This window comes from Tasmannia lanceolata, unplaced genomic scaffold, assembly GCF_043159265.1.
Source record: "Tasmannia lanceolata isolate RefF3 unplaced genomic scaffold, GAP_Taslan_0.1 ptg000037l, whole genome shotgun sequence".
NCBI lineage: Eukaryota > Viridiplantae > Streptophyta > Magnoliopsida > Canellales > Winteraceae > Tasmannia > Tasmannia lanceolata.
Window position 1 is genome coordinate 4392149 of NW_027518714.1, and position 71617 is coordinate 4463765.

A 71617-nucleotide genomic window follows, 5' to 3' on the forward strand; every position below is an offset into this window, starting at 1 on the left:
GGAATTGGAGAGTCTCTTGGCAAATCAAGAGAGTCTAGCCAAGCAGATGGCTGGAGCTACGATAAAGGAGAACGAGGAGGTTCTCTTTGCTGGACGAGGAAGGAAGTTCCAAAATTTCAAGAATCAGAAAGGTAAGCTGAAGGCCAGATCATACCCAATGCAAGAATAGTCTGATCAATGGGGGAGCCTCAAATGGCCGTGGTTCTGAGAAACAAACACGGAACAAGGGACAAAGATGGACGTGCTACAATTGTGGTAAGCTGGGCCACTTTGTCAGAGATTGCCGTGCACCAAAGACGAATAAGGAATGTAGTTCTGCAACAACAGAAGATCTCCAAAAGGTTGATAGCAACGAGGAGTGGTGTTCTCTTCTCTCCATCGCAGAAGAGCAAACCGATGTGTGTGAAATTGCTCTTACGACTACAAAGGTAATAGATGTCGCTAGTTCGGCGAACACAAGCAAAGGTGGCCGAATAGACTATTCTAGAGATTGGATAGTTGATTCGGGTTGTTCAAATCACATGACCGGTGATGAGCAGAAGTTTGTGACAAAGACCGAATACAAAGTCAGTCGGTTGGTGGTAACAACGAATGATGCGAAATTGCCTATTACCCACATAGGTAATGTTTTCCGATCTAGTGGAGAGCACGATTTATTGAAGGATGTCTACCATGTCCCAGACATGAAGATGAACTTAATATCTATATCTCAGTTTACGAGATCAGAAAATTATGTTCTTTTTGGCCCAGACTGTGTGAAGGTCTTCAAGGAATTACATGTTTCGGGTACTCCTCTTATAGAGGGAAAATGAGTAGACTTGGTCTACGTGATGTCAGCTCAGGAAGCGTATGTGCAGAGAACCCGAAAGAACGAGACTGCGATTTATGGCATGCGAGATTGGCGCAAGTTGGGTACTCAAGACTGAAGGTGATGATGAAAAGGCAATTGGTAAAGAGAATTCCTGATCTAGACGTTCGGCATGACACTGTGTGTGCCGGGTGTCAATATTGAAAGTCGCATCAACTTCCATATACCGATTCAACGTTTCAAGCAAAGAAGGCTCTCGAACTAGTGCAGTCAAACGTTTTTGGGAAAGGGAGAATACCATCAATTGGAGGTATGAATTATTTGTTGACATTCATTGATGATTTCTCACGTTTTGTGTGGGTTTATTTTCTCAAAAAAAAAAAATCAGAAGTTTTTGGAAAGTTCAAAGAGTTCCAATAACAGGTGAAGAGTGATTTTGGTTGCAAGAGCAAGTGTCTAAGAACCGATAACGGTAGCAAGTACACATCGAACGAATTCTTAACTTACTTACGTAAGCATGGGATTCGTAAGCAACTCACGTGTCCTAATACACTTCAACAGAATGGTATGGCCGAAAAAAAGAATCGGCACTTGGCGGAAGTTTTGCGGAGTATGATGCATGCGAAGAACGTACCATCTCGGTTTTGGGCCGAGTGTATGAGAACTGCCGCCTATGTGATGAATCGTCTTCCACAGCCGAAGCTTGGGTTTATCTCACCCTACGAGAAGTTATACGATACCAAACCCGTTGTAAGTCATTTCAAAGTTTTTGGTTCAGTTTGCTATGTGTTTGTACCTGACTATCTGCGTAGCAAGTTTGATAATAAAAAAAAGGCACTTCGGTGTGTCTTTACCGGGTACGATTCTGAAAGGAAGGGTTGGAGATGTGTGAACCCAGAAACTGGACGTGTGTACGTTTCAATAAACGTAATTTTTTACGAAGCTTCGTTGTGGTGGTCGTCTGACCAAGTTATTCTTCTAGATAGTCCAGAGCTAGAGACTAATCTGCAAGAAAAGTTAAAAGCGGATGCTCCAAGTAGAGATGGACAAAACCTCAGGAGGAGGTGGTGCCTAGACAAGAGAGCCCTAAAAGTCCAAAGCAACGAAGTCCATGGAAAACTGGTGTTCACGAGACAAAAACAGCTGAAGAAATGAAACCGTCTCAGCTAGAAGAATCTGACGTTGAAGTGATCAAGCCTAGAAGATCCTCACGAATACTTAAGCCAAATCCAAAGTTTGCAGATGCGGCATAGGCAGAGATATCAGGAGAAGAAGTCGGTATTGCGAAACCGACAACTTTGAAGAAGCATATAATTGGCGTGACAAGTAGAGAGTCAGCGCTGAGGGGGAGTGTTGAGAGTCATCACCGACTCTCTACATATTGTGCCGGAGGGGATGGGCCGGCGCAGCACGGTGCAGGCCCACTTGGGCTAGAAAGAATAGAATGTGGTTAGTAGAGTTAAGTTAGGAGTTTTGTTTAAGTTGGATTACTTATAGGAATTATGCTTGTAGGAGGGTAGTTTTGGAATTTTAGAGAAAAGCAAGGAGGAAGTGAACGTGAGTACAGAGAGTTGAGATAAAAATTAAAAACGTAGTAGAGTTAGAATTGGTTTTGGTATGTTAAAGTGGTACTGGTCTTTGAGTCGTAGATGGAGTCTACTACTTTTGCTTTAAGTTTTACCTAGTGGAGTTAGTCTCTCTCCTATTGGGTTTCTTTATTTTGTTTTGTTTATAAAAGGACGGCAGTGAAGAACGTTAGAATAGTGAAGAGAAATTTTGTTTATGTATTAAGTAGTATACAAAGAGAAATTTTCCTCCCTCTTCCATCCCGTTGTGAATTAGTTTTCTTTGGTTTCTTGTTTTTTATGCTTTCATCTTTCTTGTTCTAAGCTTGAGGTATCAAAGATTCAAAGCCTTTGTGTTTTGATCCTTGATTTTCTACACACATAGTAACCCTTTCTTGATCCCTTCTTGATAGCTTTTGGGAATTTTAACAGCCTAGTTAGTGTGTGTGTGGTGTGTGTGAGAGAGAGAGATGAAATCCCTTTTAGAGAGAGAGAGAGAGATGAAATCCCTTTTTGCTAGCAGCCCTTTTCTTGGATAACAGGTAGACAGATGACGGAATTTTTCAAGAGAGAAGAGCTGCCTCATAGCTCAATTTGTCCAATTCATTTAATTCACATGACGTGGCACATCTCTCCTGAGAAAGATAGGCTGCAAAATTGCTTTTGCAAAATTGCCTAGACACTCCCCATTCTATAGGGCCTGTTTGGATGAAAACATTTTATGTAGAAATATTTACCCTAGATTTTTGTTTTCTCTACACAGTTTAGATGGAAATTATACGGATTCTTCAGGAATTTCGCTCCCCCCTGAAAGCCAGCCTCCTCCAGGGTCAAGCTCCTCCATTTGTGCGAGTATTCTCCCGTTTCTCGTAAAAATAGTGGGAGCCTTATGCAATAGTGCCTAAAAATCGGTTGTATTTTTACCCTTAGAGGTAAAGATTAGGCGAGAATAGATTTCAAAAAGGTTTTCTCCTCCAACCTCTTGCTCAAAAGGTTGAAGGAAAAAGACAAAGAGAGAGAGAGAGAGAAAGGAAAAGGGAACGAAAATATTGATGCTTTTCTAAAGGCAATCCAGAAGTCAGAATAGAATGTGGCCGAACAGCTTAACAAAGTCTCTGCCCTTTTAGCTCTTAGGTAAGTAAGCTCCGGTAGCAAGGGGAGCACGCTAAGTCTTTCTATATAAACTGTGTTTGTTAAAGATGTTTTTTCATGTGTAATCAAACAATGGAAAAGCAGGAAATTCTCGTGATTGAACTATGTATTGTCACGCAAAACTTTCACTTCACGTGTGAAGTTTGAGAATATGGCGAAATTTTTAATGGGATTGATAGATGCAAACAAAAAGTCAAAAACTATTTGTTTGGAGACAATAATGAAGAAAAGGTCAAATTACCAAGAAAAACTCCTCCCATGATAATATTTGTCTGTACTTGAAAATGGTTGAATAGCTTATCACAACGTCAAGCAACCTCCCAAAATCTAATGCTTGCAGGTACTAGACGTGGGCTGAGTGGAACTCCTTCCATAGTCATAAGGACAAAAATAAGGTGCTAAATCTAAGTGACTTGAATAAACAACACAAAGGACGAGGAAAGAGTGTTTATTTTTGTTTGTTATATGTATTGAGAATTTGACGTGGGGTTTGAAATTTTAATCCAAATCAATGGAATATATGTTAGTGATTTTGCATTTTCAAAATCATGTATATTACATGTTTTAGTGTTTTGGAAAATGTTTTATCAAAAGCGTTTGGGAAAAAGAAAATATTTTCTTGGAAATATTTGCTTTTACAAAAGGATGTAGAAGTGTAGTTGAAAAAGATAGTTCCACATCGGATGAGAGAAAAGAAAGAGAAGGGCTTATAAAGCACTACCTTTTCTAACTCTTGTTGATTGCACATTGGGTTGAACCCATGGTTGGACCCGCGGGACGGTGCAACGCACCGTTCGCACACGCGCACGCGCACGCGCGCGCGCGGCGTGGGCAATGGGCTATAGGGCGCATATTGGCGCTTCTAGGATCGATCAGGACCGTTCAATATCAATGGGTGCGATCTAACGGTCAGATTTCAAACATTCTGGAAAGGTGCCCTGTAGAGGTGTTTTTCACACTGAAAAGACACCAGATGGTCTATAAAAATGTGCAAACTTCAGTCATTTAATATAGAAATCGAATTGGCAATTCTGACTGATTTTACACTCTCTTCTACACTCCTACAAAAATCCCCAAGTATTTCTACATACTGTTTTTTCTTTTGTTTACTGTTCTAGATACTGTTTTTCTGCAGAAACAGAATCTAGAGATTTCTCTAAGGCTTGAAATTTCGGAAGGGCATTTCGGGTTTGATTCCGCTAGTGCTACGCGTCATCAAACATTAGTAGGGCTTCCCTACTAGGCTTCATTGTATCTTGGAGGCAATTCGCGGATCCCCTTTGCACACTACTAGTGGGGGCGAATCTTGTCTTAAGGAAAGTGATATCGCGCCTTGAAGCAACAAGTTTCGGTTTTCTATCATCAACAGTACCCTCAACAAATTTTCCAACAATATACAGTGGATTTCTGCCGTACTGTCAATTCCATGGTCAACACATAACATAGTACAATATACAATATAGAGCACAATGACTCAAACTTTGATTAGTCTGCTTTTCTGGAAAAGTAAGCCCATTAACCTCTGCCACTTCATATTTAAAAGGCAGCGAGAAGGCTGGTCTTTAGAAGAAGGGCCCAATGGACAGCTGGCCGTATTTTGATAATGGCCCTACTTAATTTGTTTTACACTTTTTAATGAGCTTTGAAAGGCTGTTGCAGTACTCAAGTTCAAGGTTTTAAATTTCGGTTTCGGTACCTATTTCGGACCCCACTGAAATCCGAAATTTCGGAATGAACTTTGAAAGGCTGTTGCAGTACTCAAGATCAAGGTTTTAAATTTCGGTTTCGGTACCTATTTCGGAGGCCAACTCGACCCGGGAACCCTTTTTTCCAACCCGAACCCAACATGACCTGAGTTTTTAAGCTTAAAAAATTAAAAATTTCATTAAAAAAAAGTCAGGTTTCACTCGTGGCCCAAACAAACCCTCAACCCTAACCCAACCCGAACTCAACCCGGTTTGGGAAAACTCGACCCGACCCAAGTTTTTCGGGTTGAACCTGACCCGAGTTGCACCCCTAGCTGCATGTGTGCGACCCAGCACGAGAATGCGAGTGAAAATATCATTCGGTGTGTGCCCTGCCCCAATTTGCACGTTGACATGATTTTGAGGAATGCTAGATTGCAGGGAGGCCTTGCAAAATTGAGATGAAGGCGATCCCCCATGTCACTATAAAATGTAAAAAGTCAAAGAGTGTCAAATGCACTTTGGTGACGTGCAGTTAATGGGGGAGCCTTTTCATCTCATTGTTGCATGGGCTCCTTAAGTTTAGCATTCCTCCTTTTCTTTTCTTCAATCTGTGACTGTGACAAATGGAGCAAGATGAGGTGGGCCCACTTTGATGGATTGACGGCCAAGATTAGACCAAGATCTCTTTGTCGTAGCCTTGTACGCCCTTCTAGATTAAGGGTCACAGACGGACTACTGAAGCAGACTCCTGAGGTTATTAGTTACATATTCTGTGACAATTGGAGCAAGATGGAGTGGGTTCACTTTGATGGATGGATGGACGGCCAAGATTAGGCCGAGATCTCTTCCTGGTAGCCTTGTAGACCCCGCTAGCCTATATTCAAGGTCAGAAACGGACTTCTAAACCGGACTCCTGATGTTTGTTTACATAGTTAAATTTCTTTACTATGTACAAAACTGCAACTTCAAACCATCGTGCTCTTGGATGATCTCACGTTTGCCTACTAACTCCAGTAGAGTTCTCTACCATTCCTCCTTCAACCCTCGCTTCTCTATATTACTCCATGAAAAAATCCATCTCCTACTTAAAGCATGCTCCGGAACCCCATCCTCGGGACCAACAAAGTCCCTCCACGCCCTCCTCATTATCTCCGGCTCACACAAATCAATATTCTTCAACAATAATTTGGTTAACACATATGCCTCGATTGGCGAATTATCGCTTGCCAAGAAACTGTTCGATAAAATGCCCCAACGAAATACAGTGTCATATAACTCAATTATTGCCGCTTGTAAACGTCACGGAAACGGCGAGGAAGGTTGGCAACTCTTCTCCGAAATGATGGCATCGGGATTAAAACCCACCCAGTTTACTTTTGGTAGTATCTTGTCTTCTCCTTCATTGGATCATCGTCGAGGGTTTCAAATCCAGCCGTTAATTCTAAAGATGGGTCTGCTCTATGTGGATGCTTTCTCCGGAACAGCATTGTTGGGTTTGTTTGGAAGAAACGGGTGCTTAGATGATGCACTTAAACTGTTTGAGGAAATGTCTCAAAGGAGCGTTGTAACGTGGAATTCCATAATTTCGGCATTTTCCCAACATGAGCTCGTCGACGATTCGATTGTTTTGTTCCGTGAGCTATTGAGAACAGAAATCCGTCCAACAGAATACTCTTTTCTGGGTATTCTGTCGGCTTTTCGGTCGGCATTTGACTGCAAATCTGGAGAGCAAATTCATGGATTAGTGATTAAAACTGGTACTGAATTTTATGTTTCGGTTGCAAATGCGCTTGTTGATATGTACGCGAAATGCTTAGACATATTTGTTGCAGAGAAATTGTTTTATGAAATGCCCATTCGAGATGTAATCTCATGGAATTTAATGATTGCTGCTTTCACAAACTGTGAGAGGCCGGAGAAAGCTTTGGAACTGTTCTTGACAATGTCTGTGTATGAAATACCTCCTAGCCAGACTACATTTGCAAGCATTGTTAGTTCTTGCACGAGATTAAAAACTTTAAGTTATGGTAAATTCATTCATGCGAAAACCATCAAGAACAGTCTGAAATCGGATGTTTTTGTTGGTACTGCATTGGTTGATTTCTATGTTAAATGCAACAGACTAGAGGATGCACACCTGTCGTTTGATGAAATTACTGACAAAAATGTTGTCTCTTGGAATACATTGATCTCGGGTTACTCAACTGCGGGTTCTCGTAGTTCAGTTTATCTACTTGAAAAAATGCTACATTCAGGCTTCCAACCCAATGAATTTTCATTTTCTGCAGTTCTTAAGACATCTTTGGTTCCAGAATTGCAGCAGCTCCATTCTCTGATAACAAGAATGGGTTACAATCATAACGAGTATGTGTCAAACTCTATCGCTGTCTCGTATGCCAATAACGGTCTCATTTCCGATGCCTTGAAATTCACCATAGTTTCAAGTCCTCCGCTATCTGTATTTAACATTAACACAATAGCCATGATTTATAACAGAAATGGACTATACCAAAATACCAAGAAAATAATTTCTCAATTGCAGGAACCTGATATCATATCTTGGAATATTTTAATTGAAGCTTGTGCCCGAAATGGGGACTACAAAGAGGCATTCAAACTGCTTAAAGATATGCAAACTGCTCAACTTCTGCCTGACAACTGCACTTTTGTGAGCCTCACTAGCATCTGCTCGAAACTCTGCAATTTGGCTTTGGGTAGTGCAGTTCACGCACTTATCATCAAGACTGATTTTAGGCGACGTGATGTGTTTTTGTGCAATGTATTAGTGGACATGTATGCTAAATGTGGCAACCTTGAATCTTCTATCAAAATATTTGATGAAATGACTGAAAGAAATCTAATCTCTTGGACGGCTGTGATTTCAGCCCTTGGTCTTCATGGTTACCCATATGAGGCACTCAAAAGGTTCAAAGAGATGGAGTCATTAGGATTCAAGCCAGACACGGTTGCTCTGATTGTGATTCTTTCAGCTTGCAGCCATGGGGGATTGGTGGAGGAAGGTATGCAGTTGTTTGAACGTATGCAGGGTGCATATGGGATCGAACCAGAGATGGATCACTACGTGTGTGTTGTAGGCATGTTGTGTAGAAATGACCGTCTGAAGGAAGTGGAGCGACTGATCTCCAGCATGCCTTTTCAGCCAAATGCTGTCATATGGCGAACTTTCCTTGAAGGTTGCCGGAGAAGTAGCGACACCGCGAGATACAAATCAGACGAGGCAAGGATGTTAACACAACCAAATTCAAATGGGCTATCTCTTTTCTGAAGCAAGGTACATGTCTACTCATTACAATTTGAGGAAGAAGAATTCTATGATACGTACCGGTCAGAAGTACAGTTGGTGCTACTCTTTTGATGATACAAACTATTCATATGCTCAGCCCCTATTGGATTGTCCTCACCATCCAATTTATGGAGATCCTTGAGTGAATGTGGACCATTTCCTTTCAACCATTTTTGCATCCATTTGCAAGCCACAAGTTAAGAGGGTTATGATCTTCGTTTTTGGTCCCAGCCTATACTTTTGGCCTGCCTATATTATTCTTTGGAATGGGTCACTGTACCATCCTCCAAAATTAATGAAGCATAAATCTTAGAACATGAAATTGCGCTGTCACTGCACATGCCAGGCATGCCCTTGTTGAATTTAGCTCATGCTCCTTACTTTAAGTCAGGACTCCATTGATGTTCAATCAAACCATTTTTTTAGTATTTGCATTGTAATAAGCTCGAATATGTTCATTTGGACGTTCAGAGGTACCATGGCTTGTTATTATTTTATCTTTCTTCTTTTATTTCTTTTCTATTTGAGACAGTAATGGAAAAACTTTGTTATAACGAGTAAAAAACTTAGAAAGAGGGCAGAGATTTTCTGCACTGTCCCTTCTTTGGCTAAAGAGTTTTTTTTTCCTCATTATCTGTCTCATTAACTCATGGACAGTAATACATGATAGAAGCAATAGAGGCACACAACTTTCAACTCGGGGAAGAGGTATTGTTCAAACTTCAAACTGATCAGAACAGACCAGATTATAATGGAGGATGCAATACACACAAAACGAACCAGGGAGTCAATGTTCCCACTGTTCAATGCCAGAATCAAGGTTTTCAACAAGATACGTAGTAACCTCGGTCAAATTTTATTAAGAAGGAAAAACTCAAAAGGTGTTGACAAAAAAAGAACATGCCATTTCAAAAAATTTGATCTCACTCCTCTATGTGTTGGCATCCATCTAATCATTCATGCCAGGCAGAGAACACCCCTCAAGCACTTGCTGCAATGACAGTTATTGATTCTTAAGACTCAGATTGGTTCCCAATTGCGGACGCCTCAACTGATATGATAGGAGATTCAGGTCAAATCCAAAACCTTTGTGTATATAATGGTGCAGATGCAGTTATGGTTGGGAGTGATGAGCATCAGACTATTTCACATGTTGGTGATGTGAGTATTCTTGTTGAGGATAAACAACTTGATATTTCTAATGTTCTTTTAGTACCTGAAAAAAGAAAGATTTTTTATTTTATGTTTTCATCTGATTGTTTTCTAGTTTAGGAGAACAAGAAGCAATCTAGCCAATGGGAGTAGAAAGGGAGCATAGACCATTCTATGCACATGAGGACATGAAACAAGCCTTATTTTCCAATCTGAACAAAAGTACTTCAGAAGATTTGTGGCATAAACCACTTGGACATCCCCAAAATAAAATAGTATATTGCTTAAATTATAAACAATTTGTCAATATAAATGCATGGAATAAACCCCATTCAGTTTGTGTTAGTTGCCAGATGGGGAAGAGTTGGGAGCTCACATTTACTAGTGTTGCTAATACATCTATGAAACCTTTATTTTAAGATTCATTAGGGAGGTTCAACTCCTATTGTATCCAACCAAAGCTTTCGATATTATGTGGTTTGTGTTGATGGTTATACTCAATTTTCTTGGATTTATCCTCTAACCAGAAAATCCAAATTATTCTCTATATTTGTGAAATTTCATAGAGTGGTTAATATGAAAATTCAATTTTTTCAATGTGTTGGAGATGTTGAATTTACTAAGAAAGTGTTTCTTGCTCATCTTGTTAATCGTGGAAGCAATTTTCTTTTCAAGGAACCTTGAGCAAAACAGAATTGCAGTGTGGAAATATAAATATCGTGGAACTAGGGTTCGCAATGATGTTTTAAATTTCGACCGAAATCCGAAATCCTAAATTTCGACCAGATTTCGGTGGGGACCGAAACCAAAATTTACCGAAATTTCATTTTTCGCCATTTTTCGGTCCAAAATTTTGATTAAATGCCATTATTTATTAAAACAAAAAAGTGTTAGAAAATTTCGGTCCGGAATTTCGAATCAAATTACCAAATTTCGGATGTCGCCGAAATTTCGGTTTTCGGTGGGGTCCGAAACGGTTACCCAAACCGAAATTTTAAACCATGGTTCCATGTAAGAATTCTTAAACTTTTTTGGGTTGAAAGTTTTCATCCTGCAGCATCTCTAAATAGAATTGCACTCGACTTTTAGGCTCTCTCATGACTAGTTGACTACTCTTCACTTTAAGTTTTTTTGGCTGTCGTTGTTTTCTATATCTTTAAAATATTCAACATAAGGTCTATAACTGTATGCATCCACCAACAGGACGAGTGTATATGTCTAAACATGTTGGTGTCTGATGAATATATCTATGCTTTCCCTCTACTAAATCTCTAATTGATAGGTCTCACATTTAGGGGGAGTTCTCTGTACTTGCACAGTTATGAGTGTTATGATTTTTGATTTATGAACAAATTCACTCTTCTTCTGATTCACAACCTCCATATGAACCATCCATATGTGACATTCTAGAAGTGTTTAGCCATTCAGAGACTTCTTTGGCTTCTTCTATAGAGAATGGTGTTATTTTCACAACATCAATATGTTACGTGCTTATTTGGGTCCCACCTTGGCAGAAATAAATAGGTTGAGATATTTGTTATTTTGAGATTTGCTTTGTAGTTATTTAGTTAGTTGGGAGTCTTAGAGATAAGGCTTATCTAGGTTACAGATTTTTAATAAATAACTTGTACGTAGTCTTTCTTTGTTCAATGAGAATTTTATCCCCAAAATAGTGTGTTTTTTGCACAGAGGAGGACGACCCTTCCCTCGAAGTGGGTCAAGAGGCTGATCTTCCCTCTAAGAAGATCAAATCCGTTACGAACCGATTTAGGTTCGTAACACAATACAGGAGGATCAAGATGAAACAACCCACACTCAGTGAAGTCTTGGATGGTGTGGATGGCATCATTCAAGTGGCTGATGAAGTTTTTTCTTTGTCTACTCCAAGAAAATCTCGTCATGTTTGGCTGCACTGTCATTTCTACAATTGATGTATCCCTATCGAACCCAAATCCATCAAGTCTGCCCTTAGTTATCTAGTTGATGCCATGCAATGGGAGAAGAAATTAAAGCCTTGCGTATTGCTACTATCTTCTAGATATGCATATTGTTCGTTGTTATTCGATTTACGGATTGAACTGAACTTGTTAGTATTGATAGTATTCAAATTGTACTGACCATTGCTATGGTATAATTAGTCCATCAAGCAACACATTTTTACATGGCTTCGATAAGGATCATATTTTTATGAACAAACTCCAAGTTTTAAAAGTTCAGCATTTCCAATTCATGTTTCGAAGTTAAAAAGAGCTCCATATGCCCTGAAGCTAGCTCTTCATGATTGGTTTCGCCAGTTCAATGAGTACATTATCTTTGAGATTTTATTGCCATTTAGCATATTCCTCTCTACTTATCAGTGTTTCTAGTCAAGGTATTGCATTGCTCCTCTATGTGATGGCATTATTGTTACGTGTGATAATTCAGATATTTTGCATTGCTCCATATGCCCTTAGTCATAGAGGTTTTATATTTTTCAGGCTGTATGGTTCGCTCCAAAACCAAATATCCCCAGAATCTTCTTGTCCAAGCCGAAATGCTTGGTTGCAAGTCCATTCACCTATGACAGTAATCAATAAAGCTCAAGGGTGTACTGATCCATTTTTTGATCTATCGCTTTATAGGAGCATTGTTGGTGTACTCTATTGCATCACTGTAAGACAACCTAATCTCTCTTATGATGTTAATATTTTTCTTTATTATCTTATGATGTTAATATTGTATGCCAATTTTCGCATGCTTCAGCAGTTGGACATTTTCAAGCAACTAAATGGATTATTCATTATCTCAGTGATGCACAGACCTTTGGTATAATGATATTATCTAATAGATCTCTTGTGCTATATTCACCCTTGAGGCAGACTGGGTCTCTGTCCAAACACTCATCATTCAGTCATTGGATTTCGCATATTCCTTGGTTCCAGCCGTATATCTTGGACTTCTACGAAGCAATCCACTGTAGTTCGTTCCAGTGTTGAAGCTGAATACCGATCCATGGCATCGACCGCTACAAAGTTTTTTTTTTTGAAAGTGGTAACATTTTATTAATCAAAAGGGGACAAGGAGTCCCAGGGTGCAACGCAGCCTCATCCAGCCGGGGTCAGGTGATAGAACAGTTACAACTAAGATAAAGAAAATCCGGCTACATTGATAATTGTATCGACCGCTACAAAGTTTACTTAGCTTTCTTTAATTGTTGGAGATGTTGGAAGTTCTCTCACAGCCACCCACACCTTTTAGTGAAAATGTCAGAGCTCTATGCATGACAGTTAATCATGTATTTCATGCATGGACCAAAGACATTATTGAGCTAGGCTATCACTTTGTGCGTAAGACGGTTGCGTTTCTGTTGCTTCCTACTCTTGAGTAAAGATTGTAACGCAAAAAAATATTAGAAAATAAAGATTAATGGAGATAAAAGATTGATGATAAGAAGATAAAGATTAAAAGTTTATTATTCATTTCTTATTTTGATGAAGATAGATAATAAGTAGAGAATATCTTCATCAAACCTCTGTGCATGACGATAGAGAAAAAACATATATTCATTCCTGTTACTATGGAAACTTTACCATTCTCCAACAGAGATGATATCCCTTCCCTTGTTTCGATATTGGCACTAGTTTTGTTTAATTTAAATGGTTTTGTGGGGACTGTTAGCTTCTTGGGAAATGTACTGGCCAACAAGAAAATTTATTTTAGGCCAATTCCTTTATCCATTCCGTTGAAAATCTGTACCATTTATCCTTGAAAGCAAATTACTGCAATTTTAAAAGACCCTTTTATTCTTTGGACTTGTTTTGTTCAGTCTTAAACAGAAGAGACAATCTCATATCATCTCTTTCAGGAATGAAAAATGCTCTATTGAAAAAGCTATGACGGATAGAGAAAACCCAAGTGAATATTTCTGATGGAGAGGCAATATCTACTTCAACAACATCTATACAGCTTTGAAGATATGGACATCCACATTTGATCTTTCAAGCATCAAGGTAAAAGAAAACTCCAAATTAACATGGAAAAGAAAGAAAGAATGAAATGAATAGAAGGTCCAAGGAAAGACAAGAAGCTAGTGACATATCTTGACAAGAATTAATGCTTTTGGATCATCACGTGGTCCTTCGATATTTGGACTACACGAGGATATGTGTCTGCGAGGAAGGCTTTTGGCCTTTCCACACAATTTTTTTTTATCACCGTCCACCAATACAAGACAAAAATAAGTGACTAGACGGTGTATTACAACCCAAACAATTCCACCTGGTTTTGTTTGACAATTTTTTTTGTAATGATAATATGGTTATTTTCTGGAAAAAACAACTAATTGGGGTGGGAATATCAATTTCATTAATTTTTTATTCTCCCCCTTCCTTTAAGTGGGTGGGAAGTGCACTAATTCGATGCGATAGTGTAACGAAGTATCACGAGAATTGAGTCTTTGTCGGTTTGTAGGTCAATGCTCTATCCCCTAAAATTTCTAATCATTGGTTTGGTGGGATTACCCTACGGGTGGACCTTACCAAAAATCTTACTAAATTGTTAGTCGTCCAATGAACAGCAGGCTAATTAGGTAGAGTAAAGAATGAACAAAATCGTCAAAAGCTTAAAAGAAGAAGAAGAAAGGAGCAACAATATGACACTGATCAGGATTTTAGGATTATTAATCCTTATCATTTTTTCGGCTATGGCCCAACCAACATGGCCTAACCGTATCTAGCTATGGCCCTGATTACCTTACACATCTTAGATAAGGGTGAATTGACAACCATGTCCGAATAGTCTATACCCTGATATCCAGGGGTTCTTATATGACCGATTGTAAAGGAAAAAAATGATGTAGAAGTATAAGTGCCACCCCCTTGTTCAATGATCAATACATCTATCTGCTAGGGTCAGTCTTGTTGTACAATTTATGCGTACCACATCATCTACTAGTGGTGTTTGGTTGCATGTTTTGATTCAAAAGATTATGAGACTACTTGCGTTTTCTCACCCTTATTGGCCCATGCGACTGAGTTTTCACCCGGATCAAACTACTTGAAAAAGAAGAGCTTTTGCTAGCAGTCTTGGGATATAGTACTCTTGTCTTTTTATATATTCGGTGATGACACCCTTATTGTCCCCATATTTTCGTAATGACACTCTGCACTAGTTACCACTAGTTACCGCTACTACTCTATGAGGAGACTACTTCACTCCTATTATACATGTTGAATATTTAGTTCTAATTCACAACTACTAAACGAGGCAACCAAATAGATCCTTGGGTCTTGCTATGAATGGTTTGTGCATCAAAATCCGCTCCCATCAGTGATTCTCACCATCTGATTTGAAGCCAGTGACACAAATATTCATGGCCGCAAATTAGAGGTAAGAATGGCCAGATGGTTATTGATATTGATGCATGGCTCATCAATACCAAGGTCTAAATGATAAATGGTTTGGATCTTTGAACAAATGGGCCCCACTTATATTTCTGCCCTCATTTTTTCCCCATTTCGCTTTCATCATATAAAAACTCTGCTAATTTGGCTTATACGCCATTCATAAAATCATTAATCTTTTTAAGTGCCATCTCTAATAGTGACAAGAGATTTGTGTAAGTATTGAAGGCAATGGGATGCGCATAAGAGAAAACATTGGTTTAAGGTTTCACGCGGAAAATGGACAACAGACTACTTGGGATTTTGTCTGCATGGATAGCACTGCCTAGACGACCTCCATTACCATTTCTAAAAAGAAGCATTATCTTTCAAAAGAAGACATTCTACTTTTCATCTCCCATATCCTCATGTCTTTCTCCTTTGCCCTTCTTTACTTCTATATATATCTTCTCTCGTTACCTACTAAACTCCCTCTTGGTCTTCTTCTTATTCTTCTTCTTCTTCACTTTCTTGAAAGAGATATAGATGGCGAGTTTTAGGCCAGTATGGATATTAGTCTTGCTCTTTCTCTCGGGTCACATGGCAAGGTTGGACGCACGCGGCCATTATGGGCTTCTGGCCATAGAGTGGGCCCCCAACCGTAGTCACATTGGGCCTGTATCGGACTTTAAAAGACGTGAGAGGGTAATGGTGGGTGCAGTTACTAATAGAGAGGTCCCAGGCGGGCCGGATCCTCAGCACCACCAACAACAACCTCCGACATTCCACTAGGTTCATGTGTGTAGGTAAGAGAGCTTTGCTAGTTTCAGTTTTGAGGATGAAGGAAAATCCTTTTGTATGGGAGGAAAAGAAACTTTGTAGACCAAAAGCAACTTACATGAAATAAAATAACGCTAGCTTTTTGTTCTTATCTCTTTGCTGGGAGGGGCCAACAAACTTAATCTAACAAACCCCATGTCCTCATCACAAAGCTCACATGACTAGATCCCATTTCACATCTCTCTTCACCTTTTTGTTAGAAAAATTAAATAGGTAGGCCCAATTTTAAAAAGAAGGCATTTTATCACAAGTCAATTGCCCAAACCCAGCCCAGCCTGAATGACAAAGTAAATTCTGGCTCCGATAAGCCAGTGGGTCCGACCTAGGGCTGCAACTCGGGTCGGGCGGGTCGGGTTTTGAAGAACCCAACCCAACCCGAGAAATATCTCGGGTCGGGTCGGGTCGGGTTTTTTTCCGGAAAACCCACGAGACCCAAACCCGGCCCTACCCATGATAAATCTCGGGTCGGGTCGGGTCGGGTCGGGTTTTTTCACGTTGACGCAATTTTTTAAGTAAAACTCTTGTTTCGCAAGAACCTACAAAGCGATGTTGTAAACACAGTTCTTAGATGGAGCCTGTCCAAGGAACTACCTTATAGACCTCATGGGGCAAAGTTGAGCACATAATTTCTTCGCAAAGTATTGCACATACTACTAAAACCCATGCAAAGCTCTGTACACATGTTTTGTTGATGGCATCTAGATGTTACTGAGCCAGGTTTGCTGGTTCTCCATTTCAGAGCCTACACTTAAACATTTTCAGAGTTTCTTGTCTTATGTTACACATTCCAAAATAACTTATTACGGCACAAAATTATTTAGGCATCTGTAGAACCATTTCATATCATAACCCTTCCATGCTTACAACAAAAACATAACAGCAAGGACGCATGAATCAATAAAACACATTAATCATAGAATGTAAAAGGTTAAAACAGCAGAGTGGAATACTAACCATCCAAACCGGATTTAAGATAAGGAACAATGAACGACTATGGGTTCACTTGATCAAGACACTCATAATCTCTTCATACAGAATAAAAAAAATAAAAAATAAAAAAGCAATTCATTCTCCCTCGTCTTTTACCCACTTTTTGTCTATACTGCTGTAAAGCTCATGATGAAAACATATCAAAACTCAAAAGTGAATAACTATTAGATCCAACCATTTATTGAAAATGAAAGTATTTCTATAATTTATACTGCCCACTCACCAACCCACACACCTTACAAGAAAAAGAAGCATCTGGCAGGTCGTTGAATGCATAAAATATAAAAAACTGAATAAAACCCCACCAAGGATTTTTCTGAATAATCAGAACACTTAAAAAAAATAAAAAACTAAAACAGCTACATTAAATTACATCTGAATCAATAACTAGTCATCAATAGTCTGATAACACACTAGAAAAAAAAATGAAACCAATGCAGCTCAATGCTCAAGGTATGGAAGAAAGAATTAATAAAATACCCATGCGAAAAAAACCTTAAAAAAGAAATCATAGAAAGTCGAAAACAAGGAACTAAAAAATTCAGAAACCCTAAATAGAAAATCTGAAACCCTAATCTTGAAATAAGAAACCATAAACCCTAATCTTCAACAAACCGAAACCTAACAACCCCAATAAAAATTTCCCAATAAAAAAATCAGAAACCCCAATCAGAAAATAAAACCCCAATAAAAAACCAGAAACCCCTAATCTGTATAGAGCTCAAAAAATTATAAATTTATATAAACAACAACCCTATAAAGCTTGAAAAAACAGATTAGGGTTTAATATATGCAAAACCACTGTTGCAATCTTCTTAAAAACGAAAAAAAGGGAGAAAGAGAGAAAATGAAGCACGAGAGAAAATGAAGCACGAGAGAGAGAGAGAGAGAGAGAGAGAGAGAGAGAGAGAGAGAGTACCTGGTTTGGGGTCAAAGAAGCTAACAGAGAGAGAGATTCATCCGTGTTTTTGAACGAACAGAAGAGGGGAGAGACGCGTGCGTGCGTGCGTGAGATTCATCTGGGTTTTTGCCTTTTGGATATGAGTTTTAACTTTTTTTTTTGATATATGAGTTTTAACTTTTAAGTTTTCTCATATATAGTATATACTGTATACATAATTACATATGATGAAAAAAACCTAAAGTAACTCGGGTCGGGCCGGGCCGGGCCCCTTCAAAACCGGCTCGACCCGAGATTCATCCGGGTTTTTGGACTTTAAACCCGGCCCGGCCCGAAACCCAAGAAATCTAAACCCGACCCAAGCTATTTTCGGGTCGGGTCGATGCGGGTCGGGTAAAACCCGGCTCGAGTTGCAGCCCTAGTCCGACCCATTTATTCTTGCTCTTCGTGATAGCAAGTACTTCAGGGTCAATCCGATGCGCATGGTTTACCGGTGATTGCGCGCATCCATCGGTAATAGCCCTGCCCTAAAAATTGGGGTGGGGATACCCTATGTCGTAAATAAAAGTACTCCGGGGTCATTTGGTTGCACAAAAAATAAGAAAAATCAAAGTAAAAGAGATGTATTTTCCTTTTCTCTAGTATTGTATGATTGTTCATGCCTGCTGTAAATTTTTCGAATGCAAGCCCTTTTTTCTGTTTGACTTATCTCTAGGTCCTTTTATGAAAGAAAAAAAAAGTTCTAATGCGAGTGACTACTAATAAATGAAATAATAAAAAAGAAAATTAGAATTCAAATAATATTAATAATTACGTCGGAAAAGGATTGAAAGAGGAAAGGAATGAGGAACTAGATATGACTTCGGCCAGATCCACAGGCTAATTAGATCCAAATATATCTTACAAAGAGGTTCAGATTCGATCTATTCATTTTTTTACAAAACCATCACTGAGTCCAGCCCACATAGAAGCTATTTGTCATTAGGGGTATGTTTGTATTAGAATACGTGAGATTTCATAAGATCTCATTGTTGGCTTGTGGCGGAGCCAGGAATTTACACTTGGGGGGCCGGACTAATTTACAATGGCTTGAATTGGTCATTGGGAGGCCATGGCCTTTAAACTATCCAAGCATGCATGTGCATGCCATGACCATAACAGAGAGAAACTATCCAAGCATGCATGTGCATGCCATGAACCATAATAGAGATTATGCTAGTCATTGGGGGGCCATGGCCCCCTCATGCTATATGTGCCTCTGCCCCTGATGTCAAGATCTCACCGTTGGATCATATTAATATATTAGGCATGTTGGTTAATAGAGGTAACCTAGATAGATTAGGAAACTAGATTGGATTAGAATAATTTGTTTCCACAGTTATTCAGATTTGATTCTATGTTTATCACTGAAGTGCTCTATATAAGCACTGATTCATCCTTTGTAATTGAATTCGAGAATTAGTGAAATCTCTAATTTTATCCTTTGTAATTGTATTAGAGCGTCAGATCATACTAGTTTGGTTGCACAAATGCCACAATGGCTTGGAGTTTTTCTTGGCATCTGCGTGCAACATCAGCAAAGCATTGAAATCCCTGGAGACTCGCAGGTACGTCTCCTTGTTAATCATTACTTGTCCCACGCCTCCTCCCAATAAAATCCAAGCAAAAAACCACAAAAGAATAGCTTTTTGCTTGGAATTCTTGTGAATGATGCTTTCTCTCTCTATTCCCCCTCTCACTTCTCTCTATATTGGTAATGACAATCCCTACCAGTACTCTACTAGGTTGACAGCCAAACATTACTTACCACTATTCTACAAGGAAAGTTTCAGATAAATTCAATACTTGTCTCTTTCCAGTTCACTACTTAAACCACCACTCTACAAACCAAACACAGCCTGAGAAACAAAAAATACTTGGTGTTAGACTCTTTCCAAAGTAACCTTTTGGGGCCACATGTGACACATGAATGTGATCGTGTCGTCAACCTGCCGGAGACAAATAATTGCATGATTAGAGGTTTCCTATGAGGACAAGTTTTGGTGTATTGCCAATCCATAACAAGGCCTGACCGATAAGTGATTTTCTAACCTAATGGAGTTAGTTGTACAAAAACCAAAGAAACTTTTAGTGAGTGATTTCAGCCATTGAATTGCTGATTTGTCAGCAATGGGGTTCTACTCTCCATGGGAAAATGACTTGGGTCATTGAACAGATGGCTCCACTTATAATTCTTCAGGGTGCATATATTTTTTCCATGAATCATGGTTGAAGTGGGTGTGCTCATGTCTAACTATATATAGAACGAAGACTTAGGTGGCCCCCTTGGTTATTTAAAACCTTATAAATCTAAAGTTTCCTTTAACTATTAAATATAATATATGAATATAATTTCCTTTATAACTATTAAATATCTCAGCCATATAAATATGCAGGTAGTTATTAAATATCATATGGATGTGAAATTTTTTTATGGCCATTCACATTTTTAAGCTAGCCATAAAAGCACATAATTTTTGCATGAATTACTTTCTCCGATAGACAAAGAGCTTGTTGTTCTCTTATTTATTTGATTTACCTTTACATTTTTTACAAATAAATATGTGGTGGAAATTATATTTTAATGGCAAAGAATTATGTTTATAGAGAGAATACACAAGGAAAACCCTGCCATTGAGAAAATCAGATATAAGGAAAAAACAAAGAGGATCGAAACAAATACAACACAGTAATGCCTCATGCGGGGAGGAGACCAAAAGTTTCCAATTCTGGCCTAGAAATTGTTAGATCGTGTGGCAATAAGCACTCGATCGCTAATCTGTGATGGTGACGATCATCAGATCACAATCCCAAAACAAAGATTGCATTCATCACTTGCATTGTTTTCCTGTTGCAATTATATGTATTGTGATACGTGCCTAATTGGGCCGTAACACAAATAAATAAAAAGAAAATAGAAAAGAGGGGGAAAGAGGTTGATTCGACCTCCTAGTGGCTCAAATCGAGAGGAACCATGACTCTCCGAGAAACATAAATTTCCTTTGCTGTAAATTTCTCTTCTCCTCTCATTTCATTGAATCAAAGAACTTAAATACAAGCACAAAGGTGTGCCACATCACTAACCCATTGGCCCACTTCCATAACCCACTACCCACAAACTTTACTCACTAACATGACACATAATGAAACTAACACCTACAACCTTACATAAGTAACTACCTAATAACTTCTTTGCAACTACAACACATACACTGTGAAGAGGTATATATCATTCCTCCCCCCTTACAAACGACCTTGTCCTCAAGTTCAAATCATCAAATAAAATACCTTAATCCACAGGGTCCCAAATCATAATGGTCACGATCCTTTGAACCCCTTCATAGAAATCCATTGTGGACAAAGTTGGAAAGAAATGTGATTCTTCTTGAAGCAGCATCGAAATGGTGGAATGATTGAATGACTTGGCATAGTATTCAATTCAAGCATTTTTCTCCATTTGAAAATCAACATTTTCAAGATTCTGTTTTTCTTCGTCGTTGCGCATTTCCTCTTTCACCGTGTTGATTTTTTTTCAAACCTTCCACAAATATTCGTTGTTCTTCATTCATTTTCAAAAACCAATGCTTTAATCTCCTATAGATCTTCACGTATGGAATCACAAAACTCCGACGATGCAGCCATAGCGCAAGATCGACGGCTTTGATACCACTTAATACATGCCTAATTGGGTCATAACATAAATAAACAAAAAGAAAATAGAAAAGAGGGGGAAAGAGGTTGATTCGAGGCAACCGGACCTCCTAGTGGCTCAAATCGAGAGGAACCATGACTCTCCAAGAAACATAAGTTTCCTTTGCTGTAAATTTCTCTTCTCCTCTCATTTCATTGAATCAAAGAACTTAAATACAAGCACAAAGGTGTGCCACATCACTAACCCATTTGCCCACTTCCATAACCCACTACCCACAAACTTTACCCACTAACATGACACATAATGAAACTAACACCTACAACCTTACATAAGTAACTACCTAATAACTTCTTTGCAACTACAACACATACACTGTAAAGAGGTATATATCATATTATTATTATTTTGTATCAAAAAATGATTTCCAAATGAGTGTCTTTATCAGTCTCATGGCATGTGCATTAGGGATATTTGAGGAGAATGTGCTTCCCACATCAGTTGGTGGTAAGCTTGGTATGTATAGCTCATTAAGTGGTTGATAATATCCCACCTAGCGAAAGAGTGGTTATCTTAGGTGGTTGTGTATGATTGGTGGTAGTGGACCATAACTAGAAATGGGTATTCTCTCCGAGTTAGGGAGGCGGAGAAGTCCTTCAAGGGTGTTAATCTTGGCCCTTGGTTGATTAATCATGATGGACCTAATATGATAAGCCATGGATGGAAATGAAAAAGCCTCTCCGGTTAAGGAGATGGAGAAGTCCTTTAAGGGAAGTTATTGGAAATGGAATAGTCTCTCCGCGTAGAGGAGAAGGAAAAACATTTACAGGAAAAGTTGCGGAAAAATAAATGCCACAACATGGGTATAAAGGCTGTCTGAGGTCATGTGCCTAGGACTGTCAATCGGGATGGGCAAGGTCGAAGCCCGCCCGTTCTGCCCGCTAAAAGCCCGCCCATAATTAAAATGAGAACAAGCCAAACCAAGCTTGGTCAAAAGTTGAAGCCCGAACTCTAATTTGGGCTGAGCTTGATCAAGGGTCGTCCAGCCCGTTATAGGCCCGGGCCCGATAATATATTTACTATATAATTTTTTAAGATTTTTTATGCTCTTAAAAATCAGTAGATATTAATTAAATAGTTTACTTAAACATTAATATCCTATAGGCTATAGTTTGACATTAAATAGGTTTTTCTTTCTTTATTTTGCCCCTCTTCAGCCCACTCCATATGAACGGTTCGGATCATCATATCCTATAGGCTATAGTTCGACCTCAGATTTATTAAATGAATAAGACAAAATCTGGCAAAAAATCAATCAGTGTGACTTTTCTCACATGCCAAAGCCAACAAGTTTAATGGCTTTCTATGAAATTGGTTTTTCTGTGCTTGGCTTAGTCTTTTCTCGTGCAGAAAATAAGAGGTGATAGGCAAGCCCAAACTCGGCCGGAAGCCCATTGTGGAGTTTGGGCAAGTAAATTTCTAATTTAGTCCGGCCCGAAGTCGGTCCGAAGCCCGTTGTATAGACATGGGCTGAGCTTGAGCACCTCAGGCCCGCCCAAGCTCAGCCTGATTGACAGTCCTACATGAGCCCAGGCTCACCGCATCCTCCTAGGAGAACTAATATTCTTAAGAGAGAAAAAGCCTAACTTTGTTTCATCCTCCATTTTTAGTTCATAATATGCGGGCTTGTATCGGTCACCCAAAGTTTCTGCAGGTTTGTGATCGCCGGAGTTTGTCGGAGCGAACAGGATCTTCAGAAACTCCCTTCTTTTTTAAGAGTGGCGATACCAACCCAAGCATCAAAAAAGGCTCAAAAATGACATTCATTTTAGTAAGTTAGGTTGGCAATTTTGATAGCCAACTTTTTACAGCAATAGAATATCACCTACAAGTTGGGTTGTATTTCTGATCTTCTCATAGCACAAAACAGTCCAAGACTGTCACCCAAATCTCCATTTGTTGCATATCCATTAACCATCACATTCGACAAAACAGAATCTCTTTGAGGCATATTATCAAACATTGTGCGTGCAAGCTACCGATCCGAGTCAAATTATAAAACTACAACAAGCCCTGGTTACGTGCGTACAGTACAAACCCTAATTGCTTGTTTGGAGGAATCTGAAGCTGTGATCTTCAGAAAAAGGGTATGGAAACTATGAATTTTTAGATGGATGTAAGGGGTGTCGAATAATGTCTATGAGATGTGAGTGTTAACGGTATTTCATTTCAAATTTAAAAGGGTATTTTGGTCATTTTCAAATTGTTGCTGGGGAAATGATGCTGTAATATAGGGGACCCACCTACTTGATCCAGGCCGTTCATCTGTCGTGGCCCCATCATGGCCCAAAAGTCGCTCTATCAAGTAATCCAGACCATTTGATCTTCTTGTAGACCATGATATGAATGGGCAGTGCCAAAATTCACTATCATCCTTTGAATTTTGTGTCGTTCGATCGGACGGCCAAAATAATTTTCCTTAAAAAGTTTAGAAATGAACGAGAGACAACGAAACATATATTGAGGAAGATCATTTTTCACGTTTTATAGTATACACGTTGATACGTTATATGCATTCATGGTGAGAGGGCCCACTAACCTACTGCGCTCGAGTCTAACGTGTATTATAAAGATACTTGGCATCATTAACGAAAAGAGGCCCCATCATTGTGAAAACACAGTTCCATCCCTTGTTTTTCTTTTTATATAAGAAATGGAAAGGACAAAATCACATAGACAAGTCCTATAAGACAGAGTCCCAAGTCCTTGACGAATAAAACCAACTTTATGCAGAGACTGTAAAATCACATCCTTACTGTCATAATATATTAACGAGGAACATGAGCGTGGGCTAGGGAAGATGCAAAGAGAGAGAGAGAGAGACCTGTTCAAAGCCTTTCTCCAATAAGCATTAATTAGTAAGCAAGTACCTGAAAAAGAAAAGAGGCCTTACAGTCTTAAGCACACTAGATATAAGCTGTGAATAACAAATAGGCACCGACCCAGAAGCCATCGTTAAGACGAGATTGGACCATCTGAATTCCTGAAAGTTTTTAGGGGGTCCTTGGCATCGATATCAAAAAACAGAGGGAGATCAAGTGCCAATGTCTCCAGACTCAGGCTCTCCTGTTTAAGCTTTTCCACCACTTCCTCAAACACAATTCTATTTCCGCTTGCAGTCAGGTGCAAACCATCCCTGAGACGCCATCATAAACAAGTTAGGCATACTATATCTCTATATTTGCAATTAATTACTTTAAAAAGCTGATATTTTTAAACAAGAACAAGTTTGAAAATTCTTTAGTACAATAAGGGTGTAATTGTGAGTTTTGGTATTTAAAAACATGAGCAATGTTGAGAAGAAGATGAAAATTTTAAAATATATTTCAAAGAAGTGAAGAAAAGAAAGTGAGAAATGTACCTCAAACAGGCCTTCTCCCAGCCGGGAAATTGCTGCATCTTGGACCAGACATCTATCATGGGGACACCCAATTCGCCGGCCACAGCAACGCAAGCCTTTGCGTAAGAGCCGGCGAACTCGTTCGTCCGTTCGGGTAGACCCGAAAGGTTGTCTCCATAAGGATATCTGCATTAAAAACATGAATATCAGAAAGACTTTTAGTCTCATCGTGAGGAGATTGATCTAGGCGTGCATCTCGGGTCGGATTCGGTCAAGTTGAGGCCAACCCGACCTGAGGCACCCTTTTTCCCAACCCGAACCTGACACAACACGACTTCCAACCCTAACCCACCCGAGTTCAACCCAGCCCAACCCGAATTTTTAACCTTAGAAAAAAAAATTATAAAAAATATTGGGTTGAACTCTGGTCGGGTTGTCCAAACCCTCAACCTAAACTCAGCCTGGTTTGGGAAAACTCAACCCGAACCCAACTGACTTTCTAGATGGATCGAAGGTAGCAACAGATCATTTCCATATGCCACTTGGCCAAATTTACAAATCACTAGTGTCATAATGAATTACCCCACATAATTTTGATTAAGGCCGATTTTACAATAATCCAATAAAGTGTGGCCGTTCCTTCTAATAATCCCATATTAGAGAGCCGTACGGTCATACTGTATTTCGGGTATGGATTTGGTGTGTACGTTTTATGAAAGTACCATTACACAATGGGACCCCTCCCCTCGGACGGATAAAATCCCCTTTAATGCTTTGTTTGGTTGCTAGTAAAAATTCCATTGAATTTTTGTGAAAAAAGGGAGGTGACATCAGCATTACATTAGTAGTCTCACATGTAACTTTCTAAGGAATGGTGCTTTCTCTCTTCCCTTTCTCTCTCTCCTCATAATAACACCCTTGTCTAAACGTCAACCAAACGAAACCTTAACATTATTAAGTTTTAGAGGCAAAGAAAAGGAGGATTTTATCCGTCCCTCCTAATTACACAACCCGTGGCTTTACTAGCATTGCGAGAGCTCACGCTTCATCAAAAGACTAGTGTTAAATCCACCGTACAAGTGGCTGACGGGAATCATACCTCATTCATCAAAAGATCCTACCCATCCAATCAGCAGATTGGATTGGAAAATATATATGGTCGACGCGAAGTATCCGTGATGGTGTTGTTATACGGGAGATGCATGTCGTGGGAACTGGGAACCTCGACATAGACCGTACATTTCGTTCGGCCCACAATCCATAAGGAGAAATAAGATTAATAATAAATAAAATATTGATAGGACACCAATGGGGTGGTGGCGCAGTTGGCTAGCGCGTAGGTCTCATAGCTTCCGAGAAATCCTGAGGTCGAGAGTTCGAGCCTCTCTCACCCCATACTTTTTTTTTTATATAATCAATTTCATGATTTTATAGCTATCTTGACTGAGATTATGAGTGGAGTGGATGACGTTTTCACAACGGCGTTCCTGTCGATCATTCATTCATTCAGTGGGACCCATTAATGGAAGAGACTTTTTTCCCAAAAAAAAATACGTCCCATCCAAACGACAAGTTGGGCATGAACAATCATAACGAAATTGGGCAAAGTCGATGGATGATTTAAGATCATCAAATCGATGTGATTTTGGGTATTGGTGGGACCCGCGAAATGAGATTGCTCGGAATGGCGATGAAAAACGTGCCATTCCCAAGAGGAATGAATGAATGAATGATACGTAGCGAATTACGTCTCATCACCATCAGAGCAAAATTCGAAAATGGTAGGTCCACCCAAGATAGGAGGCTGATTAAAATCCACGCGTCAATCGATTCAAAAGTTTCATTTCTTCTAATAAGAACAACAACATGTTGTTCAAAGCATATCGTCATCTTGAGATACATATTCAGAGAAAATGGTTAGGAAGATTGAAATTTTCAAATCTAACAAAAGCGACATGTTTTGTTGTGGTGTGTTTGGATCTTGGGAAAAGATGAATATGGACAGTAATTTTTTCCATGGAAAATAAAATTTCTAGGTGTAGTAGGTTTCTGTCACAAATATATCCGATATTTAAAAAGGGAAATGATACCTGTCCAGTGTTTCGATGAACAAGCGCTCCACTTGTTTGTTGTGTAGTATTAAAAGGGTTTAAAGAGCTTTTTGGGAACCGTAATATCCTCTGAAATCCTTTTAAATACTACACGACAAATAAGTGGAGCGCTTGTTTATCGAAACACCTTGGCACAGATGTCATTTCCCATTAAAAATATAGCTATTTTATCGCGACATTTTAATAAAGGGAGATGATCTTTTTACCCCCTTCATTACATGCACGCTTAAAATTTTAAAGCGGGTTGGCTCGGCCTCCAAAGGAGTTTGGCCCAACTCAACAGGCCCCTCCTGACACGACATGTAGCTCCACCCCTTACGGTGTTTTAACAATTTTTTTATATTTTTTATTAATTTATATACGTTTATATTATATTTTTTTACCTAATTTTATTTTTTTGTTTTTTCCAGAAAAAATTAAACAAGTTTAATATATCACGAGAGTTTCTCTCGCTGAGAAATTCCGCACAACAATAACTGTGACTTAGGCAGGTTTGCACTTTCCCTTCAAACGAGAGAAAAGTTTACATTTTGGGAAAAAAAAAAAACCAATGAATATGGAAACCCAAACGGTGGAAAATTCATTTTTAAAGGAAAAAATTCCGAATATATTTCACTTTCATCCAAACAACCCCTCGCATATTTTATTTATTTATTTTTGGGTGGTTGTGGACCTGGTGGTGATAAAGGCTTAGTTGGTGATAAGAGATAATGGAATAAAATGATCCAACAAACCCAATTAGTGCCGGGATTAAACTTAGTCAATTTGAGCTGGGTAAATTCTTTCACTTTCTTCGTGAAAATTTTCTAAAGGATTCATTAGCCGACCCCAAATACGCTGAGCTGAGTTGAGTTGGGTTGATGGTGGGGAGCTATCTATCATAATTTAAAAGAAGCAAGAGAATTAAAGAGAGGGATTACAAGAAGAGAGGATTACCGTAGGCGGCCGTCTTCATCAATAGGGGGCGGAGTGATGAGAAGGACAAGTGCAGTAGGCCACAGCTTCTGTATCAAACAACCATATAACGACATTAATTACATAATGGAGAATAAACCACACCACCTTGCTTTGATATTGCCCCTCCTTTCCTATTTTAAACTTCTTCCAATCCTTCTCCACGGCTGGTTGGGAACTTGTAACCAGGGGTGGACATGGTTCGGGTCCAACCCGAAGAATTCCAAAATTAAGTGGTTCAGTTTTTTGGGAACCGTTAGAATTCGGTTCGGTTCTGGGTTTGGGATCTCGGAACCGAGAACTGAACCTAGAACTGAGGGGGATGATACCCCCCTCCCGCGGAAATAACATTTCCGTGAGAATGGTTTACTACTACTTGAAGATAAATTCACCCACCTTTAACGTTTTTCTTTTCCTTTTAAGTTTTATCTTAATGTTTTTCATTGCCTTTTAAGCTTAACGTTGGAAAGTTGGAAACCCTGGTTTTCCCCGACTCTTGTCTTGCGACTCTGGGTAAACCCATAACCAAACCGAACCGGTTCTGGTTTGGTTCGGTTTCCAATGATAAGTGGTTCGGTTCTGGTTCCAACTTCAGTTCTGGGTATACCACATAACTGAACCGAACCAAACCATGTCCACCAGTTGTAACCGTTCGACTGCACGGTGGAAACGTAAATCAAGAAGAGGAGTGCCAAAATCAAATGAAGTAGGGCGGCAAGCATCTACTTAAATAAAACAACTATAACTTTTAAATAAAAGAGCTGGCATTGGGTAGAATAGCCAAACCTAATTTCCAAGATTTCTAAACTTGAGAAATGAGACTAAATGGTGTAAATGGTCCCCGGTATAAATATACAGAAAGTGCAATTTCAGAAGGACCAATCTGGGTGTACTGGAGTACACCCATGGACACTGGAAGAATGCAAATTAGTTATATACATTGAGCAGGATTTAGGAAATAATTAATAGGAATTTACACCATCCATTTCAAGAAGCGGCAGATTGGAAACAGAAATGGCCAAAGTCCATAGTCAAGGGAAGTAATCTATTCGTACCCACCAAAAAAAGGGATAGACTCACCCCATTTTTTACTTGGGACAGCCCCATCTACTTTATTTATAAATTATAATTTATTTATAACTACCCTCTCATGCTAGAGGGAGCTGTGCCAGTACAAAAAAGAGGGCAAATATATAGTTTCCCTTCAATAGAGTTCAAAACTCTGAACTCTAATAAGATAGTTAATAGAGAAATTGTCAGTAGGAAAAGTAAATGAGAATAAACTACATAGCAATTGAGTGTATCAATAAGTATGAGGAAGATCCAACCACGCGTCAGCTAACAAATTGAATTACGCCAGTGATTATGTACTTTTTTTAAGCATAAGAGAGGGAAGTGGTTAGGAAGAAGGTTTCTTTTTTTTCTTCCCACTGGCTTCTTAGTAAGGATTCCTTTTCTTCACATGCATTACGTGAAACAAGAAAAGGAATCTGCGCACCCTACGCTTATCGTCTTAGATTAGATTATAAAACTAATCTAAAATGGGGCGTAATTAATGCTTGCAAAGAGGAAATTAGAAAGCTCCCTTCTTAATTAATTTGAGAGAGAGAGAGAGAGAGACCTTGATAAAGGAGACGATTTTGTGGAGATTCTGCTCGTATTCATGGATCGGAACGTGCTGAAACGCGCTGCTCCTATCGGGTAAGCAAGCGTCATTGGCCCCAAAGAAAACGGTCACCGCCTTTGGTACGGCCTTCCCTTCCCCATCACCCAATGACGCAAAAACCTTCTCCAACACGTGTACCGCCCATCTACTGTTGTACCCGCTGTAACCCCGAAGAACCACGTCCGCCTAATCAGAACACAGACTCTAATCAGCAAACAAGGAAAGAAAAAACCAAGGAAACGAAAATCCTCTTTCGCATACCGTGCGAGAGAAATGGCTGGCTAGGGCCGCACCCCAGCCACCCTCTCCAAAGGACTCTTCAGTGATGGAATCTCCAAAGAGGACGATCTTTGGCCGCATCTTAGAGGAATCTAATAAGATGGGTCGTTTCGTTTACCCTCTGTTCCCCCTTTTCACTTCACATGGACATGCAATTCGAACTTTGAAGTCTAGAAACTGCAAGAACTCTGATGCTCCTCTTGAAATCCGCTGCAGCCAAGACTACTTTGCAATGAATGCTTACCAAATAATTCCAGTAAAAGCTGATAATAAAAAGCAGAGACAACCCAACTACGAGAGAGAGAGAGAGAGAGAGAGAGATATTTTTTTATACTTCCAAGGTGTATCACTGACCCCTAGCTATCCTTTGTTTTTTCCCTCCTCCAATGAGTGCTTTTCATTTTTTAAGTCATACACTCATTAATTTTAGTTCCCATAATACCCTTACTTTTTAACGAGAATCACATAAATGACGTATTATTGAGAGTTGAGGTCTAAGAAAACTGTATACACCCGTCCTTGTCACGCTCGGCCCGCCGTCATATACATTAGATAGGTTTCTAGAGCTGTAATGATTGTGCCTGCCGCTTGCCTGCGCGGGGCCTTCTATCATGCGCCTCCTGCTGCGTTACATGCGCACCCTCTTTTATAGCTTTTTGGGTGTGTGACCATCGCTTTCATCGTTTCGGTGGTGCTTAATATTAACAAAAGGTAGGAATGTACGAACCCCGCGTTTATTTATTTTAATTATTTGCTTTCAAAGCGCGTTAGGGGTAGTTTAGTACTTTCAGCTCTCTCTAGAACGAGGTGTCGTGCACGAATTTGATTTCGCGCCTCGAACGCCAAATTAAAGATTTAAAAGAAACAATACAACGACAGAAACAATACCAAGACGCGTATGCGAAGGTCATTCCAAACATACGTACGATTTCTTGTTATAAAGCATAATGATATTTCCACCACCTTTTCTCAGCATTCCACCCAATTTTTAGAAAAAGTGTCTCCAAGTAAAGATGTTTTTGCAAGAAAAATAAAAGTCCTCTCTGTTTTCTATTTTGTGATGCCATCTGTTCATTCATTGCGAATCAGGTCATGAGTAGAGTCTTTTCACAAATCAAGTCATGTAATAAAGTCATTTGACATAATTTAGAAGAAAGATAGCTAATTTGGGTGTCATGCTTTTTTGGAAGGTAAACATTTTCTTCAACATCACTGCTCTTAATCTCATATAGAGAAATTATATGGAGATTGGGCCTCAAGGCTTTGTATCTCAACCTGGAGGTCCCAAGTCTGATCCAAGCTTAATCTTCGGGGTAAACAAATTATATGATGAGTGGGCGTATAAACACGTAAAGGTGGTACGATGGAAGCATGGTTTTAAATTTCGATCGAAATCCGAAATTTCGTTCGGTTCGGATTTCGGTGGCGACCGACACCGAAATCCATAAAAATCGAAACGGTCATTTATTTCGGCCGAAATTTTAGAATTTCAGTCGAAATTTCGGTTTCTCCAAAATTTGCCCTAAAAAATTTGTTTTTTTAATATTATTTTAATATTACACCGAAATTTAATATTGAATAAAATATTAGTTTCGAGTTTTGTACCAGAATTCGACCGAAATTTCAATGTCCGAAACCAGTACCGAAACCAAAATTTTAAACCTTGGATGGAAGTACCACCCCTAATATTTAATCGAATGGTATGATGCAGTGCCAGCATTACGTGTTTGTATGCCCACTCATCATATAATTTCTCATCTCATATGTCGCCCTCATGCCCTTTGTAAGCCACAAAGACTATCATTTGCCATTGATCGTGAACATGACGCTATCCAACCGACATACAAATTCGGCCTATTATCATTTGTCCCATCTTGATTAGACGGTCCTAAGCCCTTGAGTTTAATAGGCCGCTTTGTACATTTGGCATGTGATCGGGACCATGCGAGGCACCTTGTGATGGGCCACTAGATCAGCAGTCTGGATCAAACGCATGGCTCATGTGGGACCTGATACGATGATGATATTTGGGATTCAACCCTGATGGCACTATGTTTTGAGTTGTCCATTTAAATATAATGCCTAGCGGCAAACACGTTGCTATGAGGAAGGTCATTATTTAACAAATTATTATGGGAAATGATTTCAGCACAACAATTTTTTGAAACATGCACTCGTGTATCTCGTCTTGTAGTATTTAATTCTCTTAGGTGCTTTTTGGGAACCGTAATAACACTTTTAAAGCTCTTCGAATGCTAAAAGACAAGATACATGAGCCCATGTTGATGGCAGCCCAAATTGCATTCTACAGGCATATAACACCTTAACAATCCTTATATAAAAACTACAGGCATGTAATTCTCATAGTACAAAAAACTAGACCAAGGGGTATTTTTTCATTTAACAACCAAAGGGTTTTCTTGTCTTTTTAAAATTAAGAAAAGTCTCTCCCCTATGCATTCTGCAGCAGACTCTATTTTGCAAAAACCCTAAAAATTATTTAAAAAGCATGAGCAATTGAACATACCTCACTTGATTGAAAATGCTAGAGGCACCGCCTAGTTTGTGTTACTTCGTGTGAAGAAATGATTTTAACATATGTTGGGTAACTTACAAATAAATGGTCAATACCTATATAGAGCACACAGGTGATAAACATAAAAGGAAATACATAAAACTATGGAAGGATATCATCCTAACCCAAACTAGTCACCTAATCTATCTCAGTTACCTTATCTAGCCTACCTGCCTAATCTATCACTAAGATTATCAAACATTGACATCTCAATCGAATCCAAGTGGTAGATCTTGAATATTTTAGCAAAAGAGAGAGAGATATATAATGTTGATATCATGTGGGTGGACCCACGTCAATCCTTGTTAAAGATTTTTCAAAATCAAGTGTTTTTGGTCAAAACTTTTTTTGGAAAATATTTTCTTTAAGTGTGTTTTGGAAAAAGAAAAACTTTTCTTTGGAAATAGTTGCTTTTTGCAAGAGAAAGAGAATAGTGTAATGTAGTTGAAAAGATAGTCCCAAATCGGATGAGAGAAAAGAAAGAGAAGGGCTTATAAAGCACTTCACTTTTCTATTACTTGTTTGATTGCACATTGGGTTGAACCCATGGTTGGACCCGCGGGACGGTGCAACGCACCGTTCGCACACGCACGCGCGGCGTGGGCAATGGGCTATAGGGCGCATAGTGGCGCTTTATTGGCGCTTTTTTAGGCGCACTTTGCACTTCTCTTTCTTGCTCCCACCAAAATTCGTTTTACTAAACTATTTTCTTATTGTTTATCTAATTACTGTTATACTGCAGTAACAGAAATTAGACTGATTCTCTCAGGCTTGTAAGATTCTAAGGGCATTTCGGATTTGACTCCGCTTGTGCATAGCGTCGTCAAATTAGTAGGACATTCCTACTGGCTTCATTGTATCTTGGAGGCAGTTCGCGGATCCCCTTTGCACACTTCTAGTGGGGGCGAAATCTGTCTTAAGGAAAGCGATTTCGCGCCTTGAAGCAAACTGGTTACTGCTTTTTATTTCCAACAGATACAGAATTATTTCTCTAACAATCTTAAGACAGATTTTTCTTTGCTTCAATGGCGTTGTACTCAATCCGTCAAATGTCCCAAGAGTTTGTCAAACTTGAGCGATTTGACAAAGGGAATTTCAAGCGATGGCAGAAGAAGTTGCACTTCATCCTTACGTCGCTCAAAGTAGTTCGAGTTCTCACATCCCCAAGGCCGACAACAGTTGAAAATGAGACATTAGCGCAGGCTCGTGCAAGAATGAAATGGGAACAAGATGATTACATCTGCAAAGGGCACATCCTCAATGCTATGTCGGATACTTTGTTCGACATATATCAGGGAATGGGATCGGCAAGTGAGATTTGGAACGCACTCGAAGCGAAGTACATGGCGGAGGATGCTAGCAGCAAAAAATTCTCTGTGAGTCGTTTCCTGAATTATCGCATGGTAGATGATAGACCTGTTATTGATCAACTGCATGAAATCCAACACATGGTGAGTCAAATTCATTTGCAAGGCATTTTACTTGATGATTCCTTTATAATTCCGTCGATTATTGACAAACTTCCGCCAAGTTGGAAAGAATTTAGAAAAAGTCTTAAACACAAGAAAGAGGAGATTTCTCTTGATGACTTGGCTCTATGCCTCAGGATTGAGGAAGAGTCAAGGATTAGAGATCATAAAGATGATCATGAGAATTCTTCCTCTAAGATACACTTGGTGGAAAATGTCAATAAACCAAACCAACAAGGGAAAGGCAATCGGAAGAGAAACAAACACCCTGACAAGAAGAATAATAAGAATAAGAAAAGGAAGGGTGCTTGTTTCAATTGTGGCAAACCAGGCCACTACAAGAGTGAATGTCGACTTCTTAAAGATAAGAAGTCGGGAACACCAACAGACAACAACAAGTTTGTGGCCATGATTTCAGAAGCAAATATTCTTGAAGATGGCAATGATTGGTGGATTGACTCGGGTGCGACGAGGCATGTCTGCAAAGACAGGAATATGTTTTCGACCTATGAAACGGTTGAAGATGGAAGTGTCCTTTACATGGGCAATTCGTCGACGGCAGAAGTCAAAGGAAGAGGCAAAGTAGAACTGGAATTTACATCCGGCAAGCGCCTCACTCTTACCGATGTCTTTCATGTACCTGAAGTGCGAAAGAATTTAGTTTCTGGAAGCATTCTTAACAAGAATGGCTTCAAGCTCGTATTTGAATCTGACAAATTCATTCTTTCTAAGGGGGGTACCTTTGTTGGAAAGGGATATATGTATGAAGGGATGTTTAAACTCAATATCAATAAAGTGAATGTCTTTGCTTATGTTGTTGACTCTTTATCTTTATGGCATAATCGTTTAGGACATGTTAATACTAGAAAAATGCATGATATGGTTAAGTTAGATTTAATTCCAAAATGTGAAATTGATTTAGTAGATAAATGCAAAATATGTATGCAAACTAAATTAATAACTAGACCATTTCCCTCAGTAGATAGAACTTCTAATCTGTTAGACCTTGTACATAGCGATGTATGCGATATACATAGTGTTCCTACCAAGGGAGGTAAAAAGTATTTTGTTACTTTTATAGATGATTTTACTAAATTTTGCTATGTATATTTACTTAGTCATAAAGATGAAGTGTTGGAAAAGTTTAAGGTTTATAAAACAGAAGTAGAAAACCAATGTGAAACATGCATTAAATGCCTTAGATCTGATAGGGGTGGTGAATACCATTTCCCTCTTTTCTGTGAATCAGTGGGCATAGTTCATGAAACTTCTGCCCCTTATACACCACAGCAAAATGGTGTAGCAGAAAGAAAAAATAGAACTTTAACTGAAATGGTTAATGCTATGCTTGTTAATTCTGGTTTGAATAAAAGTTTTTGGGGTGAAGCATTACTTACTGCTTGTTACATATTGAATAGGGTACCAAGTAAAAAGAATAATGTAACCCCTTATGAGCTTTGGAAGAAAAGAAAACCAAACTTGAATTATCTTAAAGTTTGGGGTTGTAGAGCCATTGTTAAAGTTCCTAAACCTAAATTAAGAAAATTAGGTGAGAAGGGTATAGAGTGTATTTTTTTAGGATATGCTAGCCATAGTAAGGCATATAGGTTTCTAGTTATAGAACCTAATGATTTTCTACAAATTAATACAATAATTGAATCTAGAGATGCCTTCTTCTATGAGAATAGGTTCACTTCAATTCCAAAAGAAGTTCAGCCTAGTAATACTGTGGAACTTTCTTTAGAACCACAAACAAAAGATGGTGACCCTAGTGAAATAAGAAGAAGTAAAAGAGATAGAAGTGAAAAGAGTTTTGGTCCTGACTTTGTTACTTACCTAGTAGAAGGGACAAGAGAAAAACTCAAATCTTCTATAATGTTAGATTTAAATGTAGAAAGTGACCCTCAAACCTATACGGAAGCCATAAAGTCACAGGATGTCGCTTTTTGGAAAGAAGCAATTAATGACGAAATGGATTCTATTATGGGTAATAAGACTTGGTATTTAGTTGATCTACCACCTGGATCTAAACCTATTGGGTGTAAGTGGATCTTCAAAAAGAAGATCAAAGTAGATGGATCTATAGAAAAGTTTAAAGCTAGATTAGTTGCCAAAGGGTTTACTCAAAAACCCGGAATTGATTATTTTGATACATATGCACCCGTTGCTAGGATTTCTACCATTAGAGTCTTGATTGCTCTTGCTTCCATATACAAACTTCACATTCACCAAATGGATGTTAAAACAGCATTCTTAAATGGTGAACTTGATGAAGAAGTGTATATGGAACAACCTGAAGGTTTCATTTTACCTGGTCAAGAGCATAAAGTCTGTAAATTAGTCAAATCTTTATATGGCCTAAAGCAAGCTCCTAAGCAATGGCATGAAAGATTTGATAAGGTGTTAGTCTCTAATGGTTATAGAATTCATGAGTCAGATAAATGTGTATTTAGTAACTTTAAAGGTGGTAGTGGTGTTATTATATGTTTATATGTTGATGATATGTTAATATTTAGTACAGATTTTGAATGTATTCAAAGTACTAAATTATTTTTATCTCAAAACTTTGATATGAAAGATATGGGTGAAGCAGATGTGATCTTGGGTATAAGAATCATAAGACATAACAGTAGTTTGATTCTAACCCAGTCACATTATATTGAAAAAGTTCTTAAAAAGTTTAATCATTTTGATTGTTCACCTGCTTCAACTCCTTTTGATCCTAGTGGGAAGTTATATCTTAATTCTGGAAGGACTATTTCTCAACTAGGGTATGCTAGTGTGATTGGTAGCCTTATGTATGCTATGACCTGTACTAGGCCAGACATAGCATTTGCTGTGGGTAAGCTTAGTAGGTTTACTAGTAATCCAAATTTCTCTCATTGGAATGCAGTCTATAGAGTATTAAAATATTTAAAGAAAACTATAGACTATGGTTTATGTTATGGTGGGTATCCAACTGTAATAGAAGGATACACTGACGCTAGTTGGATAACTGAGCGTATAGATCATACATCAACCAGTGGGTGGATTTTCACCCTTGGTGGGGGAGCAGTCTCCTGGGCCTCTAAGAAACAAACATGCATTTCAACATCCACTATGGAAGCAGAGTTTATAGCTCTGGCAGCATGTTGTAAAGAGGCGGAATGGCTTCGGAATTTGTTATTGGAAATTCCGTTATGGCCTAATCCTATGCCATCGATTTATGTCCACTGTGATAGTCAGGCCACACTATCAAGGGCATATAATCATGTTTATAATGGTAAGTCCAGGCATATAGGACTTAGACACAGTACTGTGAGAGAGTTACTTACTAATGGAGTAGTAACTATTGATTTTGTGAGATCAAGCCAAAATTTGGCTGATCCATTTACTAAAGCTCTTGCGAGAGATATGGTGTGTAAAACATCATTAGGGATGGGGTTAAAGCCATTACCAAATAGTCACCAATGATGGAACCTCGACTCAACACTTGAATAAATATCAAGTCTTGAGTTCAATGAGTCAAAGTACATCATATGGAGTGATTGCAAGCACTATAATATATATTATATTTCCATCCCAAGGTAAAGTGCTTGGTACCTGTAATGTATAAAAGGGAAAGGCTGAGCATTTGAGCTCTTAATAGACTTATAACAAAGTGTTGGAGTGTTATAGTTACAGGGGCACTCTTGATAAGTCTACCTATGTGAGTGTGGGAGTGGTGCCGCTTCCTATGAGACCTGGCTAGTTTCTAGAGCACTCATGAAACTAAGATATAGACACAAGGCCAATTCATGTGTCGGTTTTTTAGAAATTGCCTAAAGAGATAAATTCTTATGTGTGAGATGTGTCCGGTTAACCAAATAGAATCGCTAGTTCAAAGACATGTCTACTATGCAATTCTGGTTAACTTTGATGTGTTTTCACTAAGTAAAGGTTCAAATCGAAAGATACCTTTATTTATGCATAAAAATTCCAAGCCTGATGAGAAAATCTTTTTTGATTTTGAAAATGGTGGGGGATTGTTAAAGATTTTTCAAAATCAAGTGTTTTTGGTCAAAACATTTTTTGGAAAATATTTTCTTTAAGTGTGTTTTGGAAAAAGAAAAACTTTTCTTTGGAAATAGTTGCTTTTTGCAAGAGAAAGAGAATAGTGTAATGTAGTTGAAAAGATAGTCCCAAATCGGATGAGAGAAAAGAAAGAGAAGGGCTTATAAAGCACTTCACTTTTCTATTACTTGTTTGATTGCACATTGGGTTGAACCCATGGTTGGACCCGCGGGACGGTGCAACGCACCGTTCGCACACGCGCACGCGCACACGCACGCGCGGCGTGGGCAATGGGCTATAGGGCGCATAGTGGCGCTTTATTGGCGCTTTTTTAGGCGCACTTTGCACTTCGCACGCCGCATCGTAGCGAGGAGCGATTGGAGCCTTTAATTTTTCCAGATCTGATCTGGACCGTTGGATCTAGACGATTGTGGATCGGTCTAGTGGGTGGGCCGAATAGTTCAAAGGCCCATCAAGCCCAAGCCCAGTGTCGAATAGTTCGATTGGGTTGGGCTTTGATTCGAGCACAACGGTCGGCCCAGCGGGCCCAGTGCTCCAATGGTCAGTGGGTGCGATCCATTGGGTTGTGTCCCTTCCCAACGGTCAAGGATCTAACGGGTGCGATCTGTACCATAGATGGATCATCTAACGGTTAGATGGGAGGACGGGAATTTAAATATCCCAACAGACTCTCTAGGATTGATCTGGTTCGTTGAATCGCGTATGGGCGCGATCTAACGGCCAGAATTCAAACCGATCTGGAAAGACTCTATACAGGGGTGCTTTTCACACTGAAAAGACACCAGAGGCTCTATAAAAGTTGCAGAACCCAACCATTTCAAAGTACAATCGAATTTACCCATTTCTGAATAAATTCTTAAGACTTCTAGTGCATTATACTCTCTTTCTTGCTCCCACCAAAATTCGTTTTACTAAACTATTTTCTTATTGTTTATCTAATTACTGTTATACTGCAGTAACAGAAATTAGACTGATTCTCTCAGGCTTGTAAGATTCTAAGGGCATTTCGGATTTGACTCCGCTTGTGCATAGCGTCGTCAAATTAGTAGGACATTCCTACTGGCTTCATTGTATCTTGGAGGCAGTTCGCGGATCCCCTTTGCACACTTCTAGTGGGGGCGAAATCTGTCTTAAGGAAAGCGATTTCGCGCCTTGAAGCAAACTGGTTACTGCTTTTTCTTTCCAACAGATACAGAATTATTTCTCTAACAATCTTAAGACAGATTTTTCTTTGCTTCAATGGCGTTGTACTCAATCCGTCAAATGTCCCAAGAGTTTGTCAAACTTGAGCGATTTGACAAAGGGAATTTCAAGCGATGGCAGAAGAAGTTGCACTTCATCCTTACGTCGCTCAAAGTAGTTCGAGTTCTCACATCCCCAAGGCCGACAACAGTTGAAAATGAGACATTAGCGCAGGCTCGTGCAAGAATGAAATGGGAACAAGATGATTACATCTGCAAAGGGCACATCCTCAATGCTATGTCGGATACTTTGTTCGACATATATCAGGGAATGGGATCGGCAAGTGAGATTTGGAACGCACTCGAAGCGAAGTACATGGCGGAGGATGCTAGCAGCAAAAAATTCTCTGTGAGTCGTTTCCTGAATTATCGCATGGTAGATGATAGACCTGTTATTGATCAACTGCATGAAATCCAACACATGGTGAGTCAAATTCATTTGCAAGGCATTTTACTTGATGATTCCTTTATAATTCCGTCGATTATTGACAAACTTCCGCCAAGTTGGAAAGAATTTAGAAAAAGTCTTAAACACAAGAAAGAGGAGATTTCTCTTGATGACTTGGCTCTATGCCTCAGGATTGAGGAAGAGTCAAGGATTAGAGATCATAAAGATGATCATGAGAATTCTTCCTCTAAGATACACTTGGTGGAAAATGTCAATAAACCAAACCAACAAGGGAAAGGCAATCGGAAGAGAAACAAACACCCTGACAAGAAGAATAATAAGAATAAGAAAAGGAAGGGTGCTTGTTTCAATTGTGGCAAACCAGGCCACTACAAGAGTGAATGTCGACTTCTTAAAGATAAGAAGTCGGGAACACCAACAGACAACAACAAGTTTGTGGCCATGATTTCAGAAGCAAATATTCTTGAAGATGGCAATGATTGGTGGATTGACTCGGGTGCGACGAGGCATGTCTGCAAAGACAGGAATATGTTTTCGACCTATGAAACGGTTGAAGATGGAAGTGTCCTTTACATGGGCAATTCGTCGACGGCAGAAGTCAAAGGAAGAGGCAAAGTAGAACTGGAATTTACATCCGGCAAGCGCCTCACTCTTACCGATGTCTTTCATGTACCTGAAGTGCGAAAGAATTTAGTTTCTGGAAGCATTCTTAACAAGAATGGCTTCAAGCTCGTATTTGAATCTGACAAATTCATTCTTTCTAAGGGGGGTACCTTTGTTGGAAAGGGATATATGTATGAAGGGATGTTTAAACTCAATATCAATAAAGTGAATGTCTTTGCTTATGTTGTTGACTCTTTATCTTTATGGCATAATCGTTTAGGACATGTTAATACTAGAAAAATGCATGATATGGTTAAGTTAGATTTAATTCCAAAATGTGAAATTGATTTAGTAGATAAATGCAAAATATGTATGCAAACTAAATTAATAACTAGACCATTTCCCTCAGTAGATAGAACTTCTAATCTGTTAGACCTTGTACATAGCGATGTATGCGATATACATAGTGTTCCTACCAAGGGAGGTAAAAAGTATTTTGTTACTTTTATAGATGATTTTACTAAATTTTGCTATGTATATTTACTTAGTCATAAAGATGAAGTGTTGGAAAAGTTTAAGGTTTATAAAACAGAAGTAGAAAACCAATGTGAAACATGCATTAAATGCCTTAGATCTGATAGGGGTGGTGAATACCATTTCCCTCTTTTCTGTGAATCAGTGGGCATAGTTCATGAAACTTCTGCCCCTTATACACCACAGCAAAATGGTGTAGCAGAAAGAAAAAATAGAACTTTAACTGAAATGGTTAATGCTATGCTTGTTAATTCTGGTTTGAATAAAAGTTTTTGGGGTGAAGCATTACTTACTGCTTGTTACATATTGAATAGGGTACCAAGTAAAAAGAATAATGTAACCCCTTATGAGCTTTGGAAGAAAAGAAAACCAAACTTGAATTATCTTAAAGTTTGGGGTTGTAGAGCCATTGTTAAAGTTCCTAAACCTAAATTAAGAAAATTAGGTGAGAAGGGTATAGAGTGTATTTTTTTAGGATATGCTAGCCATAGTAAGGCATATAGGTTTCTAGTTATAGAACCTAATGATTTTCTACAAATTAATACAATAATTGAATCTAGAGATGCCTTCTTCTATGAGAATAGGTTCACTTCAATTCCAAAAGAAGTTCAGCCTAGTAATACTGTGGAACTTTCTTTAGAACCACAAACAAAAGATGGTGACCCTAGTGAAATAAGAAGAAGTAAAAGAGATAGAAGTGAAAAGAGTTTTGGTCCTGACTTTGTTACTTACCTAGTAGAAGGGACAAGAGAAAAACTCAAATCTTCTATAATGTTAGATTTAAATGTAGAAAGTGACCCTCAAACCTATACGGAAGCCATAAAGTCACAGGATGTCGCTTTTTGGAAAGAAGCAATTAATGACGAAATGGATTCTATTATGGGTAATAAGACTTGGTATTTAGTTGATCTACCACCTGGATCTAAACCTATTGGGTGTAAGTGGATCTTCAAAAAGAAGATCAAAGTAGATGGATCTATAGAAAAGTTTAAAGCTAGATTAGTTGCCAAAGGGTTTACTCAAAAACCCGGAATTGATTATTTTGATACATATGCACCCGTTGCTAGGATTTCTACCATTAGAGTCTTGATTGCTCTTGCTTCCATATACAAACTTCACATTCACCAAATGGATGTTAAAACAGCATTCTTAAATGGTGAACTTGATGAAGAAGTGTATATGGAACAACCTGAAGGTTTCATTTTACCTGGTCAAGAGCATAAAGTCTGTAAATTAGTCAAATCTTTATATGGCCTAAAGCAAGCTCCTAAGCAATGGCATGAAAGATTTGATAAGGTGTTAGTCTCTAATGGTTATAGAATTCATGAGTCAGATAAATGTGTATTTAGTAACTTTAAAGGTGGTAGTGGTGTTATTATATGTTTATATGTTGATGATATGTTAATATTTAGTACAGATTTTGAATGTATTCAAAGTACTAAATTATTTTTATCTCAAAACTTTGATATGAAAGATATGGGTGAAGCAGATGTGATCTTGGGTATAAGAATCATAAGACATAACAGTAGTTTGATTCTAACCCAGTCACATTATATTGAAAAAGTTCTTAAAAAGTTTAATCATTTTGATTGTTCACCTGCTTCAACTCCTTTTGATCCTAGTGGGAAGTTATATCTTAATTCTGGAAGGACTATTTCTCAACTAGGGTATGCTAGTGTGATTGGTAGCCTTATGTATGCTATGACCTGTACTAGGCCAGACATAGCATTTGCTGTGGGTAAGCTTAGTAGGTTTACTAGTAATCCAAATTTCTCTCATTGGAATGCAGTCTATAGAGTATTAAAATATTTAAAGAAAACTATAGACTATGGTTTATGTTATGGTGGGTATCCAACTGTAATAGAAGGATACACTGACGCTAGTTGGATAACTGAGCGTATAGATCATACATCAACCAGTGGGTGGATTTTCACCCTTGGTGGGGGAGCAGTCTCCTGGGCCTCTAAGAAACAAACATGCATTTCAACATCCACTATGGAAGCAGAGTTTATAGCTCTGGCAGCATGTTGTAAAGAGGCGGAATGGCTTCGGAATTTGTTATTGGAAATTCCGTTATGGCCTAATCCTATGCCATCGATTTATGTCCACTGTGATAGTCAGGCCACACTATCAAGGGCATATAATCATGTTTATAATGGTAAGTCCAGGCATATAGGACTTAGACAAAGTACTGTGAGAGAGTTACTTACTAATGGAGTAGTAACTATTGATTTTGTGAGATCAAGCCAAAATTTGGCTGATCCATTTACTAAAGCTCTTGCGAGAGATATGGTGTGTAAAACATCATTAGGGATGGGGTTAAAGCCATTACCAAATAGTCACCAATGATGGAACCTCGACTCAACACTTGAATAAATATCAAGTCTTGAGTTCAATGAGTCAAAGTACATCATATGGAGTGATTGCAAGCACTATAATATATATTATATTTCCATCCCAAGGTAAAGTGCTTGGTACCTGTAATGTATAAAAGGGAAAGGCTGAGCATTTGAGCTCTTAATAGACTTATAACAAAGTGTTGGAGTGTTATAGTTACAGGGGCACTCTTGATAAGTCTACCTATGTGAGTGTGGGAGTGGTGCCGCTTCCTATGAGACCTGGCTAGTTTCTAGAGCACTCATGAAACTAAGATATAGACACAAGGCCAATTCATGTGTCGGTTTTTTAGAAATTGCCTAAAGAGATAAATTCTTATGTGTGAGATGTGTCCGGTTAACCAAATAGAATCGCTAGTTCAAAGACATGTCTACTATGCAATTCTGGTTAACTTTGATGTGTTTTCACTAAGTAAAGGTTCAAATCGAAAGATACCTTTATTTATGCATAAAAATTCCAAGCCTGATGAGAAAATCTTTTTTGATTTTGAAAATGGTGGGGGATTGTTAAAGATTTTTCAAAATCAAGTGTTTTTGGTCAAAACATTTTTTGGAAAATATTTTCTTTAAGTGTGTTTTGGAAAAAGAAAAACTTTTCTTTGGAAATAGTTGCTTTTTGCAAGAGAAAGAGAATAGTGTAATGTAGTTGAAAAGATAGTCCCAAATCGGATGAGAGAAAAGAAAGAGAAGGGCTTATAAAGCACTTCACTTTTCTATTACTTGTTTGATTGCACATTGGGTTGAACCCATGGTTGGACCCGCGGGACGGTGCAACGCACCGTTCGCACACGCGCACGCGCACACGCACGCGCGGCGTGGGCAATGGGCTATAGGGCGCATAGTGGCGCTTTATTGGCGCTTTTTTAGGCGCACTTTGCACTTCGCACGCCGCATCGTAGCGAGGAGCGATTGGAGCCTTTAATTTTTCCAGATCTGATCTGGACCGTTGGATCTAGACGATTGTGGATCGGTCTAGTGGGTGGGCCGAATAGTTCAAAGGCCCATCAAGCCCAAGCCCAGTGTCGAATAGTTCGATTGGGTTGGGCTTTGATTCGAGCACAACGGTCGGCCCAGCGGGCCCAGTGCTCCAATGGTCAGTGGGTGCGATCCATTGGGTTGTGTCCCTTCCCAACGGTCAAGGATCTAACGGGTGCGATCTGTACCATAGATGGATCATCTAACGGTTAGATGGGAGGACGGGAATTTAAATATCCCAACAGACTCTCTAGGATTGATCTGGTTCGTTGAATCGCGTATGGGCGCGATCTAACGGCCAGAATTCAAACCGATCTGGAAAGACTCTATACAGGGGTGCTTTTCACACTGAAAAGACACCAGAGGCTCTATAAAAGTTGCAGAACCCAACCATTTCAAAGTACAATCGAATTTACCCATTTCTGAATAAATTCTTAAGACTTCTAGTGCATTATACTCTCTTTCTTGCTCCCACCAAAATTCGTTTTACTAAACTATTTTCTTATTGTTTATCTAATTACTGTTATACTGCAGTAACAGAAATTAGACTGATTCTCTCAGGCTTGTAAGATTCTAAGGGCATTTCGGATTTGACTCCGCTTGTGCATAGCGTCGTCAAATTAGTAGGACATTCCTACTGGCTTCATTGTATCTTGGAGGCAGTTCGCGGATCCCCTTTGCACACTTCTAGTGGGGGCGAAATCTGTCTTAAGGAAAGCGATTTCGCGCCTTGAAGCAAACTGGTTACTGCTTTTTCTTTCCAACAGATACAGAATTATTTCTCTAACAATCTTAAGACAGATTTTTCTTTGCTTCAATGGCGTTGTACTCAATCCGTCAAATGTCCCAAGAGTTTGTCAAACTTGAGCGATTTGACAAAGGGAATTTCAAGCGATGGCAGAAGAAGTTGCACTTCATCCTTACGTCGCTCAAAGTAGTTCGAGTTCTCACATCCCCAAGGCCGACAACAGTTGAAAATGAGACATTAGCGCAGGCTCGTGCAAGAATGAAATGGGAACAAGATGATTACATCTGCAAAGGGCACATCCTCAATGCTATGTCGGATACTTTGTTCGACATATATCAGGGAATGGGATCGGCAAGTGAGATTTGGAACGCACTCGAAGCGAAGTACATGGCGGAGGATGCTAGCAGCAAAAAATTCTCTGTGAGTCGTTTCCTGAATTATCGCATGGTAGATGATAGACCTGTTATTGATCAACTGCATGAAATCCAACACATGGTGAGTCAAATTCATTTGCAAGGCATTTTACTTGATGATTCCTTTATAATTCCGTCGATTATTGACAAACTTCCGCCAAGTTGGAAAGAATTTAGAAAAAGTCTTAAACACAAGAAAGAGGAGATTTCTCTTGATGACTTGGCTCTATGCCTCAGGATTGAGGAAGAGTCAAGGATTAGAGATCATAAAGATGATCATGAGAATTCTTCCTCTAAGATACACTTGGTGGAAAATGTCAATAAACCAAACCAACAAGGGAAAGGCAATCGGAAGAGAAACAAACACCCTGACAAGAAGAATAATAAGAATAAGAAAAGGAAGGGTGCTTGTTTCAATTGTGGCAAACCAGGCCACTACAAGAGTGAATGTCGACTTCTTAAAGATAAGAAGTCGGGAACACCAACAGACAACAACAAGTTTGTGGCCATGATTTCAGAAGCAAATATTCTTGAAGATGGCAATGATTGGTGGATTGACTCGGGTGCGACGAGGCATGTCTGCAAAGACAGGAATATGTTTTCGACCTATGAAACGGTTGAAGATGGAAGTGTCCTTTACATGGGCAATTCGTCGACGGCAGAAGTCAAAGGAAGAGGCAAAGTAGAACTGGAATTTACATCCGGCAAGCGCCTCACTCTTACCGATGTCTTTCATGTACCTGAAGTGCGAAAGAATTTAGTTTCTGGAAGCATTCTTAACAAGAATGGCTTCAAGCTCGTATTTGAATCTGACAAATTCATTCTTTCTAAGGGGGGTACCTTTGTTGGAAAGGGATATATGTATGAAGGGATGTTTAAACTCAATATCAATAAAGTGAATGTCTTTGCTTATGTTGTTGACTCTTTATCTTTATGGCATAATCGTTTAGGACATGTTAATACTAGAAAAATGCATGATATGGTTAAGTTAGATTTAATTCCAAAATGTGAAATTGATTTAGTAGATAAATGCAAAATATGTATGCAAACTAAATTAATAACTAGACCATTTCCCTCAGTAGATAGAACTTCTAATCTGTTAGACCTTGTACATAGCGATGTATGCGATATACATAGTGTTCCTACCAAGGGAGGTAAAAAGTATTTTGTTACTTTTATAGATGATTTTACTAAATTTTGCTATGTATATTTACTTAGTCATAAAGATGAAGTGTTGGAAAAGTTTAAGGTTTATAAAACAGAAGTAGAAAACCAATGTGAAACATGCATTAAATGCCTTAGATCTGATAGGGGTGGTGAATACCATTTCCCTCTTTTCTGTGAATCAGTGGGCATAGTTCATGAAACTTCTGCCCCTTATACACCACAGCAAAATGGTGTAGCAGAAAGAAAAAATAGAACTTTAACTGAAATGGTTAATGCTATGCTTGTTAATTCTGGTTTGAATAAAAGTTTTTGGGGTGAAGCATTACTTACTGCTTGTTACATATTGAATAGGGTACCAAGTAAAAAGAATAATGTAACCCCTTATGAGCTTTGGAAGAAAAGAAAACCAAACTTGAATTATCTTAAAGTTTGGGGTTGTAGAGCCATTGTTAAAGTTCCTAAACCTAAATTAAGAAAATTAGGTGAGAAGGGTATAGAGTGTATTTTTTTAGGATATGCTAGCCATAGTAAGGCATATAGGTTTCTAGTTATAGAACCTAATGATTTTCTACAAATTAATACAATAATTGAATCTAGAGATGCCTTCTTCTATGAGAATAGGTTCACTTCAATTCCAAAAGAAGTTCAGCCTAGTAATACTGTGGAACTTTCTTTAGAACCACAAACAAAAGATGGTGACCCTAGTGAAATAAGAAGAAGTAAAAGAGATAGAAGTGAAAAGAGTTTTGGTCCTGACTTTGTTACTTACCTAGTAGAAGGGACAAGAGAAAAACTCAAATCTTCTATAATGTTAGATTTAAATGTAGAAAGTGACCCTCAAACCTATACGGAAGCCATAAAGTCACAGGATGTCGCTTTTTGGAAAGAAGCAATTAATGACGAAATGGATTCTATTATGGGTAATAAGACTTGGTATTTAGTTGATCTACCACCTGGATCTAAACCTATTGGGTGTAAGTGGATCTTCAAAAAGAAGATCAAAGTAGATGGATCTATAGAAAAGTTTAAAGCTAGATTAGTTGCCAAAGGGTTTACTCAAAAACCCGGAATTGATTATTTTGATACATATGCACCCGTTGCTAGGATTTCTACCATTAGAGTCTTGATTGCTCTTGCTTCCATATACAAACTTCACATTCACCAAATGGATGTTAAAACAGCATTCTTAAATGGTGAACTTGATGAAGAAGTGTATATGGAACAACCTGAAGGTTTCATTTTACCTGGTCAAGAGCATAAAGTCTGTAAATTAGTCAAATCTTTATATGGCCTAAAGCAAGCTCCTAAGCAATGGCATGAAAGATTTGATAAGGTGTTAGTCTCTAATGGTTATAGAATTCATGAGTCAGATAAATGTGTATTTAGTAACTTTAAAGGTGGTAGTGGTGTTATTATATGTTTATATGTTGATGATATGTTAATATTTAGTACAGATTTTGAATGTATTCAAAGTACTAAATTATTTTTATCTCAAAACTTTGATATGAAAGATATGGGTGAAGCAGATGTGATCTTGGGTATAAGAATCATAAGACATAACAGTAGTTTGATTCTAACCCAGTCACATTATATTGAAAAAGTTCTTAAAAAGTTTAATCATTTTGATTGTTCACCTGCTTCAACTCCTTTTGATCCTAGTGGGAAGTTATATCTTAATTCTGGAAGGACTATTTCTCAACTAGGGTATGCTAGTGTGATTGGTAGCCTTATGTATGCTATGACCTGTACTAGGCCAGACATAGCATTTGCTGTGGGTAAGCTTAGTAGGTTTACTAGTAATCCAAATTTCTCTCATTGGAATGCAGTCTATAGAGTATTAAAATATTTAAAGAAAACTATAGACTATGGTTTATGTTATGGTGGGTATCCAACTGTAATAGAAGGATACACTGACGCTAGTTGGATAACTGAGCGTATAGATCATACATCAACCAGTGGGTGGATTTTCACCCTTGGTGGGGGAGCAGTCTCCTGGGCCTCTAAGAAACAAACATGCATTTCAACATCCACTATGGAAGCAGAGTTTATAGCTCTGGCAGCATGTTGTAAAGAGGCGGAATGGCTTCGGAATTTGTTATTGGAAATTCCGTTATGGCCTAATCCTATGCCATCGATTTATGTCCACTGTGATAGTCAGGCCACACTATCAAGGGCATATAATCATGTTTATAATGGTAAGTCCAGGCATATAGGACTTAGACACAGTACTGTGAGAGAGTTACTTACTAATGGAGTAGTAACTATTGATTTTGTGAGATCAAGCCAAAATTTGGCTGATCCATTTACTAAAGCTCTTGCGAGAGATATGGTGTGTAAAACATCATTAGGGATGGGGTTAAAGCCATTACCAAATAGTCACCAATGATGGAACCTCGACTCAACACTTGAATAAATATCAAGTCTTGAGTTCAATGAGTCAAAGTACATCATATGGAGTGATTGCAAGCACTATAATATATATTATATTTCCATCCCAAGGTAAAGTGCTTGGTACCTGTAATGTATAAAAGGGAAAGGCTGAGCATTTGAGCTCTTAATAGACTTATAACAAAGTGTTGGAGTGTTATAGTTACAGGGGCACTCTTGATAAGTCTACCTATGTGAGTGTGGGAGTGGTGCCGCTTCCTATGAGACCTGGCTAGTTTCTAGAGCACTCATGAAACCAAGATATAGACACAAGGCCAATTCATGTGTCGGTTTTTTAGAAATTGCCTAAAGAGATAAATTCTTATGTGTGAGATGTGTCCGGTTAACCAAATAGAATCGCTAGTTCAAAGACATGTCTACTATGCAATTCTGGTTAACTTTGATGTGTTTTCACTAAGTAAAGGTTCAAATCGAAAGATACCTTTATTTATGCATAAAAATTCCAAGCCTGATGAGAAAATCTTTTTTGATTTTGAAAATGGTGGGGGATTGTTAAAGATTTTTCAAAATCAAGTGTTTTTGGTCAAAACATTTTTTGGAAAATATTTTCTTTAAGTGTGTTTTGGAAAAAGAAAAACTTTTCTTTGGAAATAGTTGCTTTTTGCAAGAGAAAGAGAATAGTGTAATGTAGTTGAAAAGATAGTCCCAAATCGGATGAGAGAAAAGAAAGAGAAGGGCTTATAAAGCACTTCACTTTTCTATTACTTGTTTGATTGCACATTGGGTTGAACCCATGGTTGGACCCGCGGGACGGTGCAACGCACCGTTCGCACACGCGCACGCGCACACGCACGCGCGGCGTGGGCAATGGGCTATAGGGCGCATAGTGGCGCTTTATTGGCGCTTTTTTAGGCGCACTTTGCACTTCGCACGCCGCATCGTAGCGAGGAGCGATTGGAGCCTTTAATTTTTCCAGATCTGATCTGGACCGTTGGATCTAGACGATTGTGGATCGGTCTAGTGGGTGGGCCGAATAGTTCAAAGGCCCATCAAGCCCAAGCCCAGTGTCGAATAGTTCGATTGGGTTGGGCTTTGATTCGAGCACAACGGTCGGCCCAGCGGGCCCAGTGCTCCAATGGTCAGTGGGTGCGATCCATTGGGTTGTGTCCCTTCCCAATGGTCAAGGATCTAACGGGTGCGATCTGTACCATAGATGGATCATCTAACGGTTAGATGGGAGGACGGGAATTTAAATATCCCAACAGACTCTCTAGGATTGATCTGGTTCGTTGAATCGCGTATGGGCGCGATCTAACGGCCAGAATTCAAACCGATCTGGAAAGACTCTATACAGGGGTGCTTTTCACACTGAAAAGACACCAGAGGCTCTATAAAAGTTGCAGAACCCAACCATTTCAAAGTACAATCGAATTTACCCATTTCTGAATAAATTCTTAAGACTTCTAGTGCATTATACTCTCTTTCTTGCTCCCACCAAAATTCGTTTTACTAAACTATTTTCTTATTGTTTATCTAATTACTGTTATACTGCAGTAACAGAAATTAGACTGATTCTCTCAGGCTTGTAAGATTCTAAGGGCATTTCGGATTTGACTCCGCTTGTGCATAGCGTCGTCAAATTAGTAGGACATTCCTACTGGCTTCATTGTATCTTGGAGGCAGTTCGCGGATCCCCTTTGCACACTTCTAGTGGGGGCGAAATCTGTCTTAAGGAAAGCGATTTCGCGCCTTGAAGCAAACTGGTTACTGCTTTTTCTTTCCAACAGATACAGAATTATTTCTCTAACAATCCTCTGTTACGCCTCTAATACAAAGAGTTTCTCCTTGTTAGAGAATAAGACCGGATCTTCTAAGATCTGCTTGTTAGCGTGATTCGGGTAAATTTAGAAGTTGGATTAACTCTTTTCAAAAATCTCCTTCTATGATTATCTTCCTAAATCTCGTAGTTTCTAAGCTTATGCTCTTGGGTGTTCTATATAAACACTCATTTGGCTGGATTGTAATGCATTAAAGATTGATGAAGATCACAAAATTTATCATAGTATCAAAGTGGTCTATCCGAGTGGTCGATCCGATCAACCAAGGTCTGCCCACAATTCGTGTAATGCCGTGTTCTGAGCGAATGACTAAATCAGCTGTTCATCGGGCCACCATCGATCCCTACCACCGTTGCAAATCTTTAACCTTTTTCGGAATCTCTCCCACCTCCATTCTCTCCACTCACATGGACCCTGCTAAGGAACAATAAGATTCCGACAAAAGGGCTCACATCGACTCGATCGTTAAGAAGACTAAAAGTATTTTGGCCTTCCATACCATGAGTATAACAAGTAGAAGTCTAGTTGCGTGCTCACCAGATTAAAAAGACAAAGAATATAGTCCCGCCAAGAGTTGGTAGTTCACATTTACTACTCTTCGGCTGCTATTATTTAGAGGGTTGGGAAGTCTTAATCATATTCTTGTCATGTACTAGTTCCTTGAGAATATACTGTGTTGATATCTCCATCTCCTTGGTCTGTATTAACATCGCTTTTGTTTTTAATTTCGTGAAAATGTCTAATTTTCATTAAAACTCAAATAAAACGGGTAGAATGAGTCACTTCTAGGAAAAGATAAACAAATGGGGTGGAAATTCCATTTTCCCTTCAATCCCTTTAGGCTCTGTTCACTTCTTTTCCCCGGAAAGGAAAGGAAATGATTCCTTTCCTTTCTAGGTGATGTGGCAGAAGGAAAAGGAATCCAGGGAAACTATCAAGGAAAAGGTTTCGTTTTCCTTGGAAAGCCTCTTTCTGATATATTTAATCAGAAACTAAATCTTGAGTAACAGGGAAAAAGTCAATTTCCACGTCATTTTCAGCTTTTAAATAAAAAACTCTACATCTGATAATATTTTTCCCTGGAAAAGAAGTCAACACAGAAATTCTATCTTGTCAAGGGGGTCTTGTCAGGGAAAAAAAAGACCAGCACCAGGGAAAAGAAGTGAACAGAGCCTTAAGGAATGCTACTCTTTTTTGTTTATCTTTATTCTCTAAAGGCTTTGTTCTGTTCCAAAATGGGCGTGATTAAGCAAAGGGAAGGAAAGTGATGTGGCAAGTAGGAAAGGAGCTCGAGGAGAAAGGAAAAAAAAGCTTATTTTCTGGTGTTATGCTGCCTGGAAAGTTGGGTTGAAAGTTGCTGGAAATTGGAATGTGGGTGTTATGTTGCCTGGATTCCTGGATGGAAAGTTGCAGGGAATTCCTGGAAACAAAAATCAACTGTTTTGTTTGAGGTAAATTGTGAAAAAGTTACCAGAGACAATGTGAAGACTTTTCACCTCAATAAGCTGCCAGTATCAGTGTAAATACATAGAACTGAATATAGTTAAGGGTCCTAATGTAATAAAGAACCTACACATATGTAATATAAACAAAGGACAGTGAACCGCCGGAGGAGAACCAACATACATAACATATGTAAAATAAACAAAGAACAGTGAAAGGTCGGAGGAGAACCAACCCCTCGAAACCCTTTTCGCACGACACTGAAGCATGCTTCTTGAGCTCGAGCTCAAAACAGAGAAGACGAGCGAACGAAACCCTCAAAACCCTTGTTTTTATTTTTTTTTCCCAGAGAAAAAGTCATCCTCACAACATCTTAATTTTTATTGGGAACTCGCTTTTGCGAGTTTCGAGGATTCTCCTCTGGAATCCGATGGAATTTGGGCAAAATCCTTGAAGGAATGATTTTATCCTTCCACGTCGGCAAAAGGGGAATCCAAGTCGTGCAGGAATCTCGCTGGAATACATCAATCGAACGCTATTTTCAACTTTCTAGTGAAATCCCAACTATATTCTTGCGGGAATCCACCCAAAAGATATCGACCGAACATGTTTAGTTCACTGGGAAAATAGTGGAAGTAGTAGTTAACATGGAGGTGACAAGGATGGGAGATGTGTAGAGTTGTCTAGAGGAGAATATGGGAAGAGTGTGGTGTGTTTGGTTGGGCGTTAAACCATTTGGAAAATGCAGGGGTGTCATTACCAAAATAGACAGTAGAAGAGAGAGAGAGAGAGAGAGAGAGAGAGAGAGAGAGAGAGAGAGAGAGAGAGAGAGAGAGAGAGAGAGAGATGTAATAATTACACAAGACAAGATGTATTCTACTATTATCTCTTCTAAAATCCACCAAAATGGAGGTTTTCCATTGGAAGATTAGTAGGGGAGACAATTCCGCCACGTAGGCACCACCTAGGAAAAAGGCTAATAATGATGTCCCCTCCATGTTTTGTAGTCAAATGGAATTTGAGCTCAAATTTGGCAACCTAACAACATGTGGCGTTTCATATTCGGAAAATGCCCAGCCTGCTTCTACATTTTTAGCAACCAAGCTGGAATTTTTTTGGTTCTTGGGATTTCTGTGGAACAAAAAACCCCCTGGGAGATTGGTGGAAAAAAAAACTCCCTGGAAGTATCCTGGTAAAATAAAAATCCCATGTTTGGTCGACCGGACTATGCATGGCTTTGTTTGGTTGCTTGAACTGTTGGGAAGAAAAAAAAATTCTTCTGCAAGCTTTTTTTTGGGTTCCTGGGAGTAATTTTTTTTAGGGTAGGGTTTCGTGCGGGGTTATTTTGGTTCCTGGGATTATTTTGGGCCCAGCAACCAAACGTGGGTTTCCTGTGGAAATTCCACAAAACTCCCAAGAACCAAAAAAATTCCGGCAACCAACATACTCATTGGTTTTTCCCATGGCGCACAGCAGAATGTATTTTCACAGGCTACAGACCAACGGTTTGGATCATCCATCGACTTGGCAGTTGTCAACTGTAACATAGTCTGTTGTGGACCCAAGCTGCGTCATATTACGAGGCGCGCGGCACATCCATCCCCATCCCTCCGCCGGTTCATCTGAGTTCGCCGAAGAACGTCTCACTTCCCCAGCAGTCTCTTGTGGACCCGAAAGGCAAGCTGCACGCCAGCCCGTTTCAGGATCGTCTTTTCTGGCACTCGCACCCCAAAAAAGGTAGGAGAACCCTAGCTTTTACCTTCTCTTCTCCTTCTCTTTCACCTCACCCATCCCGTAGCAGGAATTCCACACATATACCTAAACCCCGCCGATTCTAGGGTTTCTTTAGGGTTTTCCTTCCTAAACCCTAGCAGTTCCTAAATTAGGGTTTCGTTTATGCTGAACACGAGAAAAAAAAAGAAAGACGAATTAGGGCTAGGGATTCTTCTTCACATGTATGGCAAACTCCACTCATAAACCATAAACCTCCGTCTAATCTAGGCTTTCTTTTGCCGACTCTAGGGTTTTCCTTCCTAAACCATAGCAGTTCCTAATTAGGGTTTCGTTTATCCTGCAACAGGAGAGAAAATGACGAATTAGGGTTAAGGATTCTTCTTTACACGTATGGCGAATTCCACCCATAAACCTTAAATAGTTAAATCCCCGTCGAATCTAGGGTTTCTTGCCGACTCTAGGGTTTTCCTTCATAAACCCTAGCATTTACGAAATTAGGGTTTCGCTTCTCCTGCAACAGGATAGAAATTGACGAATTAGGGTTAGGGATTCTTCTTTACACGTATGGCAACGGGGCCTTTGTTTGGGAGCGGCGGTGGTGATGGTTCTCGTGAGAAGCACCGATATACAGAGAGCAAGGTCTACACAAGAAAATCCCACAAAAAAGGCCCAAAACCCCTCCCCCGTCCTCTATCTCAGACTCTTTCCGCTGCCACCAATGATGACAACTCTTCTCAGCAGCAGACTATCTCCCTCGCCGCTTCCGATGACTCCTCTAGTCTCAACCGCCGGCAAGTCTCCGTCACCGGTGCCAACACCTGCGACACTCCTTCCGGCCATGGCCCCGTCCGGCCTGCCTTCACCCAGCTAAAAAACCGTGTCACCGTTAATCTCTCCTCCCAGTCCAAACATGAGATTCGTGAGCTGCGGCGGAAGCTCACGACTCAGCTCGATCAGGTTCGGAATTTGGTTAAGAAACTCGAATCCAGGGAGATGCAGTTCACTGGTTATAGCCATTCTCAATTGTCGGTAAATGACGAGATCGATAATGGTGGTGGGAAGAGAGGGAATTCTGAGGTCGCTTCGAAGGGGCCACGGGAATCGCGGCCCCTGAACCAGCTAAGTGTCTCTGTGGTAGAGAACAGCCAGGGTGGGACTAGTGATATTCTTGAGAAGGAGAAGAGGACCCCCAAGGCGAACCAGTACTATCGCAATTCGGACTTTGTTCTAGGGAAGGAGAAATTCCCACCTCCAGACAACAACAAGAAGTTGAAATTCAATGGAAGCAAAAAGCATGGTGGTGGAGGGGAAGGGGATTATAGTGAGCTTTTCAAGCATTGCGACAATCTGCTATCGAAATTGATGAAGCACAAGCATGGGTGGGTATTTAATACCCCAGTTGATGTCGAGGGGCTTGGCCTGCATGACTATTACAGCATTATAAAGAACCCTATGGACCTTGGGACCGTGAAGTCTAGGCTGAGCAAGAACTGGTACATGTCCCCTCGTGAATTTGCGGAGGATGTTAGATTGACGTTTAGGAATGCAATGACATATAATCCGAAAGGGCAGGACGTGCATATCATGGCAGATCAGCTGGCAAAGATATTCGAAGAACGATGGGCGGTTATACAAGCTGAATATAATCTAAACCTGAGGTTTGTAGACCAGGAAGCATGTCATTCCACGCCGACCCAGATGACGAAAAAGACTACTGAAGTTAGGAGGACTCTGGATAGATCACAATCAATGCCAGTCCCTGTTGATTCCAAAATGAATCCCTCAAATTACACTCCAACTGGCCGGGTTGCTGCTCGAAAGAAGCCTAAAGCCAAGGATCCCCACAAACGGGACATGACGTATGATGAGAAGCGGAAACTGAGCACGAACCTTCTGAATTTGCCTCCAGAAAAGCTTGACAGCATTATCCAGATAATCAAGAAGAGGAATTCAGCACTTAGCCAGCACGATGATGAGATCGAAGTGGACATTGATAGCTTTGATGCAGAGACACTGTGGGAACTCGACAGGCTCGTTACCAATTACAAGAAGAGTTTGAGCAAGAACAAGAGAAAAGCCGAGCTTGTTATTCAAGCTAGAGGTGAAACTGAGCAAAATGTGCAGCAAACGGTTAGCCTCTCTCTCTCTCTCTCTCTCTCTCTCTCTCTCTCTCTCTCATGGATAGGTAGGTACCTAATACATGATTGTCCTATACTTTACAGGACCAAGTTACAGTCGCTGTGGAGCCACCAAAGGAAGGTAAAACAGGTATAGCTTTTGGAAACATGAGATTTACCTGCATGCTAATTTAGTTATTTTGCGCCACTCATGAGTTACACCCTGTACCTCATGATATGTTTTTTTGAAATCCATGGAATACTGCAGATGAAAAGAATGTATCTTCCTCAATGCCTATGCAAGGAGAAAAACATGGGGATAATGCAAGTAGATCAAGTAATTCAAGTAGCTCTAGCAGTGACTCTGGATCCTCTTCAACTGGTACTTTTTTAACTATAATTAATTTAGTGGCAATAAAATTTATTATGGTTGCGTGCTTGTAGCGTCTGCTAAAACAGTACTGTCTTTTACAGTGTGATATCGTTGAAAGTCGGATTGAATTTTGGTTTATTTTTAATGGGTGTTTTACAGAGTCTGACAGCGAAAGTTCATCCGCGGGATTGGATGCAGCACATTCACCTAGGGGTTGAATGGGTTTAATTCAGGTAGGAATAGTTCATGGAGGGAGTAAATTCTTTTAAATTATTTTTGTTGCATGACTATCATATCTTATGTTCTGAAAATCTTGATTTTTATAATTCGCTACTTGCACATTTGTTTCTAATGATTCCTTGCATATTTAGTCTGAAGGCAAAGCATGATTTTGAATTTCACGGTTATCAGAAATTAGGATGTGCTTTTGTGCTAATATGTGGATTTCCACTGTTTTACTATTTTTGGATATCTTGGTGATTCTATCTAAGTTCCTTAACTATCTTCTTCTTCTTCTTCTTTTTGGAATGGCCTCAACAAATATCTTGTTTAATTAAAACCTTGGGAAATCCCTGTTTTAAAAAAATTAATTAAATCAGTATCTTGGGCTCAATTATGAGCAATTACATTTCTTTTGCCTGTTTAAGTATGGAGTTCATGTATTGTGTAGAAACTATGGTTGAAGTGGCTTGTTTCTTGAATGGTGTTTCCTTCTAATCCATGAAACATACACGGTACTTTTTTGTGCATAGTCATTTGTTCTGTTTTGGAACCAGGCTAGATGCCTTCTTGCTGTCATGACCTGTACAAGTGTCCAAGCATGAAGCTTGGTTATCGTGGTGCATGCAGGCATAGTTGCTATCCCGTGACTCGATTTCTTAGTTTTATAACTCGTGACTCGTAAGAGTTTTTGACAAGAACATAAATTTAGTTGAAAAAGTATAATTATATATCAAAAGACGAGGCATGTAAAAAATATAACCCAATAGCACATAATTAATGCACTAAGCCAAAAATATAAATAACTATATGCTTGTAACTTGCATCACAAAAATAATTAAGTTCTAGTTGGAACTTCATCATGGGTGAAAACCGTTCCTTGCTTTAGATTTGTGTATGCCCATGATTTATGGTATGTTTGGAAGGAAATTTGTGGTGGTTCAGGCTAAGAACCCAAGAATGTCCAAGACTGGGAGCGTCCCGCACATGATTTTTTGAAGCTAAACTTTAATGGGTCTAGCATGGGGAATCTTGGCCTTGCTGGAGCTGGGGGAGTCTTGAGAGATGAATTTGGAGCTATGAAATGGGCTTTTACAGGTCCCAATGGAGTCATTGTCGCTAATGAAGCTGAAATGCGTGCTATCTACCAAGGAATAAGGTATCTTGAGAATAATGTGGCCCGGGGTTGGAAAATTAAGAGAAAGATGGGGAGAAAGGAGAAAGAGGGAAGGAAGAAGAAGAAACCCTAGAATCCACTAGGAAAGAAGAGAAGAGAAGAGAAGAGAATAAAGGGAAGAAGAAGAGGGATAGGGGAGAATCTCTATTCTCAATTCATTCATTCATCATCAAAATCTAAAATCTCTAATACATGTGGCCTATATATAGGCAAAGAAAGTAAAAATTCCATTGAAAATAAAAGCCTTAAAAACTAAACTATGGAAATAATAATCCTAGAAAAATAAATGACATGGAAATAAAAATCCTAAAACTTTTAATGGGCAAATATGCCGCTTATTGGTCCTACGATTTGCATCATTCTCTCCATATTGAAAAGAACTCGCCTCGAGTTCTAGTCCGCCAGGATCAAATATGTAAACGATCCATTCGCGCAATAAAGGCAGAAGATCGTCGAAACCACATCCGATGGAGGCCATCAGAAGTGGTCCATCCGGGTAAGTGCGACGGACTAGAAAAATGGCAACACGACTGAGGCCAATCATAGATTGTAAATAGTCACTCGCGGTAACTGCATGAAAGATATCGGGCATGTCAAATATAAAATCCATAGGCATCACCATATCCACATGAACAACGTCTGCCAAAATCTCCTTTGTAATAGTGTGACTATCTGCAACATCGGTATCCCCATGCACCTCACATGTACCTATATGTGTCAAGCCATCACCTGCCTCATGATGATCACCATGTGCACTGAAATCCTCGGTCTCAACCTCCACAATCATCTCGTTCGAAGCATCGACTGTAGAGTCAATACTATCACTGTGCTCATCTACTGTGGAATGGGCATCCTCGGTTACAATGCTCACCATGGCCTTGGTGTCTACAATCTCTGCAATAGGCTCAGACTCAGTACGCCCACTAACTGAATTATCACTGTCAGCCTCATCACCAAGAACATCTGGACCATCACTAGCATCAATTGCGTCTGGCATGTCATGGGAGTCGGAAACATCGGTCGTGGCATTTTCCACCCCTTCTTGAGATGTAACCACATCAACAGGGGAAGAAGGAGACGGGTAGGTTGAGCATGAATTCCTGGTAGTCGTGGCCTCCCTGGGAGCCTTAGGCCCAAGATGCTTGGTAATGCGATTCAAGGTTGCTTTCATATCAGCTATCATGTCTGAGTGCTGCTCCAAAGTAGCTTGAGCCTGTTTTTCCCAATCCCCTCGTGGTTGGACTTGTCTTTGCCTCTGATATCGATAATAAGCCTTCCGAGCATATACTTTCGCGAACTCATCACGGATATCTTGCCATCGACTAAAACAAAGCATGCCTAAGTCACTGCGCTCTCGCAAGAAGTATCCCCATTTCACCTTGGTATCTCTGCATACTGTATCCTTAACTCAATGTATGGTTATCTGGTGATCATAACCATAATACTTGTGGTATGCATCAAGAGCCTTGATCCATTGTAGGCACGTAGCATCGTAATCTCCATATGGATAGTAGTAGTCATCACTCCCATAAAAATATGGAACCCATGGTGCAGTCATGGTGGGGCGAATCAATGTTGCATGACCTCTAAATGGAATCTGTGAAAATCAGCCATCAGATCTGTACTCGGTGTCGAAACAGACAGATTGCCTTTCACGGATCTCTGATTGTATTCCCGAATGGCTTAGATTGGCGGTCGGACCAAAATCAATGGATGATGAAGGTTGGTCGGAGTAGTAATTGCGCTAACCATGGACTGTGGAGAATGGCCTGGGTATACTCATCACGTTGTTCCGAACAACTCGTACTGGTGTCACAGTCAAATTATCACCCGGTAAGGCCTAGTGGAGAGAGAGAGAGAGAGAGAGAGAGAGAGAGAGAGAGAGAGAGATGGTAAAGATTCCCACTTGATCTGAACGAACAGCCGAGATCAATCCTCGATCTAGAGCCACGTGGTGGCTCAAACGATCTAAATTGGAGAGCCTATTGTTTTTTGTGGTGTAATCTGATAGTAGTGATCTGATTCCCACCTTCAATTTGATGTGTATGGCTCAATCCAAATAGATCAAACAATCAGGACCACTAGAGAAAAATTAACAACCAAGATTGATCCAATATCTAACCTCTAGCTAGCTTTGAACAATTCAAATGCAATGCAGAAGATGTGGCATATAAATTTCTGTGCGAAATTCCCATTATAGTCGTCTCTTTTAATCACCTTTAGTTAAGCCGCAAGCTACTGTAATCAGTGGTCCTCAATGCTATTATATTATTGGGTGGCACTCAACCTAAGGAAAAATGAGATAGCAACTTCCTGCACAAGTTGCTGCCTGATAGCAACTTCCTGCACAAGTTACTTCCTGCTCAAGTTACTGCCAGCTTCCTTTTCTCCAATGACATAGAAGTAAAATGCTATTACAGGTTTCCTTTTCTCTTGACACGTACAACAATCCCTATCCATAAATTTGGCAACTTACCTCTTATGTATTAATCAGAAAGGAAGGTTTAATAGGCAACTTGCTTTTCTGCCTTATTTCTCTGGACCTCACGTGCCTCTCTTTCCTTGTTCAGGTGTCTTGCTTATCTTGCAAGGCAAGGATTTTTTTTCTTATCTTGGATTTGCAGGATAAGGAAAGCTTCTCACTCAAAGATTTCCTTTCTTATCTTGGGTGAGATTTGCTTGGATGAGATTAGCGGAAGATCCCTTGCTTGTTCTCTATGAAGCATATTCTTCTCCCTAATGAGAAAAAAAAAATGCTGGAATTGTTGCTACTCTGCTGTTTTGGGAAGGATGTACAGTTGAATCAATTTGAGAGGTTTTAAGATTAGGGTAAGGGTTAGGTTTTTGCAGATTTTGGGTGCTGTTTTGGGATTAAGGATAGAGGCTAAAGGACTGGGTTAAGAGGGGTTTTGCTGAAATTTTGAGGAGGAATGGCAGCAATGGGTGATTAGGATAGGCAAGGCAGGGTGGTTGGGATAATTGGTATGGGAAGGAGGTGATCGGGTGGCTGAAACTATAGATGGTCAACGGCTGTTTTTATGAGGGCATAAGAGACATCCGGCATGGAATTTTGGGGCTGTTTTTTTTTTTTAGCATCAAAGAGGGACTGGTTTAGGTGTTGATCAGATGCAAGTATAGGGCTGGAATAAGGTGTGTTGAAGGATGAAATTTTGGGGATACTAGGGCTTTTTGCGGGCTGCACAGAATTTAAGGAGAAGAAGGTGAGTGGGGATCTCAGATGAGATTCTAAGGGAAGATGAGTCTGTTAAAAGGGAAGAAAGAGAGATTTTGGGGCTGAACATGGACTGATTAGGCAAGACTTTGGGTAATGAAAGAGGGGGATGGGGAGTAGTAATGGTTAAGATTAAGATGGGCGCTGAGATGGGGATGGAGATGGAGATGGAGGAAAAGGGTTCTTGAGGGGTTTTAGGGGTTAGGGTTTGGGAAGATGGTGGGGTCTTTGATCAAGTGAAAGAAAGAGAGAAGAGAAAGAAAGAGAGAGAGGGAGAGAGTAAAAAACAAGGAGAGATAGAGCTGGGATCTTTTGCTTTGATACGAAATTGATGTGGCCCAAAGGAGAAGGAATTAGAAAAAGAGGGGGAGAAAGGAGAAAGAGGGAAGGAAGAAGAAGAAACCCTAAAATCCACTAGGAAAGAAGAGAAGGGAAGAGAATAAAGGGAAGAAGAAGAGGGATAGGGGAGAATCTCTATTCTCAATTCATTCATTCATCATCAAACTCTAAAATCTCTAATACATGTGGCCTATATATAGGCAAAGAAAGTAAAAATTCCATTGAAAATGAAAGCCTTAAAAACTAAACTATGGAAATAATAATCGTAGAAAAATTAATGACATGGAAATAAAAATCCTAAAACTTTTAATGGGCAAATATGCCGCTTATTGGTCCTACGATTTGCATCAAGATTTGAATAAGGTAGTGGTAGAAGGAGACTTGCTCAATGTGATAAAGTGGCTTAATAGCTCTCATTCCTTCCCTTGAAGATTTGCCTCTTTCTTTGATGAGATCCAAGACAGGGTGGGAGATGCATCGACATGTCTTCCTTTTTCTTTTCTTGTCTCTTTATTTGTATAGACCTCCTCGCGCTTTTTTCGCATTTAATGCAATTGCCATTCAAAAAAAAATTAAGTTCTAAGTTCCAACTTTCAAGTTTTCAACCATCAAAACAAGAAAGCCCAGCGTAAGTCTTATTTTTTCGATTCGACTCGTAACGACTCGTAAGAGTCAGCAGACGACTCGCAAGAGTCTTCAACAGAGATGACTTGACCATGCGACTCGACTCGAAAGCCCAGCGACTCGACCCGACTCGAGAGTTGACTCGTATGACTCGTAAGAGTTTGATAACTATGCATGCAGGTAAGTTTGGAGGCGATGTCATCTTCTTTCATCGATTGCTTGTATTAGTATTTTGTAATATGTTATCAATTTGTTTCATCATGTGCATTATGCATCTTATCAAGCTGATCATGTTGCGATTACTGCTCAGGCCAAACCCACTTGATTCAATTGGGATTTTGGCTCAATTAATAAAGGGTCTGGTTCTGTTCTGACTTGGTCTGGCTAGACTTGACTGGTTTTTTATGATTTGGATGAGGTGAAATTGAACTTGAAGCAGTAGGACCAAATTATGGGATTATAGGGTGCGGGTCGTCAAGAGATCTAAAATTACACTTCTTATAAGTCATTTTAAAGTTGCCATTAAAAAGAAAGTCATCTTAAACTTATATTGACACAAAATTAATGTTAACCCTCTTCCTACGAGCCCAGCATCCATGCTTATTGTCACTAATGATGTAGACACATCCTTCCACTGCCTAGGAGTATCCTTTATGGAATTAACTTAATTTTCTTTCTGTCCTTGCTGAAGGAATGCGTATTCTTCTCCCTTTCATGGGTGGCCTTATCATCATAGTACCAATGATGCACGAGTAGAATCCGTTACACTTCTATTGACATGATTTCACACCAAGCTGAGTCGTTATTAACATTTTCAATGGAAAAGTTTGAGACATTGGGTTTTAACTGTGACGTTGACTTTACACCAAACTGAGTCGTTGTTAACATTTTCAATGGAAAAGTTTACAAGACATTGGGTTTTAACTGTGACTTTGACTTCGGCTTTGATACATGCGATGTCATATGGGCAAGTTAGCGTCTTAGTCTCAGCTTCAACTTCTCTACAATCATGGACCAAGTTCTAAGTACTTCCACTATCAATAATAATAGTGCATATCATCCGTCCTTGTGATCAGTCCTCCAAGAGGGAAAGAAATTTCCTAGGGTTTCTGAGCCTCCTAAAACTTGGACAGAAACCTCAAACGACGGAGGATCTAACCTTACAAGCAAGAACCTTCTCTCGGGGTGCCCCTCTCACCTTGGAACCTCGATTCGACGCTCCTTAGGAAGGAGCTTCTAGGGAGCGCGACCCCAGAGAGACGGGAACCGCTCTAACGAGGCTCCCAGACTGCTTCTATTACTCTATAAGTCCCACCATCCCCAACTTCCTTACGTCAAACTCCTCCAACTCTTCAAAGTACTTCGTTGGAGCAAGCACAAAGGCTTGTGCATCTTCAGAAGGCACGAGGAACGAGTGCACACAAAGGAAGATGGTGAAGATTGTTAGAAATTAGCTTTTAGATGTACTTAAATTTTGAAAGATACATATGAAAATGGTTAGAAACTATTATTTTTTTATGTACTTGAATTTTGAAAGATATATAAAGAAAAATATTACACACATGCTCTCATGGCGCTCCCAAAGTAAGACTCTTCTAGACCCCATGCTTCCCCGTCCTGGCTCCCGCCCCCGCCCCCGCTTCGTGCTTCTAAGGATCTAACATTCAAACAGCATATCAGAAAGCCATTGCCATGTCTCAATCGGCTCTCGGCTCGCTCTGATGCCAACATCATTTTAAAAAACCATTTTAAAAAAATAAAAATGTCCGTCCTTGTGATCTTTCCACTTGTCGTGCAAGTGGTGTGAAAAATATTGTTGGTTTGAGGTTGAATGTTCTAATGGGACAATTATGACAATCATACCCTCATCATCTACAATCTCTGCTAAGTTGGTCTGAGGGTTGAATGTTCTAAGGGGACAATCATATAGCGGAGGATCTAACATTCAAACAGCATCTCAGAAAGCCATTGCCATGTCTCAATCGGCTCTCAGCTCGCTATGATGCCAACATCATTTTAAAAAACCATTCCAAAAGAAAAAAAACGTCCTTGTGATCTTTCCACTTGTCGTGCAAGTGGTGTGACAAATATTGTTGGTTTGAGGGTTGAATGTTCCTTAGAAGCAGGAATCTTCCCTCAAGGTGCCGCTCCCACCTCAGAACCTCGATTCGGCGCTCCTTAGGAAGGAGCTTCCAGGGAGCATGACCCCAAAGAGATGGGAACTTCTCTCATGGCGCTCCAAACCTGCTTTCGCTCCCAACGGGTCTCTATTACTCCATAAGTCCTACCATCATCAACTTTCTTGCATCAAACTCCTTTAACTATTTAAAGTACTTCATTGGAGCAAGCAAAAAGGCTTGTGGATCTTCGAAAGGCACGAGAACGAGTGAACAAAAATGAAGATGGTTAGAAATTACTGCTTTTAAATGTACTTAAATTTTGAAAGATACATGTGAAAATGGTTAGAAACTATTATTTTTTGATGTACTTGAATTTTGAAAGATATATAAAGAAAATACTACATACACGCTCCCAAACTTATTCTCATATTTGTTCGATGAGAAATTCAAAACGAAAAATGAAAGAAATAAAGATCCCTTCGCCGGGAATTAAACCCTGCTCCATGTCCCCCCTCTTCACAGAAAATGGAGAGATGAGTTGATGGATTTATCGGATCCTAGTTCGGGATTGACGGAGCTTGAACCCGTAGCTTCCGCCTTGACAGGGCGGTGCTCTGACCGATTGAACTACAATCCTTGGGAAATGGGGTGTACAGCATACAGCTTCGTATCATTTCATTAGAAATCATTTAGACTCTTCTAGACCTTCACGCTTCCTCGCCCCCGCTTTCGCCTCCACCCCTGCCCCCGCACCCGCTTCGTGCTTCTAAGGATTGTTCTAACGGGACAATCATGATGATCATATCCTCATCATCTACAAGCCCTGCTAAGTTGGTCTGAGGGTTAAATGTTTTGAGGGGACAATCATACGGCGGATGATCTAACATTCAAAGAGCAGCATCTCAGAAAGCCATTGCCATGTCTCAATCGGGTCTCGGCTCACTATGATGCCAACATCATTTTAAAAAACCATTCAAAAAAAGAAAAATGTCCGTCCTTGTGATCCTTCCACTTGTCGTGTGTGAAAAATATTGTTTGTTTGTGGGTTGACTGTTCTAATGGGACAATCATGACGATCATATCCACATCATCTACAAGCTCTGCTAAGTTGGTCTGAGGGTTGAATGTTCTTTGGAGGAAGAACAGAATTTAGACGCTTAATCACTGGATCTCGAATGACAGAACTAGAGGGGCCTCTGTCAGTATTCCTTTGCTGGGAATGATGGGCCATCTTCCCAACCTTCAGGACCAACAAGGAGGCATCATCGGAAGTAAATGGAAGGAGGATACTAACCTAGCATCACTTGAAGCTTTCCAAGCATCACTCCGGGGAGCAAGGCATCACACTATATGAGGAAGAGCTGCCTAACATCGACTTGAGCAAATCCCAGCATTCATTCATTCCATATCAATATCATACAAGACCATTGGACATGCATACTTATAGAACAGAAACCCCACGTTAATTCTAAGGGGTGTGAATTTTGGAAACTAAACATAAATAGAAACTTTCCTACTTATAGACATGTTGCAGAAGGAAAACTAAAGTCATACTGAAATTCAAATTGCTAGAATAGTACACTAACTTTTTAGTAACTAGGACTCCTAACAAGACGAAACTAATAAACTTTAAACGACTAGAACTCATCCACTCAAATCCAACTTTGATTCCTCAAAGAAATCCAACAAAAATGATAGGCGGGCCCTATGTCCACTTAAGTGACTTAAGTATTTAAAACACATGGGCTAGTTTTGATAAAGGCACGCAAGGCAATTTGATGCCCAAATTAATATTGGCACCCAAATTCGTAGGGGTCCGGGATGGTCCCCCTTCAAGGAGCTCCTCAAACAATGGCATGACTAGAACATGGGGCTAATTCACATGGAATGCGACGAGCGCTTTTGATAGGAAGCATCGGCTTCTTATATCCAAACTCTATAATCTAATTCATCGATTGCGACATAGTTAAAATTAAGCTCACTAAAGAAGCATGTGACAAACACAATCATCTCTTCTAGATTTCTCATGAAAATCGAGTAGCCTATATTGGTTACAAGATGGCACTATCGGACCTTTTTTAACCGAAGATCATACCAAAAGCTAATGCCTTAACTGGTTACATTTATATGCCATGTGAACTTGATTAAGGTGGTACATGTTCATGATGATAACAACTTTATACTTCTGTGATGGCAGATATCCTATGTATCATAGCAGACCTGAAGTTGGGACGCCCACATTGATTGTTTATAAAATCATGCCGTCGTAGAAAGGGTGGGGCGGTGGTAGGTCAAATCTTAGTTAACTCTGAAGGCGTCATCTCTGTCTCCAGGAAAGGATTATTGCCCTTTCATTCAAATTTGAAGTCGGAGAAGGCTATGGCTGTAACTATGACTACTCGCATTGTGCATTAGAATAACAAAACAAAGGGTGGTTCCCATGCAGGTCTTAATTTTCGGAATGCTTTACATGTGAATATGTATATAATTGTAGCTTGTAACTGAAATTATGGTGTTGTTTGTCACTCCTGTACCAAACTAACCAGTGTACATCATTGACTGCTGCTATTCATCTTGGATTCAGTGATTTCTTTCACTGTTCATGCTGTTGTAACTCTGACATTCTTGTTATCATACTATTCCAAGCTGCAATCTGTGTTTCAGGTCAAGGAACTGGTAATTCACTTCGAGGGCCACAAGCTCATTCATTTGATAGCTAGGAACGTTTAACTGGTGAAATATCTGGGGTTTTGTACAAGGATATGATTGTGCACCTCCAATTATCTTAGTTTGTTTCTCTGTCTTCAATGCACTCAGTCATTCCTTTTCAGTTTATCTAGCATTAGACACACATACCAAATGATATGCCGTGCGTGTAGCCTTCTCTGGTTACAGCCTTCAGTCACTTTTTGTGTAGAGTTTTTTTCTTTTCACTCACTCCCCACTGGTGACGTCTCAATTATCTCCTCATTTAATCGATGTCTTAATTATGGATTACTCAAGCAACGGTTCAGATTCAATACTCAATAGTTAGTTCACTCGCTAATTGAGATTATCTGATTCGAAGCTCTTTTGGCCTATCAAATGGCGTTGCCCACTAGGAAGTCAGGATCACAGTTACCTGGTTTGCTGGATGAGGAACCCTCTTGTAAACTGATACGTACAAACTGGTCCCTAATAAGATTCTCGATAGTTACCATTCAACAGAAAAGAAAGATTCTCGATAGTTCACCAAAACTAGCATACTGCAGGCTGGCGTGAAAGCTAAGCGATTCATGGCCCACCTTAGACTTTAATTTCCTTATTTGTTTTAGAGAACTTGTGTATTTTTTTTATTTTCACTTTTGGTCTCAAACATCTTATACTACCCATGTTTATTAAGACTAGAATCAAAATGCGTGCAGGTGGTTCACTGTTCTTTATGGATTTCAAGAATTGAATTTGAGTCCAAAATTGATTATAGGACTCAAATTGCAATTTTGAGTCTTAAATCAGTTTTGGACTCAAAAATCATTTATTTAAACCCAAAAGACCAGTGAATCAGACAAGGTTTAAAATTTCAGTTTCGGTACCGGTTTCGGACCTTGAAATTTCAAAATTTTGGCCGAAATCTGGTACAAAAATCGAAACAAATATTTTATTCATTATTAAATTTCGGTGAAATATTAAATTATTTTAAAAAAAATAGATTTTTTGGGTCAAATTTCGGAAAAACTGAAATTTCGGCTGAAATAAATGACCATTTCGGTTTTGGGTGGTTTCGGTGTCGGTAATTTCGGATTTCGGTCGAAATTTAAAACCATGGAATCAGATACCATAGGTCTGCATCATGTTAATCTGATTAGCTATGGGTGTTTTCGTTAAATTCTCAGAACCGCGTGATGTTACCTATTTCAGTTAGGATTCTCATTAAAATACCCCTTTTTTTTTTTTGGTGAGGTGGATGGATGTTTCCTTCTTTCTATTTTTCTGGTTATTAACACATGCAATACCATTTTTTTAGGTGGATGGATGTTTCATTCTTTCCATTTCTACTTTTCTTGCACTGATGTATGCACTACCACGCTTTGATAATGGCACGAACTCAACTTGTCTTTTTCTCCTTAATTGACATTTGAGAGCTATTTTTGGGAATTGTAATAGCCTTTTACAGCTAGTTAAATAATTAAAAAAAATGTGAGTTCTTCCCATTATTAAAACAATGTAGTGGGAATATCAGCACTTCTCACTTTATTAGAAGTACGATAAGGCCCGCACCATAAGGCCCGCACCATAGGATGATCCAAACAGTCCATTAGATGGGCCACACCCTAAATAAGTTGTGCGCGAAAAATCATTTTCATAAGTTGATCATAACCCTCCAATCTGTAGAGGGACTGAATGATCGGAGGGTTAGCATCAACCTATGGAAATAATTTTTGGGGCACAACCTATTTAGGGTGTCGCCAATCTAATGGACTGTTTGGATCATCCTATGGCGTGGGCCATACCGTACTTCTAATAAAGTGAGGAGTGCGAGTAGTGCTGATAACATTTCCCTTTATTTTATTTTGTTTGCTGCAGTTCGGAAATTTCCTTTTTTCTTTCCTTCTCTTACACGGAATTTTCTGGGTTTCCACTTTCCTTATATAATGATGAGAGTTAGAGTCAATGAGACACGGAAACGTGTTTGTTTTTACTCACGCTTCAAAAAAGCAATTTCCTCACGAAGTAGAATCCGTTTCCAAAACGTGAAAGTGAAGAAAAAATAAAGGAAGAAGAGTATTGTCAGAAGAAGAAGCAGAAGAAGAAGATGTGTTGCGATGGAGATTGTAGGCCTCTGGGCTTTCTGTTGGGTCTCCCCTTTGCTTTTCTCTCCCTCATTGTTTCCATTATCGGCGTTCTCATCTGGATCGTAGGGTTTGTTCTCTCTTCCCTTCTTTTATTTATGATTTGTGGGTTTTTAAAGAGGGTTTTTATTGATTTTTCCTTTCTGGGGTTTTTTTGTTTTTGGGCAGGTTGGCTTTGACGTGCATATGCCCTTGTTGCCTTTGTGTGACCATCTTAGTGGAATTCGCTCTCGAGCTGATCAAAGCGCCTCTCCATGTCATGGAGTGGTTCACGTCTCAGATCCCTTGTTGATGAAGCCTTTAGAAACAGTTCTCTCGAAAATTAGATAAGTTTTAGGTCATTCTGGGTTTCCTTTTTTTTTTCTTATATAAATTTAGGGATTGATGGGTTTAGTGTGATGGATTTGTGGTTGCTGATTTTGTATCTGATTGTTTGTGATAATTAATACATTGTTTGGGGTTTTGATTATCTGAATTTCTTGCTTTTTAAATGGTTCCCTTCTGTTGTGGGTTTTGGGGTTTGACTGGACAGATTTGTGCTCTCATGAACTCCTTCTCACCTTATTACCTGTCTATATATCTCAGAGTTTAATAGCCAGAATCTCGTCATTAGTGATTTTACAAGGGGAAATAATATATTCGCCCTTTTTTTAACTCACGACAGCCCCTATTGTGTAAAAGAGTAGTCATAAATACACTAGAGGGGGCTGTTCCAAGTAAAAAAGAGAGGTGAATATGTCACTGTCCTTTTACAGGGGATAACTTAAAAGCTGGCATTTCCTCCCATATGTCTTTTGTAGAACTTTTCAATGGGTGTATGAGAACCAAGACATTCTAATAAAGCCAGAGAGAGGAGAGAATTGGGTGCAAAAGACAACTTTGTTTTTGGGTTTTTTTCTTTGGTCAATTATCATTGGTTTCAGTAAATTTTCTTGACCTTTATCCTTATGCGGATCAATTGTTTTTTTTTTCTTATTCTTCACCATCCAATCATAGTTCTCAAAAAACCTTCTAACCGATGCCCTGTTTGTTTTGGATTTTGAGAAACAATTCAAGTCTAAAACCGATTCTTCCCAAAGTTGAGAGTCTGGTTTGCAGTGTAAAATAGATTTTGGATTCGAATCATGTCTAAATCTCAGCAATGTGTGTATTTTGTTTGGTTGTAGAATTAATTTGAGTCCAAGTTCAATTAGGCCATGCTTGGATACCTGATGTTTCCAGGTCTAAAATTCAACTGCGAAATGTGAGAAATCCAAATCCAAATCCTGTGGGTATCCAAACCTGGCCTTATATAACTAAGAAACAAAGGCACTGCCAAGTGCCAAGGGAAGTACAACATGGGAAGACACGGGCAGGTAAGGGTGGGGTAAGAGAAAGCTTCCGATTGGGGGGCTGTCACATAAGGCATCCCTAGCTGGGAGTGCAATGCCTCTCATAAAACTATCATATGGAGACTACACTCGAAGTACAATGCAACATGAGCAACAAACATTCAAAAGATGCTATGACTTACTGGTGGTCAATTTGGTTGTCGTATTTGCTGCGTAGAGTAGCGGTGAATTAGAACTGAAGTAGTCAACAAATATAATAGTATCAGTCTCCCTGTAGAGTTGTGATAAGAAGTGTTTCATTCTCAACTGAAGTGGTTTCCCGGTGTGGAGTGTCATTACCAAAATAGGTATTTTGGGTAGTAAGAGTGTGATTACCAATATGGATAGATAAGAGAGAAAGAGAGACAAGTGCTAAATCCCAAGACTACAAGCAAAAAACCTCATTTTCCCCATTTTGTTTGGTGGGAGACAAAGTCTTCTAGTGGTTTGAATGAAAATATACAGCCAAACACCACTAGTAGATGGCGTGGCACTCCAAACCCATTCAAACGACCACAAAGCTTGTCAAATTTACAAAGGGCATGCCCTTCAACCCCAAAATTAGATTTTTGCCTTTCCAAATACGCATCCATCTCCCGAAGGAAATTTTCAAAATCCAAACCGTAGATGCACAACACCTCTTGCCCAAAATCCATTCAAGATTGCCAAAAATCCATTCCCACCTTGCCTTGCCATGATTTCCTCTTTCAACGGTCATTTTGAACTTGATTTCTTACCTAAAAGAACCCTAACCTTCGCCCATGGCGATTTTCACATCTAAGGAAGGAGATCTTCTACAACGGTTAGTTTTCACACATTTTCCCTCTATAAAAATCCCCTCAAGCATCCTCCAAAAAAAACAACTTCTGACACGAGAAATCACAGCAACAAGCAACCTTTTCTCAACATTTTCTCCACTTTTCCTCTTATTTTCTCTTTATTTTTAACATTTTCAACCATTGGGGCAGCGGCTTTAACGCCATCTCACAGCCTTCAAACAGGGTCTCTAAGACCCACCTTCATCTTCTTCTTCTGTGAGCTTCGCTAGTTCATTTGCAACTCGAGGTTTACAAAAGGGAAGACCTAAACTTGCTTTATTTATTACTGACAACAACTTATATTCTTGTATTTTAGTCTGCCACAACAAGCATCGAGTTAATATATGTACATCTCTTTTAATCACTGTGTCCACTTGTTGCAATCTCATTATTCAAGCATAACTAAAATCCTGTCTTCTGTCAGAAACACACAATTCTTTCCAGACACATATGAGATGCTCTGTTTCTAATTGACACTTATATCTATTCCTTGTCTGGATTTTTCATGACTCGTCTGAACTTTCAGAACATGTTCATGTTATTGTAATTAAGTTC

The 71617-nt window shown here is 39.4% G+C and overlaps 4 protein-coding genes and 1 non-coding gene across 6 annotated transcripts; 4 read left to right on the forward strand and 1 right to left on the reverse strand.

The window, feature by feature from the left end:
• The first annotated feature begins 5756 nt into the window (after nucleotides 1–5756).
• LOC143860779 (Pentatricopeptide repeat (PPR) superfamily protein) lies at nucleotides 5757–9009 on the forward strand. Its single transcript, XM_077371592.1, has one exon. The coding sequence runs from the start codon at nucleotides 6130–6132 to the stop codon at nucleotides 8497–8499; it is 2370 nt and encodes a 789-aa protein (XP_077227707.1). The 5' UTR covers nucleotides 5757–6129; the 3' UTR covers nucleotides 8500–9009.
• Nucleotides 9010–24214: 15205 nt separating this feature from the next.
• LOC143861911 (SGNH hydrolase-type esterase superfamily protein) lies at nucleotides 24215–30237 on the reverse strand. Its single transcript, XM_077372882.1, has 5 exons — nucleotides 29841–30237; nucleotides 29535–29765; nucleotides 27896–27963; nucleotides 24870–25034; nucleotides 24215–24644 (listed from the first exon to the last, which is right to left on the reverse strand). The coding sequence occupies exons 1-5, from the start codon at nucleotides 29937–29939 to the stop codon at nucleotides 24464–24466; spliced, it is 744 nt and encodes a 247-aa protein (XP_077228997.1). The 5' UTR covers nucleotides 29940–30237; the 3' UTR covers nucleotides 24215–24463.
• TRNAM-CAU (transfer RNA methionine (anticodon CAU)) lies at nucleotides 26159–26243 on the forward strand. Its single transcript is given in 2 exon segments — nucleotides 26159–26196; nucleotides 26208–26243. It is a non-coding gene; the product is annotated as a tRNA-Met (tRNA).
• Nucleotides 30238–53570: 23333 nt separating the features above from the next.
• LOC143862489 (transcription factor GTE4-like) lies at nucleotides 53571–66652 on the forward strand. 2 transcript variants are annotated; one of them, XM_077373543.1, is made up of 5 exons: nucleotides 53571–55974; nucleotides 56067–56103; nucleotides 56230–56343; nucleotides 56494–56567; nucleotides 66243–66652. In XM_077373543.1, the coding sequence occupies exons 1-4, from the start codon at nucleotides 54409–54411 to the stop codon at nucleotides 56550–56552; spliced, it is 1776 nt and encodes a 591-aa protein (XP_077229658.1). In that variant the 5' UTR covers nucleotides 53571–54408; the 3' UTR covers nucleotides 56553–56567; nucleotides 66243–66652. The 2 variants fall into 2 exon arrangements, with proteins under 2 accessions (XP_077229658.1, XP_077229657.1); XM_077373542.1 differs by having other exon boundaries at nucleotides 53576–55974; nucleotides 56067–56112.
• A 1990-nt stretch (nucleotides 66653–68642) lies between these two features.
• LOC143861829 (signaling peptide TAXIMIN 1-like) lies at nucleotides 68643–69343 on the forward strand. The gene is made up of 2 exons (XM_077372766.1): nucleotides 68643–68944; nucleotides 69043–69343. The coding sequence occupies exons 1-2, from the start codon at nucleotides 68838–68840 to the stop codon at nucleotides 69164–69166; spliced, it is 231 nt and encodes a 76-aa protein (XP_077228881.1). The 5' UTR covers nucleotides 68643–68837; the 3' UTR covers nucleotides 69167–69343.
• Nucleotides 69344–71617: the final 2274 nt, after the last annotated feature.

What these genes read in the sequence shown, in the direction of transcription:
- LOC143860779 (XM_077371592.1), top strand. Translation starts at nt 6,130, where the DNA reads ATGTTTGTTTACATAGTTAAATTTCTTTACTATGTACAAAACTGCAAC.
- LOC143861911 (XM_077372882.1), bottom strand. Translation starts at nt 29,939, where the DNA reads ATGCGGCCAAAGATCGTCCTCTTTGGAGATTCCATCACTGAAGAGTCC. An exon ending in CCAGCCATTTCTCTCGCACG is followed by an intron (nt 29,766 to 29,840) that starts GTATGCGAAAGA and finishes TGTTCTGATTAG; the next exon opens with GCGGACGTGGTTCTTCGGGG. An exon ending in AAATCGTCTCCTTTATCAAG is followed by an intron (nt 27,964 to 29,534) that starts GTCTCTCTCTCT and finishes TGTTTGATACAG; the next exon opens with AAGCTGTGGCCTACTGCACT.
- LOC143862489 (XM_077373542.1), top strand. Translation starts at nt 54,409, where the DNA reads ATGGCAACGGGGCCTTTGTTTGGGAGCGGCGGTGGTGATGGTTCTCGT. An exon ending in AGCAAAATGTGCAGCAAACG is followed by an intron (nt 55,975 to 56,066) that starts GTTAGCCTCTCT and finishes TATACTTTACAG; the next exon opens with GACCAAGTTACAGTCGCTGT. An exon ending in CTCTGGATCCTCTTCAACTG is followed by an intron (nt 56,344 to 56,493) that starts GTACTTTTTTAA and finishes GGTGTTTTACAG; the next exon opens with AGTCTGACAGCGAAAGTTCA.
- LOC143861829 (XM_077372766.1), top strand. Translation starts at nt 68,838, where the DNA reads ATGTGTTGCGATGGAGATTGTAGGCCTCTGGGCTTTCTGTTGGGTCTC. An exon ending in GTTCTCATCTGGATCGTAGG is followed by an intron (nt 68,945 to 69,042) that starts GTTTGTTCTCTC and finishes GTTTTTGGGCAG; the next exon opens with GTTGGCTTTGACGTGCATAT.